The sequence below is a fragment of the Taudactylus pleione genome, unplaced genomic scaffold, assembly GCF_031769625.1.
Source record: "Taudactylus pleione unplaced genomic scaffold, aTauple2 ptg000073l, whole genome shotgun sequence".
NCBI lineage: Eukaryota > Metazoa > Chordata > Amphibia > Anura > Myobatrachidae > Taudactylus > Taudactylus pleione.
In genome coordinates this window covers 3,839,001-3,911,089 of record NW_028284475.1, presented here as the reverse complement: position 1 = coordinate 3,911,089, position 72,089 = coordinate 3,839,001, and the positions used below count along the sequence as shown (strand labels likewise).

The 72,089-nt window shown below is 45.4% G+C and overlaps 1 protein-coding gene across 2 annotated transcripts; it reads left to right on the top strand.

Moving 5' to 3' along the window:
- The first annotated feature begins 11,893 nt into the window (after nt 1-11,893).
- On the top strand, nt 11,894-26,202 carry NHLH1 (nescient helix-loop-helix 1). Of its 2 annotated transcripts, none has more exons than XM_088467591.1 (2): nt 11,894-12,130; nt 23,141-26,202. In XM_088467591.1, the coding sequence occupies exon 2, from the start codon at nt 23,401-23,403 to the stop codon at nt 23,788-23,790; it is 390 nt and encodes a 129-aa protein (XP_088323717.1). In that variant the 5' UTR covers nt 11,894-12,130; nt 23,141-23,400; the 3' UTR covers nt 23,791-26,202. The 2 variants fall into 2 exon arrangements, with proteins under 2 accessions (XP_088323717.1, XP_088323718.1); XM_088467592.1 differs by lacking the exon at nt 11,894-12,130 and adding an exon at nt 17,519-17,560.
- Nucleotides 26,203-72,089: the final 45,887 nt, after the last annotated feature.

Here is a 72,089-nt window from a genome sequence, read left to right as displayed (position 1 = left end):
TAGTATAATGTGTAGCCTGTGCAGATTGTGTTGCTGTTTGTGTATGTGTGCAGGGGTTAGTGGCTGTGAGCGTCTCAGTGTTGCTGGGATATATAGTATAATGTGTAGCCTGTGCAGATTGTGTTGCTGTTTGTGTATGTGTGCAGGGGTTAGTGGCTGTGAGCGTGTCAGTGTTGCTGGGATATATAGTATAATGTTTAGCCTGTGCAGATTGTGTTGCTGTTTGTGTATGTGTGCAGGGGTTAGTGGCTGTGAGCGTCTCAGTGTTGCTGGGATATATAGTATAATGTGTAGCCTGTGCAGATTGTGTTGCTGTTTGTGTATGTGTGCAGGGGTTAGTGGCTGTGAGCATGTCAGTGTTGCTGGGATATATAGTAAAATGTGTAGCCTGTGCAGATTGTGTTGCTGTTTGTGTATGTGTGCAGGGGTTAGTGGCTGTGAGCGTGTCAGTGTTGCTGGGATATATAGTATAATGTGTAGCCTGTGCAGATTGTGTTGCTGTTTGTGTATGTGTGCAGGGATTAGTGGCTGTGAGCATGTCAGTGTTGCTGGGATATATAGTATAATGTGTAGCCTGTGCAGATTGTGTTGCTGTTTGTGTATGTGTGCAGGGGTTAGTGGCTGTGATCGTGTGTGTGTTGCTGGGATATATAGTATAATGTGTAGCCTGTGCAGATTGTGTTGCTGTTTGTGTATGTGTGCAGGGGTTAGTGGCTGTGAGCATCTCAGTGTTGCTGGGATATATAGTATAATGTGTAGCCTGTGCAGATTATGTTGCTGTTTGTGTATGTGTGCAGGGGTTAGTGGCTGTGAGCGTCTCAGTGGTGCTGGGATATATAGTATAATGTGTAGCCTGTGCAGATTGTGTTGCTGTTTGTGTATGTGTGCAGGGGTTAGTGGCTGTGAGCGTGTCAGTGTTGCAGGGATATATAGTATAATGTGTAGCCTGTGCAGATTGTGTTGCTGTTTGTGTATGTGTGTAGGGGTTGGTGGCTGTGAGCGTCTCAGTGTTGCTGGGATATATAGTATAATGTGTAGCCTGTGCAGATTGTGTTGCTGTTTGTGTATGTGTGCAGGGGTTAGTGGCTGTGAGCGTGTCAGTGTTGCTGGGATATATAGTATAATGTGTAGCCTGTGCAGATTGTGTTGCTGTTTGTGTATGTGTGCAGGGGTTAGTGGCTGTGAGCGTCTCAGCGTTGCTGGGATATATAGTATAATGTGTAGCCTGTGCAGATTGTGTTGCTGTTTGTGTATGTGTGCAGGGGTTAGTGGCTGTGAGCATCTCAGTGTTGCTGGGATATATAGTATAATGTGTAGCCTGTGCAGATTATGTTGCTGTTTGTGTATGTGTGCAGGGGTTAGTGGCTGTGAGCGTCTCAGTGGTGCTGGGATATATAGTATAATGTGTAGCCTGTGCAGATTGTGTTGCTGTTTGTGTATGTGTGCAGGGGTTAGTGGCTGTGAGCGTGTCAGTGTTGCAGGGATATATAGTATAATGTGTAGCCTGTGCAGATTGTGTTGCTGTTTGTGTATGTGTGTAGGGGTTGGTGGCTGTGAGCGTCTCAGTGTTGCTGGGATATATAGTATAATGTGTAGCCTGTGCAGATTGTGTTGCTGTTTGTGTATGTGTGCAGGGGTTAGTGGCTGTGAGCGTGTCAGTGTTGCTGGGATATATAGTATAATGTGTAGCCTGTGCAGATTGTGTTGCTGTTTGTGTATGTGTGCAGGGGTTAGTGGCTGTGAGCGTCTCAGCGTTGCTGGGATATATAGTATAATGTGTAGCCTGTGCAGATTGTGTTGCTGTTTGTGTATGTGTGCAGGGTTAGTGGCTGTGAGCGTCTCAGTGTTGCTGGGATATATAGTATAATGTGTAGCCTGTGCAGATTGTGTTGCTGTTTGTGTATGTGTGCAGGGGTTAGTGGCTGTGAGCGTCTCAGTGTTGCTGGGATATATAGTATAATGTGTAGCCTGTGCAGATTGTGTTGCTGTTTGTGTATGTGTGCAGGGGTTAGTGGCTGTGAGCGTGGCAGTGTTGCTGGGATATATAGTATAATGTGTAGCCTGTGCAGATTGTGTTGCTGTTTGTGTATGTGTGTAGGGGTTGGTGGCTGTGAGCGTCTCAGTGTTGCTGGGATATATAGTATAATGTGTAGCCTGTGCAGATTGTGTTGCTGTTTGTGTATGTGTGCAGGGGTTAGTGGCTGTGAGCGTCTCAGTGTTGCTGGGATATATAGTATAATGTGTAGCCTGTGCAGATTGTGTTGCTGTTTGTGTATGTGTGCAGGGGTTAGTGGCTGTGAGCGTCTCAGTGTTGCTGGGATATATAGTATAATGTGTAGCCTGTGCAGATTGTGTTGCTGTTTGTGTATGTGTGCAGGGGTTAGTGGCTGTGAGCGTGGCAGTGTTGCTGGGATATATAGTATAATGTGTAGCCTGTGCAGATTGTGTTGCTGTTTGTGTATGTGTGTAGGGGTTGGTGGCTGTGAGCGTCTCAGTGTTGCTGGGATATATAGTATAATGTGTAGCCTGTGCAGATTGTGTTGCTGTTTGTGTATGTGTGCAGGGGTTAGTGGCTGTGAGCATGTCAGTGTTGCTGGGATATATAGTATAATGTGTAGCCTGTGCAGATTGTGTTGCTGTTTGTGTATGTGTGCAGGGGTTAGTGGCTGTGAGCGTGTCAGTGTTGCTGGGATATATAGTATAATGTGTAGCCTGTGCAGATTGTGTTGCTGTTTGTGTATGTGTGCAGGGGTTAGTGGCTGTGAGCATGTCAGTGTTGCTGGGATATATAGTATAATGTGTAGCCTGTGCAGATTGTGTTGCTGTTTGTGTATGTGTGCAGGGGTTAGTGGCTGTGAGCATCTCAGTGTTGCTGGGATATATAGTATAATGTGTAGCCTGTGCAGATTGTGTTGCTGTTTGTGTATGTGTGCAGGGGTTAGTGGCTGTGAGCATGTCAGTGTTGCTGGGATATATAGTATAATGTGCAGCCTGTGCAGATTGTGTTGCTGTTTGTGTATGTGTGCAGGGGTTAGTGGCTGTGAGCGTGTCAGTGTTGCTGGGATATATAGTATAATGTGTAGCCTGTGCAGATTGTGTTGCTGTTTGTGTATGTGTGCAGGGGTTAGTGGCTGTGAGCGTGTGTGTCAGGCTTCTGCTTAGGCGCGTGTGTGTGTTCAATTTCAGGGTGGGTGATGTTATTGCCACAAGCTCATTAGCCCGATATTGTTTTTTAATCAGTGCCATGGCAACGATGATGCAAGCCTGTATTCCACACCTGATCCACTCTCACTACCCTCTTCCCCTCCGCAGCAATGTCTCTTCCCGCAAGGCCTCCGAGACCATCTGTGTCACGTTGGTGGGAGGGAGGACTTGTCCCAGCGTTCTTCCGCTCTGGAATTCTGACTAGGAATAGGACCCAGGGCTTAATGTAGGGTTTACGCAAAGTAGTTATCAAGATAACATAGTGCCACCGACTTTACTGATTGATTTAAAACCTGGATGAATGTAGGAGTATAGACAATCTGTGACGGTGCTGGTGATGTGCTCTGTACAGTCCATATACACAGAAATACTCCATGTTGTAAGCTCCAATTTCAGACCCTTTATATATTTTTTATTGTTCCCCCTCCTCTACCTGTAAACTTGTGATATTGCGGCACAATCCCAAGTAATGTGCTCCCCCGGGGCTCCTCCCCTTGCGGCCTGCTACTAGTTACACCTGAGTCTGACAACCGAGTCCGACAACTGATCTTGGTGACACCGAGGACGGATCTCGCGACTTTTACCAACTGCGCATCAGCAACTTTCTGCAACTATGGGCGACATACAGTCGCACACATCCCAGCCACATCTCCGCTTGCTGATTGGTGGATATGACTCTGCGGCAAGTGGGCGGCAACTAGGATAAGTGTGCCATGGGTGGGCATATGCAGAGAAACCAGATGGCGATCTTGCCACAAGGGCAGGGCTGGTGCAGAACTGCGCCGATAATGATGGCGGCTACTTTCTCTAGCAGATGGATGGAGATGAGGCGGCCGCCTCGGTGTGGCTGTGTCTGAATACAGATATTCACCTTTATTCCCGAGCACGGAATGCGGCAGAACTGCGGGCAATTTTTTAATCAGGCCTAAAGTGAGTACAAAGGGACTAAACAGACATAGCGGCTTATTTATTATAAAATACACATATTGTGGCAGTAAGGATTCTTTTTAGGAGGAATGTTTTGGAGGCGGCTGGGTCACTGTGCAATGCTGGTCAATACAAAGATGGACACTGGGATCTCCTCAATCCCACCACAAGATCCCACCACAAGATCTCTCTCCGGCAGGGCTGTTCCACTATAGACGGAGCGTTAGCCCACGCATGCAACATCAGAAAAGCCACATTTCTTAGATCTTGTTAAATACCATCCCCATAGAAAAGTATGGGGACCAGCCAGGGGCCTATCTATAATGAGTGCAGTGTTGTGCAGGGCACATGGATCCCTGGGTCCAGGGGGGGGCAGTGTCGGACTGGGGCATAAAGGGTCCACCAGAGCAATACAGTAACTGGGGACCATGCTTAAGGGGTGTGGTCATCCACCAGAGGGGGTGTGTCTTGCCACCACGGTTGTTTGCCTAACCATTAGGCAAATATTGGTGCAGGTTCTATAGAAGCAAAGCAAGAGCCGATGTTTATCAGTGGTCCTGCCCCACAAGGTAACTGACCCTCTAATAGAGTAACAATGTACAATTAAGTGCACAGTCTGGAACATGACCCCTAAAGGAGGGGGTGGGGCCCTCTGGCAGTGGGGCCCACCGGGGATTTCCCCTGTATCCCTGTGGGCCAGTCCGACCCTGAGGGGGCGCCCACACCGCCCACATATTTTAATACTTACCGTTCTGGAGTCCCGAGTTGGCGGTAGCATCGCTGCACAAAACGCCTGGAAAATGGTCGCCGCGGCTTTTTGCACTTTTTTCCTGGTGACCTGAGCATGCACAGTAGACTCTGGGCACAGACCAGACCCGAGTCTACTGCTGCGCTCAGTGAGCTGCTGGACGCCGGGGAGAGAAGAGGGGGCCCCAGACGGAGATCCCTCTCCTAATATGCCCCTGATGAGGACGTCTGCTGCGAGGGCTGGAGGCCGGAAATCATCGCATGCGCCATCAACACCTGCACCAGACCTATGGCAGGTGCAGTCTCTGGCTGAACATGGCCTCTGTGGCCTCTGCGTTTTGAATTCGCAGCCGCTTTCAATGACACGCCTGCGACTAACACCCATAACACGCCCATGAGATGCATTTTTTTTGCATTCGCTTCATGCCGCCTTCTAGTCACCGTCCAGGATCGCCAATCACTTTGCCGCCCCATTTCTAATATCGTAATAGCATCTTTGTGGGTACACTCTGTGTAACGCATGCGCCGTTGGGGTGTTCAAGAGTTTTCGCGCATGCGCAGTGGCAGATAATCACTCAACTTTTGCCTCCGAATTGCGCGCATCTCTGAATCAGGCCCACTATTGGGGGGATATTTACTAATGTGCGGGTTTTTAGAAGTGGAGATGTTGCCCATAGCAACCAATCAGATTCTCGCTATTATCTTCTAGAAGGTGCTAGAGAAATGATAAGTAGAATCTGATTGGTTGCTATGGGCAACATCTGCACTTCTAAAATCTCTCACTTTAGTAAATATACCCCCTAGCTGTCTTTAAAGTGATTTTTTTTCCCACCAGTGATAGAACATACAGACAGAGGGACACTAGAAAGTAGCGGCATTCTTCTGTAAGGTGATTCATCATTTAGGTTTAGGGTTATTGTTAGATGTCCGTCCAACAGGGTCAGTAAATTGTACTTAATCATTCATTTAATTGTTTATTAGCAATCGGTATGAATGACCGACGGACGGGATGCTGACGGCCAGAAGACAGACAGTGGCATCCCGATGTGTAAAATACCGACAGAGGCCGGTAAGTAGACTAACCCACCCCCCCGGTGGTTCCTAACCATAACCCCATCTTCCCGCACCCTAAACCTAACCTCCCGGGATGGTGTCTAACCCTAACCCTCCCCAGTCGGTCCCTAAACCTAAAACCCCTAATCCCCGGGCTAACCGCAAAGCTAACCCGCATATTTACCTTTGGGATGCCGACTTCGGGATCCTGCCATCCGGCATCCCGTCCACCGGCATCGTACACAGATCCTGTTTATTATTAATAATCTATTTATCATGTATTTGTGCTGACTTTTCGAAAATCTTCATTAATAAAAGGATACAAAAAAAAGTAATTATAATGATTATTCTTTTACTGCAATGTCAGGTACATGAATACTTATACGACATGAGGGGCATATTTATTAATTTGTCGTGTTTTAGAACTAAAAATTATACTTAATCACGGCAGTAAAAAATTAAGGACCGCAGACATGTATTAAAGGACATATGCGGGGACTGGGGCTCCGATAAGAGCCGTCCCTGCGATGTGTAAAAGTGATCGCTAATGCAGTTACTTTACTTTCTGGTTCCGCGGCCATCAGCACTACTGCGCATGCACGGTCATTATAACATGTATGCAGGAGCGGCCACTGCCCCATCGATGGCCATCCCACACACACACGGTGCAGGCAGCGGCTCTGACCGGGCAGAAGACGAGTCCCGTCCGACAGCAGCCAATCAAGGAAGGAGGGTGGAGCTATGTGGTGCGCTGGGTTGCTAAGCTTTATACCCCTTGCCCTGGGGGTGCGGGAACCATTGCCGGGCTCTCTGCGATTGATGGCGGAGACCAATCAGATCTCTTCCCTGGCCCTTTCCCATGAGGCCATGGCCCTTTTTCGGGTGCACTATCTTATGTCCCTATTTGAAAAATGAGGAGGGGGAGACGTTCTTCCTGGCACAGGGCACCAAAAAGTCTAGTTACGGCTCTGGGTATCACACAGTGACATACTGTATATCTCTAGGCACCGTGTCCTGCAGTCACTATCTGAGAGCAGTGGCAGCTAACGGATGGAGAACGGGAGGTACAAGGGAATGAGGACACCTCCTCCACTCTCACATTCCCTCAGGCATTATAGCAGATGGTTCCTATCACTGTATACCAGGGGTAGCCAACCCTGGTCCTCGAGAGCTACCAACAATGCATGTTTTCCAGTGTTCCTCACAGAATCACAAGGGAAATAATTAGCTCCACCTGTGGATATTTTCAAATGTGTTAGTGAGTAATGACTGCACCTGTGCACCTGCTGGGAGGTCTGGAAAACGTGAACTGTTGGTAGCTCTCGAGGACCGAGGTTGGCTACCCCTGCTTTATACCATCCTGCCGCACAAGGAGGTAACTCTATGGAATCAGCAGCGAGTGGGGCCCAGCGAATCCTGTCCATCCGCTCCATAGGCCACCACTCTGCTCTTCTTATAGTCATAATGAGGGAACTAAAGACCAAATATGGCTGCACTGTGTATACACTGATCCCCATACACGTTCAGTAGATAGACATAGGCGAGGGCCCACCCGTAAAATGGGGCCTAGTAGGTGCGAGTTACGCCCTGCCTGCCGCCACACATTAAACCAACCTGAAGCCCATTCTATCAGACTTTGCTCGCACACGTCACCTCAGACTGTGCCTAAAACAGGTTAGCCTCCACCCACATGTTACTCCAGCCTGTGCCCCATCACATTAGTATAGCCTGTGCACCCACAAAATATACAATGTTGTGCCGCTAGAGAAGAGGTTTTCAAACTCGGTCGTCTGGACCCCACACAGGTCACGTTTCCCAGGTCACCCAGCAGGTGCACAGGTGTAGTCATTACTCACTGACACATTTCCCAGGTCACCCAGCAGGTGCACAGGTGTAGTCATTACTCGCTGACACATATCCCAGGTTACCCAGCAGGTGCACAGGTGTAGTCATTACTCACTGACACATATCCCAGGTCACCCAGCAGGAGCACAGGTGTAGTCATTACTCACTGACACATTTCCCAGGTCACCCAGCAGGTGCACAGGTGTAGTCATTACTCACTGACACATATCCCAGGTCACCCAGCAGGTGTAGTCATTACTCACTGACACATATCCCAGGTCACCCAGCAGGAGCACAGGTGTAGTCATTACTCACTTACACGTTTCCCAGGTCACCCAGCAGGTGCACAGGTGTAGTCATTACTCACTGACACATTACCCAGGTCACCCAGCAGGTGCACAGGTGTAGTCATTACTCACTGACACATATCCCAGGTCACCCAGCAGGAGCACAGGTGTAGTCATTACTCACTGACACATTTCCCAGGTCACCCAGCAGGTGCACAGGTGTAGTCATTACTCACTGACACATATCCCAGGTCACCCAGCAGGTGCACAGGTGTAGTCATTACTCACTGACACATATCCCAGGTCACCCAGCAGGTGCACAGGTGTAGTCATTACTCACTGACACATATCCCAGGTCACCCAGCAGCTGCACAGGTGTAGTCATTACTCACTGACACATATCCCAGGTCACCCAGCAGGAGCACAGGTGTAGTCATTACTCACTGACACATTTCCCAGGTCACCCAGCAGGTGCACAGGTGTAGTCATTACTCACTGACACATTTCCCAGGTTACCCAGCAGGTGCACAGGTGTAGTCATTACTCACTGACACATTTCCCAGGTCACCCAGCAGGTGCACACAATACTCACTGACACATATCCCAGGTCACCCAGCAGGTGCACAGGTGTAGTCATTACTCACTGACACATATCCCAGGTCACCCAGCAGGAGCACAGGTGTAGTCATTACTCACTGACACATATCCCAGGTCACCCAGCAGGTGCACAGGTGTAGTCATTACTCACTGACACATTTCCCAGGTCACCCAGCAGGTGCACAGGTGTAGTCATTACTCACTGACACATATCCCAGGTCACCCAGCAGGTGCACAGGTGTAGTCATTACTCACTGACACATATCCCAGGTCACCCAGCAGGAGCACAGGTGTAGTCATTACTCACTGACACATATCCCAGGTCACCCAGCAGGAGCACAGGTGTAGTCATTACTCACTGACACATATCCCAGGTCACCCAGCAGGTGCACAGGTGTAGTCATTACTCACTGACACATATCCCAGGTCACCCAGCAGGTGCACAGGTGTAGTCATTACTCACTGACACATTTCCCAGGTCACCCAGCAGCTGCACAGGTGTAGTCATTACTCACTGACACATATCCCAGGTCACCCAGCAGGTGCACAGGTGTAGTCATTACTCACTGACACATTTCCCAGGTCACCCAGCAGGTGCACAGGTGTAGTCATTACTCACTGACACATATCCCAGGTCACCCAGCAGGTGCACAGGTGTAGTCATTACTCATTGACACATTTTAAAAGATCTACAGGTGGAGATAATTATATCACTTTTGATTCTGTGAGGAGACCTGGAAAACATGCACTGTTTGGGGTCCTGGGGACCGAGTTTGAGAACCTGTGCCCTAGAGTGTATGCCAGCCTAACATTTTATTGCCACTTCTCCCTCTAACCGGTGAACCACCTGGTAACTATAAGAACCAGGACCCGGCCTTTACAGCCCCAGAACACAGTGTTGTTCAAGATACACTATGGCCATATCTGTAGTCCTACAGGGGTACCCATTTTGACGTTCCCGGGGTTTCCGCAATATGCAGACGGCCGTGTCTAGTTGCCGTATAGAGCCCTATAATGCTGAGGCTGGAAGTGTTATAGATAACTGCGAGCTACAGTGGATAACGGCACAGCTGGGGGCAGAAGAACCAATCCGTATCATTTAAGAATTTGTCATATTTTGGACATTTCAATGGTCCTGAAATCAATTTTAGAACCAACTCAATGGAAGTCCCCTCATATGGGATTATACGATAATTGCTAAAACTGTGATTTAAAATGTTGTTATTGAACAGCAACTGGTATTAAAAAAGTTGTGAATAACTATAAATGAACAAATATTATAAACAATTTATTCTTAAAGCTGAAACGAGTTTTGCCGTTTAAAACGGCAGTCAAAAATATTTGCTCTTCAAGTCGGGGGAACGCTAGGCATCAACGTTGTATTATGAATAATTTAGCGAACCAATGACTGCGCTCAGCGTAACCATGCAGCAAATAATTCTACTTAGGTGTGATCTTTTTGTAACTCACCTCTAGGGAACCATTTGCCATACAGCGATGCAACAATTTGCGCACTTTGATGGCTGCGCCAGGTTAAGCAGCACATTTCAAGTGCATAATCTATTGGTGCGTAAGTATAACACTTCTCTTCATGGTAAACTATACACATAAGCTATTATTCAACATGCAGGAACTGCGTATATTGTACAATGAACTGGCACCAACATCAATCTGCAGATTATTCGTTTCCGGACCTCCCCAGAGATCTGCAGAACGTTGCCCTGCGCGCTATGCCTGACAAACACACACAACATGCAGAGCATCCGGTATTTGGGAAACAGGAATAAACTGTGAAAATAAATATACAGCATTTTAACCCTTTCCTTTCTGAGGAGCTGCAAGTCCTACGAGAGCTCTGTTCCTGCATGTAAATTATTACAAGCGCTGATTTTCCCCCTAGAACTGTTGAAGTAAAGAAGATACTTTTTTTTTTTCATGTTACTTGAAATTTAGTTGACATTTTATTATCAACAATATCTAACACAGAGCGACTGTAAAACACTGCGGAGTGGTCTGGCGCCTAAGATGTTAAACGTGGCGACGATGACCGTTGACAGTTAAACACAAATATATATATAAGAGAAATAGATACTTCAACGAATATATTTTGTGCGATAATAAGTCACGTGTACAATAAAATAATTCCCAACAACAACGCAGAGAACGGTTTTCGGGCAGCGCGGTAGGCGCGGCGGTTAGATATACCGGCTCACAGCACTGAGGTCGACCGTTAAATTCCTGACCGAGACTGTATCTGTGTGCAGTTTGTATGTTCTCCCCGCATTTGCATGGAGTTCCTCCCACACTTCAAAAACATACCGGTAGGTGTTAACTGGCAAAATTAACCCTAGTGTGTAGGTGCGTGTCCATATGACAGGGAATATAGATGGTAAGCTCCTGTGGGGACGGGGGCCGATGCGAATCCTGAAATATCCTCTCTGTACAGCACTGCAAATTAATAAAAAAAAAATATATATATATATATTGTTACGAAAAGCATATTTTCGCCTCATCTGCTGCGTACGCTAGACATATGCTGTGCCGACTGCGCAGAGAGACAGACGCATCTTCTCACATCGTGCGCCATGCTGCGCGTACTTTGCTCACAGGAGGTCGCGATTTAACGCCGCCTTTTTTTTTTTTAAGCGGTGCGAAAGTTCAAGAAGCTGATTGGAGCGTTGCCGCCGGGGGGCTAAACTTTACCCGTGGCGCTCCGGGAGAACTGATTTAAGACCCCCATTGTGCTAAGTTGAGTTTGGATGGGCAGCTCAGAAGTGTGGCTGTGCGGTGTCTCTCTCCCACCTCCTCTCTAGTGGTGGCTTGGAGTCTCCCAGCTCATCCCGTCTGTCACTTGCCTCTGATTGACTGTCCCCTGGCCTCTGTTTCCCCCGCTCTCTCTCCCTCCTATCTATCCCTCTTTTTCTGCCTTTATGAAATATGCATGCTGAACAGATGTCCGCATCCCCCCATCCATTCCTGGTCCTCTCCCTCCACCATCGTTCCCTCTCTGCCCCTCAGCCAAGTCACAGGAGCCGTTCCAACCCCTCCCGTCTCCCTTCCCCAGGGTTTTCCCATTCTGCCAGCCAATGGGTTCCCCTCCCAGCTGATTAATATGCATGATACAGGGCACTGCAGTGGCCAATGAGAGCCATCACCTCTGCCTCATGTGGTCTCCACTGTGTGACTATATATAAATATATGAAAGTCTTATACACATGGGTGTATGTGTGTATCAGGGGCTGTGCCTGGCTCTGTCTGTGTGTGGGTGAGAGTCTGTCCTACATGTATGTCTCTATATGTGTCCTGGATCTGCCTGTCCTCTGAGGCACGAAACTTCACGCTCATCCTGCACGCAACCACGGCCGGGACGGGAAACTTTGACTTGTGCTAACGACCGGTCGCACAGTTTCTACAGCCCATGGACACGTGAAAGGAAGACGCCAGGCTACACGTAGCAGTACCATGTACAGGTGGGTTGTGTGGTTTTTTTTTTACACGGGATTAATATTTGCCTTGTCCTATATGTGAGTTACAGGATATAGGTCCTGACAGAGGGAGAACTGGGAGAACTGGAGTTTGTAAACAATAGTAATTGACGCAGAACTGTATGTGTCACATAACATGTCTGTACTGGCTGGGACATGATTCAGTACCCACACACTGACCCCCTGTTCCCACAGGACCCCAGCAATGTGCAAAGTTACTAAGTGATCTGTAATACTATATATATCTATAGCTCATATATCTGTCCACCTTCCTCATATCTATCTATCTATCTATCTATCTATCTATCTATCTATCTATCTATCTATCTATCTATCTATCTATCATCTACCTTCTCATATCTATCTAATATCTATCTATCTTGAAGTTTTAATTAATATCTCTAATATCTATCATCAATATATCAGTATATCTATGAAGATCTATTTATTGTCTCTGTCTATCTATCTAATATCTATCTATCTATCTTGAAGTTTTAATTAACATCTCTAATATCTATCATCAATATATCAGTATATCTATGAAGATATATGTATTATCTGTCTGTATATCTATCTATCTAACTCATATCTATCTAATGTCTATCTATGTATCTATCTATCTAATATCTATCTATCCCATATCTATCTATCTATCCTCTATCTATCTATCTTTCCCATATCTATCTATCTATCTATCTGGCTCATATCTATCTATCCATCTATCACCTATCTATTTATCTATCTATCTCATATCTATCTATCTAATATCTATGTATTTATCTATCTCATATCTATCTATTTATCTAATATCTATCTGTCTATCTATCTATCTATCTATCTATCTATCTATCTATCCTATATCTATCTATCTATCTATCTCATATCTATCTATTTATCTAATATCTATCTATCTATCTATCTATCTATCTATCTATCTATCTATCTATCTATCTATCTATCTATCTCATATCTATCTATTTATCTAATATCTATCTATCTATCTATCTCATATCTATCTATCTATCTATCTATCCATCTATCACCTATCTATTTATCTATCTATCTAATATCTATCTATCTAATATCTATGTATTTATCTATCTCATATCTATCTATTTATCTAATATCTATCTGTCTATCTATCTACTATCTATCTATCCTCTATCTATCTATCTCATATCTATCTATTTATCTAATATCTATCTGTCTATCTATCTATCCTCTATCTATCTATCTATCTATCTATCTATCTATCTATCTATCTATCTATCTATCTCATATCTATCTATTTAGCTAATATCTATCTATCTATCTCATATCTATCTATCTATCTATCTATCTATCTATCTATCTATCTATCTATCAGACAGATGTGTCGGTCTCACGCTGGGTGTGCAGGGGTTAATTAGTCCCTTTGTCTGTGAAGTTTATGGATTTGGAATTAGTGGCCCCCAGCAGCGCCTAGCATCTGTCAGTCCCATGCCGGAGTCACGGAGCAGACGTGCCATCGGCTCCTTCCCTGTCTAGGGTGGTGCTTTCTCCCACATTGACAACAAACACCATTCGGCGCCAACAGTCCGCTGCGTTTTCCCGTCAGCGCCCAGGCCCTCTCAGCCTGCCCCGGCGTGCGGAGAGTTAACTCGTGGCAGATTTAATTCCCATAGTGACGCCTATATCATGTACAGAATATATAGTGACGCTCAGACTAAGATCTATTAGGACATTGCAACATGTTGTTCCTCAGAATCCGCTCGTGTCTTCCTTCTGCGTTTCCTCAGCATTATAGACCTGACCTGCGGCTGAGAGTCCTGGTCGCTGTTTGTGTGTGTGTTATGAAATGAGGGAACCTGTTATTATTGTGAATTGCACCTCCTGATTTATCTTCTGCCACCTTTGGTGGGCTCCATGACGGGAACAGAGCGGCACACTGACGTGGGGTGGCACCTGGGCCTCACGCCTCCTGGTTTATCAGGATTTTGCGTCTACAATTTTATTATACTCATATATTTTATAACAGGGTTTAGAAGGCGCAAAAAGTCCATGGCTTTTATTTTCATAATGTCACTAGCGTACTAAGTACATTGATAATAGGGATCATTATATCAATCAGTACAAATATCCCTGCTATACGATCCCTGCCGATACTTCACAAAGGGTCAGCCATGTTTGCCTCTCCAGAAGAGCTTACAATCTATGCAGGCTTGTGACTGGTAAACAACTCTTCGTCAATGCTCATGGGACATACTGAATTCGTACACGCGTTCTCACGCTGCTTTGACGCTTATATTCCCAAAATTAAGGAAAGGCCAGTTTACCGGCACACGTACACTTTACGGTTTTGCTGTGCGACAGGTTTGGCGTAGAATGCAGCACTCAGGAGTGCTGACGCCCGGTACACAGAGTATAATGGAGTTCTATTTAGTACATAGTATTCCGCAGGGAGCCTTTGATCAGTATCAGTGAAGGCACTCCTGTTGCTCCGTTATATCAAGGGCAAACTACAAGGTTTTGTTTAGTGTTGTTTCTCTATGGCTGTGTGTACAACAAAAGCAATCTGTCACCAATCTATAACTTATTCATATATGATTCATTTCCAGTAACTTTTGCTTGCCTGAGAACTTTGTGCCAATGAATGAAATAGCGCAGGAGCAGATTTGCATTCAATATCTACAGTATCTAAAGTAGCTCAATGGATAGAAAAGGTTACACAAACAGTGACCGATTAATTACTAGTACAATTGCTGAGAGAATTCATTACGAAGCTCATGCTTGTTAAATTATATATACATATGTACAGTGTATATATATATATATATATATATATATATATGTAATGTCCTGTTAAATACAGCTTTGGAAATATTTTATTTTGCAGTTTGGTGCTGATAAAATATATTTTGTACATAGGGGTCACTGAGATCTCGAACTCAGTGGTGTTGGCAATAACTGGGTTTAGCAAATAGCAGGCAAATATATAATATTTTCCTTAGCTAGCACAACTATCTGAGTGAAAGTGTGTTTTATTCCAAAATATGGTGTTATACTGTAGCAGGTACATTTATTTACAGTCTTTTTATATATCACCAAATATATATATATGTATGTGTGTGTGTGTATATATATATATGTATATATATAGAGGCTCCATCTACTTCCACTCTAACCGGTTTCCATGATATATATTTAACTTTGCCAACATTAAAAGTGTCAGTAATCAGTTCTCTCCACCAAGGAACGGACTGTATCATTTGCATTCTGGCCCCCCCTTTTTCCTGGTTTGGGGGAGTTTCACCTGTTTTTGATCCCCCCCCACACATGAAAGGCGACAAGTCTAATTCCTAAAGAGTAACTGCAAACTCATGGTGATAATAAATACTATGGGGTTAAACTGACTCTTCCATATAATGTTTTCTGGTCTTGATGTGATTCTCAGCCAAGGAAGGTTTCAAGTTTATATTCCGCACATTATGGGAAGGAATTAAATAATTCACAAATACGCCAAGAAAAAAGTTTTGCAAAGGGCGGGCTGTCTTTAGGTCACATTTATTAGCTGTGAATTTATTTCTGAAATCCGTTTAAAGAGCATCACTGGAAAAAAAGAAAACGACATTTATGATCATAACGGAATATTTGCTCCATTTAAAGTGGTATTAGAACCTGCCTCCCCTTCTACAACCCAGAACCGATGAGAATATTCCTACGCTCCCCTCATCGCTGCCATTATCAGGATTAACTGGCAATTACAGAACCGTCTCAAACCCGTCAAGTCCTGATTTTCCCCGTTCTGTTGTTGTAGGCTTTTGTTTTTTTTCTCCAGGAGCGCACATTTCATTAAGCACTAAACCCCCCTAACGAGGCTCCAGTGGGCCGTGTGAACGCTTATAAACGTCAGCGCAGCCGGCATAACTGGACGGCTCTTACTTTTTATTTTCGCAGCGTGCAAAAGTTGGACGGAGTTTGAGAGAGAGAGGGAATTGTTCAAGTTTATAGCAATGCGTTCGGATATCCTAAAACTGCTCTAATGCCCGCAAACTCTAATTGTATCTTAAAGAAATTTCAGGACATTAATCCCATTGTGATCACTAATGAGATTGGGAGTAGAGCTGCCTCGCTCGTTAAATAAAGGATGTGCGTTTCCTGGCTATCATTGGCCAAAACAGACCAAAGGCTAACCGGACCCCATCCCTGTACAAAGGCAGGACCGTGGCGCAATGAACAAAAGGTTACGGGAAGAGACAGAGGGGTCTATTTACTAAGCCTTGGATGGAGGTATAGTGAACGGAGATAAAGAACCAACCAACCAGCTCCTAACTGTCATTTTTCAAACACAACCTGTGACATGGCAGTTAGGAGCTGATTGGCTAGAACTTTCTCTCCGCTCACTTTATCTTCATCCAAGGCTTAGTAAATAGACTCCACAGCTCCTTTAAAGGAACGTTTAATATTAAAATGCAAGCTGTGGTAGTTGTGTGAGCTGGTTGGAAAATAACATTCACAGATATGTAAAAGTTTTAACACCCCGCCAGAAAATATCTGCGTTAAAGTAGTAGTGATCATGGCAGGGGAAGAAATATTCATTTTAAAAAATTATATATATATATACACTGTCGAAGTGACTGATAACAGAGAACAATAGTATGCCTCACCTTCATGGGAAATGTAAACCGAGATATTAATTTTTCGCCGTGGTATACTTAAAAAATATTTAGGCGCGAAACATTGCAAATGCGCAGCTTGCGAGGTGTTAAAACAAGTCTTGAGATACCCCTGGGAGTAGTATACACCAGCAAAGGGTAATCGCAGGTATACCCAATGTGCTAATATGACTGGAAGCTTAACTTTTAAGTAGATAGGTTATAATGTAGATACATAACTGAGGCTCCAGCATTTCTATCCAGCGTCTGCATTAACAAAACTTTGCCAAAGTTCTTGCCACTGCTTTGTCATTGGTCTACGCCCCGCAAGCTTTTTCCCACTATCGACGCGGCGATCCCTACGAGATTACGGTCGATGCAACGCACACAACATCTGTATACATTTGCGACGTGTCTGCTGTAATCTAATGACAGGAATTGTTATATATCACTGCTGCTCGGCAAAGAGGCACGATGAAATAATGCCTTCTCCGAGCCCATATATTTTGCACCTTAATCCCCTCGGTGTCCGCGGATTCCAATCTTGCAAGATTGCATTACTGGTTAGCAGGTCTCCCCAGCTATCAGCTGCACCCGGCCTCCGTAATCAGATGAATTTCCCAGTCCTTGTAGAAAAAGAGGCCATTTTTATCCAGTATCCCTCCTGACAATAGGTGTGCCCATTAATCATCCCCGGCCCCTCCACCCACCTCCATGTCACTGTGGAATAGGATGGAGAGAGGAATGACATATGTGTATTATCTGGAGTAATTCACTTGGGGTGAGTAGCATTTATTTTAAATAGCAGAGACAAGGCCTCCTTTGGATGTGATTAGCGCAGGATATGTGCCATTGGGGGCAGCTTCATCTGTGCATGTTATCACGCTACCCCCTGTCTGCAGACTATTGGGCACATTATCCTATGTAATAATAACACCATACCTGTACGATTTATATGGCGCAAGGCTAAACCGATTACTAGGGGATAAGATCCGCAATTCTGTTTATTGGCACACATGATATAAATTAGACTTCAGAGCTTGCAATCTTGATAGCCTGAATAGTTTATTGTCAGATAAAATGATGTTATATATTATATGCACTGGCTGTGACCTCGGCGCTCAACAGGTTAATGATGAGCGCAGCTGTTGGTGCTAGGTAAGGCATGAAATGAGCTATAGCAGATTCAGTGAACATGGAATTGTCTCCAGACTGTTTTCTTTCTTATTGACACAATTTGCCGACAGTAAAGGAGCGTTGTGTTGGCGCTGCCTGCCCTCCGCCATGTACAGCCTGCGGATGTGAGCTCTCCTGTATGTTATTATGCCGACCACACCTGCTGTAACCATATTGCAGGTTACATCGGGCAACTCCCCCCTCACCTTTAGAATGTAAGCTCTTACGAGCAGGGCCCTCTACCCTCTTGTGCTTCTCCTTACTTCACTTTCACCTACTTCTTACCCCCCACCAGGGCACCTAACACTTGGCTGCTTACGCTATGTTGCATATCTAGGTATTATGGTCACTTATGTATCAATGTATATTATCCATGTCCTTGTCCTATTTTGTACTGTACGTCAGTTGTCAAATTATTTCTTTATGTACTTTGTAAGGCGCTGCGGAACACTTGTGGCGCCATATATATATATATATAAAGGATAATAATAATAACTGGATGGTTGTGCAGTGTGTGAGGCCCAAAAACCACAGCCATTCCCAATAATAACCCCATTATTACTGGGCGGTCCTGTAACACGTGAAGATGACCAACATCGGCCCCGCGTGGCCATCCATAGACATCTGGTAATCACTTGGGGAACTTTTATACGTGTGAAAGATACATAGACTATAGTGGATAGACAATTAGATGATAGAGATGAGAGAGGTATGAGGTAGAAGATAGCACATATGTTAATAAATATATAATATATCTATCTTATTCCGTTGCACTATACAATTGTGTACAAAAATGTGCAAAAACAAGACGGGGAATAATAGACAAAGAGGTGTAAGGGCCCCAGATAGATAGATAGATAGATAGATAGATATTAGATAGATAGATAGATAGATAGATATTAGATAGATAGATATTAGATAGATAGATAGATATTAGATAGATAGATATTAGATAGATCGTTAGATATTAGATAGATAGATATTAGATAGATAGAATGTAAGCTCTTATGAGCAGGGCCCTCTACCCTCTTGTACTTCTCCTTACATTACTTTCATGTACTTCTTACTCCCCACTAGGGCACCTAACACTCGGTTACTTTGCTCGGCTGCTTATTTGGGTGTTATGGTCGCTAATGTAGCAATATATATTATCCATGTCCTGTATTGTATTGTTCTGTAAGTCGCTGGTCACCTATTTGTTTATGTACTTTGTAAGGCGCTGCAGAACATTTGTTATCATATAAATAATATGAGATAGATGATAAATAGATATTAGATAGATAGATTGATATGATATAGATTAGATAGATGAGATAGATAGAAAAATAGATAGATATGATATAGATAGATATGAGATGGATAGATTCAGTAGAAGATAGATAGATATGAGATAGATAGATAGATAGATATATTCGATAGATAGATATTGTACATAGATAGTTTCAGTAGATAGAAAGATCGATAGATACGAGTTAGATAGATATGAGATAGATAGACAGATTCAGTAGATAGATAGATTCAGTAGATAGATAGATGGATAGATTCAGTAGATAGATCGATAGATATGAGTTACATAGATAGATAGATAGATAGATAGATAGATAGATAGATAGATAGATAGATTCAGTAGAAGATAAATAGATTCAGTAGAAGATAGATAGATATGAGATAGATATATTCAGTAGATAGATAGATATGAGATAGATTAGATATGAGATAGATAGATAGAGAGATATTAGATAGATATTAGATAGGATAGATAGATACCGTATGAGTTAGATAGATATGAGATAGATAGATAGATAGAGAGATATTAGATAGGTAGATATGAGATAGATAGATATGAGATAGATAGATAGAGAGATATTAGATAGATATGAGATAGGATAGATAGATATGAGTTACATAGATATGAGAGATAGATAGTGTAGCTAAATATTAGAAAGGTAGATATGAGATTAGATAGATAGATAGATAGATAGATAGATAGATAGATAGATAGATACAGAAAGAGAACAGACAGATGGTGTTTATGTCTCTCTCTGATTCTTGCCCTTTGTATTTTGCACTCTGGGGAATTTGTCTGGCAGAGTAAGGTTGTCTTTCCACTTTATTCATCTTAAATAAAAGCTGTTTTGCAAGGTCCCTGGAGTGACCTCGGTAGAGTACGTGGGGCCTACAGTACATTACATTAGTCAGCTGCTGATTTTCGGTCTTACAGGACAGGTAAAGCCTAATTGTCAGGCTCCTGCTCTTTACCTGTGGTACCTGAAGCCTAAGGAGGACCTCAGATAGAATTGAGGGTATCCGGATAGAAGATCGACAACATAAATGTGGACAGTAAGTGGGATGACACCAGATGGTCGACAGGTACAAAAGGTTGATGGACAAAAGGTTGTCAGTGAACAAGGTCGACAGGGTTAAAAGGTCGACAGGATGCTCTACTCACATATGGTTGACACAATTTTTTTGTTGTTGCCTTTTTATGGTTTTTCATAATTTTTAAGGTTAGGTTGAGGAATAGGCACTTGGGGAAGAGTTAAGCTTTGGCTGCCCGAGGGGACATAGGGTTAGACTTGGGTCAGGGTAGGGTTAGGTTTAGGCTATTTGGGAGGGGGGGTGAGGGTTAAGTGCCAGGGGGAGGGTTAGGGATAGGCACTAGGGGAAGAGTTAGGGTTAAATTACAAAAACAAATGTGTAAACCACTTTTGTGTCGACCGTTTGAGCCTATCAGCCTTTTAATATTGTCAACCCTCTGCACCGTCGACCTTTTGTCAGTCGACCTTTTGTACCTGTCGACATATTGCATGTCAACCATTTGGTGACTGTCGACCTTTACATTGTCAATCGCTTGTATCACACCAGATTTGAGAGTTATTCAGTATAGATAGATAGATGATATATAGATAAATTCTAGAAATAGATAGATAGATAGATATGGGATAGATAGATAGAAAGATAGATAGATGATAAATGATAGAAACAGATAGATAGATATGAGATAGATATGGGATAGATAGATGATATTTAGATAAATGATAGAAATGGATATGGGATAGATATATAGCTTTGAGAGAGAGATATGAGATAGATAGATATGAGGTAGATAGATATGAGATAGATAGATAATATGTAGATAGATAGTTATGAGATATGTAGAAGGATAGATACATAGACAGATAATAGATAGATATAAGATATATACAGTATGTAGATTGATGGTGAATAGATAGATGATATGTATGTAGATAGATATATAGTTTATATGTAGATAGATGATGTGTAGATAGATAATAGAGAGATATAAAGATATGTAGATAAATATAAGATATATATGTAGATTGATGGATGAATAGATAGATTTAGATACATAGATGTATAGATTATATGTAGATAGTTAGACAGATAGATAGATGCTATGTAGATAAATAGATAGATGATATGTAGATAGATAGATAGATAGATAGATAGATAGATAGATAGATAGATAGATAGATAGACATGTAATAATGCCATTCTGAGTCCATGACTCAGACACAGTGAAAGTTGTGCTGTACCCAGGACCTAGAGAACCTGTGCTGGGAGGAGTCTGTATCTGTGTCACAGTCCCTCTGGGACCCCCGTGGAGTGAAGACCTTTTTAGACACATTGCAGAAAGCAGCTGTGTTGGGTTCCATATGTCTACAGTGGTAGAATATGTGACATTCTGGCTAATTTAATATACACACCCCCACGACCCATTCTCCTCCCTCCGTCTCTCCTTCCCATCTATCTACCACCTGTCCCGTCTCAGGAGACCCCAGAGAGAAAAATGCTTTTTCATTTACATCTATATTTATGAAATGTGCTCGCTTCCCCCCGGGCTCTGGTCAGTGCTGATGGGGGCTTCATTTTGCCTCTCTCATTTGTACTACTTGTCAGCTCCACTTAGTCTGAGAGGAGACACTTTTGTCTGAGAAAATCTCTGACAGCGATATCCGTACATATTTCCCCTCTCCCACCATCCATCTTTCCTCGGCCCCCTCCCCTTTCTAGGGGCTCTTTTTTTTTTTTCTCTCTCTCCATTAATTTTTCCACCATCTTCTCCTGACACATAATATTTAGGCCATTACTGTCACATCTTATTGCTTATAACTAATGTATTTGAGTATATAAGTAGGTAGGCATTATCTGGACTATGCCGGGCTTATGGAAAGACGAATCTTCTGACTCTCTCTGAGAAACCAATTTCCTTTTTACAGAGATAATGGTACTTGGATGGACTGAGCCCCCAGAACAGGTGGTAATCGCTAATAAGTTGAAGAACTTCTAAAAAGGTTTCGATTTGCAAACCTTCAAGGTGATATTGGCTTCTACCATATAGCATTGCCCATGAAGACGCCGATAAGGTGATGAATACATGGAATAATGCACTTTGTACTGTACATTAGAGGAGCATTCAAAGCTGTTGGCCAAGTGTCTTCATACAGGCTAGGGATCTCTGAGTCGATGTCTAATATCTGTTGGAGGTTTGAATTACTCCTTCTAATACACAGGTTTTCCTAATCATAAATACTAACAAGATGACATCATAACTCACCAAATACAAGATATGACGGAACCCACTATTTAATAATATATCAACATCTCGTGTATAATAAGGCAAAAAATCATGATAGTCAAGCTGTAGACCATCAGCTGTTGTAGAACGACAAGTCTTGTCTAACAAGACAGCAAAGAGACTGACAGGGCATGCTAGAACTTTTAGTTCCCCAGTAGCTGTTGAACTACAGGCTCCCCTATAACTGTATCATTTAGACTGTGACCCTTAACATGTAGTGAAGCGGTTGCGTATGTGAGAATCCACAAGATTTTAACTCGCAAGCCAAGACTGTTCTGCTTGGCTACAACAATTGGATTATACTGTACAGCTGAGTATGTTGGTGCTATATAAGAGAGATACCAGCTAAATGTGAATGAATCTTTTTAATAAGCCACGCAGAAGCCTCAGCCTTTTTCACTTTTAGCTTTTATGAGGCTACTAATCACAATTTTTTTGCCTAGCTTTATATTATTTTATGGGTTTGTCTCTCCTACATACACTGCTCTCTAATTTCCATTAAATCCCTTTTTCTCTTGTTGGCACAATTCCCTTCATAGCCATTAAGGAACAGTTTTATAATTTCTCTATTTCTCTTCGTTCCAGGGGGACACACAAGAACAAGAGACCACAGAGGAAAATAAAAGCTATCCTCAGCTGAACACTTTTATGACTGAAATATTTCTCTTAAGCGCGTTGCCTGAGTCGACTAACTCCTCGCGTGCCTGGAAACAACGCGTTTCACAGAAACACCCACATCCCAATGTGTGTTTGATGAGGCTTGAAGGACACCTTCTTTTCTGAAGCACTTTAGAGACTGGTCTGGAGTGAACAGGGGGACAGAGTTTACAAATCTCGGAGGAGGAATGATGTTAAACTCAGAACAAACAGAGATCCCTGCCCACTCAGAGACTGAATCGGTGTTCAGTGACTGTGGAGGTGGGGGAGGGCTCAATGATGCTGGCGGCATCAGCTTGTGCGGAGAAACGCGAATCTGTGATGCAAGCGATGCGGTGAAACGAGAGCTCCAGCACTTAAGTCGGGAGGAGAGGCGCAGGCGAAGGAGGGCAACTGCCAAATATCGCACAGCACACGCCACTCGAGAGCGCATTCGAGTGGAGGCATTCAACTTGGCCTTTGCAGAGCTGCGCAAGCTTCTCCCCACTCTGCCTCCAGACAAGAAACTGTCCAAAATTGAAATTCTCCGGCTAGCTATCTGCTACATCTCCTATCTCAACCACGTTCTAGATGTGTGATACTTCACAGGTGCACTAAATGGGTTATAACTTGCCCTCTTCATTTTATGCTGCTGTAATTCAGCTAAATTAGGACTTTTATGGCAGTGGAGAGTCTGTGGGACCAAATCTTTCCCTCTGTCATGGATTTTTGTAGATGCCCCAACTAGAATGTAAAGTTCCTGCCTTTCAAAGATCATCCACCCGGTTCCACGCCTTCTCAACCAGCCCATTATTCATAGACGCCAAATTCACCATCACATTATTCATAGACACTTCTGTCAGTCACACATATGGATCTGATAGCAGGATCAGTGTGATGGAAGGCCTCAAATCTAATCATTTCTACAATCATAGGTCTCACAAGCTCATTTTATGCCAGAGGCTATAAATTCCATGGTTTACACATCAAGCATTCTAAAAACAAAACACTTCCATTACTACCTGAATTCGATTAATTCTTTTGGCCTAGCTATGTTTCATTTGTACTTCTTCACTACGACGCTCCTGATGTACTGGTGGCAAAAATGCAGGACCAGCATGTTTCAGTTGTACTTCTTCAATTCGACGCATCTTCATGTAAATCATCAAGAAGCAGAACCAGCAATGATACCTCCATCAAGTTTACTAAAGTTAAGTTTTAGTTGTACTTCTTCACAATGATGGTACTTGTTGTAAATCGGCAAGAAGCAGGACCAGCCCCGATACATCCATCACATAATCTAAAGTTATGCTTCAGTTGGACTCCGTTTATGATGTACATTGGCAAGAAGCAGGACCAGCAATGGTACCTCCACCAAGTGTTCTAATGTTATGTTTCAGTTGTACTTCTTCAGTTCGACACTTCTTCATGTCAATCGTCAAGAAGCAGAACCAGTAATGATACCTTCATCAAGTTTACTAAAGTAAAGTTTCAGTTGTACTTCTTTTCTAGGATGGTTACTGATGTAAATCGTCAAGAAACAGGACCAGCAATGATATCTCCACCAAGTTGCTTCAGTTGCACTTCTTCACTACGACGGTCCATGATGTACATCGGCAAGAAGCAGGACCAGCACTGATACTTCCAACAAGAGAGATATGCACAGTACTTTGAGAGTTATGTACGACAACTGGGCTTTTTTCAAACATTCGTGAAAAAGTCCTCTTAATTTTGTATTCATTTAATATCAAAAACGATGCCAATGCAATCTCTGACCTGACCGACTGACAATGAAAACCTTGCGATTTGAAGACCCGGATTTTCCATAATTCTTTCTACAGCTCCATTAAAGGTCCTCCTAACCCTACAACATGGAATATATGTGGGACTCTTGTTTAAAATATGTGTCCTAAATAGATTGTCCTTCTTCTGTGCCACAGACAGACATCTGAAGTATAACCCACATGTACAACATCACCCTGGTGTAATTGACTAAATAGTCCGTTTTAGGCAGGCAGTCCTTCATTATAGAAAAATGGATTGAAATGTGCACTTTTCCTTTATTACTAAAACCAATATATAATTTGTCAGTCTTTGTTTGTTGTACGGTAATGAAGAGAACTGGGTCTGTGTGTGCGAGTTACTCGAAGTTGGTGAGCCAATATTTCTTTTACGGGTGGATTACTAAGTCCGAACTGCTTTTCTTCAAACCTCTGTGACTTCAATAGTTAATTCCACTATATTGCGTTCTTAAACTAAAGGCAGTTTGTCATACTTAAGACTCAAAACAACAATATAATACTACCTAATTTAGCTAAAACTCAATAGTCTATTAAATGGCCATTTAGAACTAACATAGAACGCCCCTGTAATGGCTAAGTTTCATTATTTAAAGGAACTTGGGAAAGTTTTACTTTACAAATTAGATTTAGCACCTGCATTAATTTTGGTTTTGGTTTGCATTTTTTGGTATAAAGACCGAATATTCCCTATATTTCAGTGAATGCCACTTAATTTATCTTTTCAGTGCCAAGTCATCAAACCTTTTTACAAGTGGAGAATATAATTTTACAAATTCAAATTCATACTTGAATGTTTTTAGACTAAAAGATCTTCTGAAAGTCTGTCTGCCCAATCTCTTTCCCTCTGCAACTACTGCCACTATTTCATGTTTACCCTCATTCAGAGTTTCAAAAACCTATGTGCCAGGAATTAATTTATTTATCTTATTAATTTATTTATACGATTATTTATTTGCTGTGTTGTGCACTTTTTATGAGAAGATGAAAATAAACCCGCGGACTTCGTGTACCAGCCTCAGAGCGAGTCTTACCTCCGTTTCGACACTGATAGCATTGTTTGTTCTGTAGATATGTTTGATGACCTTTAAATAATGCCCTTGAAATGAAAAGGATAAAAAAAAACCTGTAAATATTCTGACAATGTTTTATGTGTTTAGAACGGATATGAACTATTTATGATTTCTTAAAAAAGCAGAATTCAATAAAAAAAAAAAAATCTAATTGAAAAATTCCTTTTGGAGTCTGTTTTTTTTGTCATTATTATAATTACTTATAATGATGAATTATTAATGTATTGTTTAATGTATTAATTATGTTTTATGTGTTACCTTGACAGACCACTGTCCCTGTTAGAAAGTCTTACATCCTCCTTACACTACCTGAAGCTGAAGCAAATTCCATTAGGACAGGGGACCTCATTCAGAGGCGGTCGCAAGAAGCGATCGCTCTCTCTGAATGAGGGCGGGCGCTTTTTTTTTTTTTGGTGCGGCCTCCTGGTCGCAAGCTAAGCTGTGGCTTACCACCCCAGCTTAGCTAGCGACCAAGGTGATGGTCGCGATGGTGATCACCATCGAAATCATTGGGGCTTGCAAGCAGACCCTAAGGTTGGGTCTGGGCACTCGCAAGCCCCAGGGAGCTTTCTGCTCTGATGGAGCAGGAAGCTCCCCACTGACATCACTGATGATGTCAGTGCGGCCACCCACAAAACGGTAGGCGTTCCTTCTTAAGGAACGCCTCCGTTTTGGAAATCACCCCCCCGGCCGCCTACAAAAAGGGGCGAGCTGTCGATCAACATTGACAGCCGCCCCTTTTGTAGCGAGCTTCGGAGCGAGAGAGTTTCTCTCTCGCTCTGGGGCTTGCGCATGCGCAGTGCGGCCACTGCGCGTGCTCAGGGCTACCCATTGACCCGGTTGCGAGCACATCGGTGCTTGTGACCGGGTCTGAATGACCCCCAGGGTCTGAAAGCTGCGCCCCACCCCTATATAAGAATCAACCAATCCACATTCTATCGGACTCACAATAGTGTCTAGCAAACAATAATAACTCATTTTTAAAATGGTAGCTGTGGGCGCCGACATGGAGCCTGGCTGTTCATGAATAATTTTTCTGGATAAAAATAGTCATATATAAATTACATGTAATCCTGTAACATATTGTTATAAACTATCATATTATTTGCATACAATTTGGAGCAAATAATCAGCACACAGCTAGACTAGCAATAGTGGGATATGCTTGTGATGAATGCAGCGATAGGGTTTTAGATAAAGCAATCTGTCGGGTCTACGGTAACTAGGCCCAGGGCTTCTGAAAGATGAATGACAATCCAATAGCCCGACAGGCGTCGCAAAATTAAACATTTCTTATGAAAGGACTGGCATATACAATTTGGCGAAACAGGTCGCATCGCACTAATGTAACGGTAGCCAAGCCCCAATTGTGGCGTAAGAGGGGTGCAATCTGCAGCATTCAGTGTATATGGGGTACAGTGAATTTAATGCTACATTTACAAAGGAGAGGATGAACACTGGGTCCCTGAAGCAGTTATACACAGTAATCCTTACAAGCAATATTGCCCTTCTTGTACAATGGAAAAAGCTCAATAAACATCTCAGAGACGTCTATTCGTATAAATAAGTGTTGTTCATGGCTGCTTCCACTACAAACATTATTACTCTTTATTTATATACAGTAGTGCTAATACAGTGCTTACACAACTAAGCTAGTAGGCAGATTGCAACGTCTTCCCTTTAATTGGGCGTTAGAAGTGGCAATTCTGCTTCTATTATGGGCTGGTCTCAGCTTTAGGGGCCAATTATAGCCCAAATTAAGTCAGGTTTGATCACCATTTTCTGTCAGGTCAAAAGAATAGCTCAAGTGCTGTTATCTGGAGCTAACAATATATCACTTAGTGAGGACGCCACTTGAAGAGTACTAAATGTCTGCCCTATTGATACAACACTGCGCAGCACTCTGTCTCTGGGGCGGTAAAAGCCATTGATTCACCCTCGTTTCAGATGACGATATCACAAACAAAATGGCTGCTCCCTGCCGCCTCTGTTCTGTGTCCAGTAACTAGACAGCTGTGTAAGATTACTAAATAAATCTCCATTTATCCACTGTTCCTATATGATAAAAGAAGCGTTCTCTATCGCAGCACCTTTCCTATGGATTTTTTTTTATTTTGTCGTATTATTACTATTACTAGAATATTATCATTTACCATCTTGTTCATTGATCACCAGTAGTCACCGATGTTCCAAGCCAAACTATATAAACATAAAATTCTAGGAGGTATATTTACTAAAGTGCAGGTTTATAAAAGTGGAGATGTTGCCCATAGTAACCAATCAGATTCTACTTATCATTTATATAGCACCTTCTAGAAAATAATAGCTAGAATCTGATTGGTTGCTATGGGCAACATCTCCACTGCTAAAAACCGACACTTTAATCAATATACCCCCTAGGACTTCACAGCAAAGTGAAACTAACCGGACTCCAGTGAAATGAACGGCAACTGGAAAAATATCCCGGTATACTAATGGGGCTTGTTCTTACGGAAAATTGTGGAGTAATTACTAAGCTTTACTAATATATCTTTTGGAGTAAAAAGCATCCGTCTGGCGTGCGAGCGTCCTAGTTTTAAGGTGATGACACGCGGTAAGAACTTGACATTCCATTCGAGCATCAAGATCATAGTCCAATTCTGCCACAGACATAAGGGGCCAAGGGGTCTATTTACTAAGCAGTGTTAGGAGACAGAGTAGAAAGTGATAAGGTGCCAGCCAATCAGCTCCCAACTGTCATCTCACAGGCTGTGTTTGAAAAATGACAGTTGGGAGCTGATTGGCTGGTACCTTATCACTTTCTTATCACTTTCACTCTGTCTCCTAACACTGCTTAGTAAATAGACCCCTAAATTACATGAGATTCAGACAAATTTGGAGCTTGGTTTGGGCATCTGGATAGAGATGGCCATTGAAGAGGTCACCACTGATGATGCCATCGGTGCTTTGCATCGATGGCATATATCCATAGATACTGGAAGAGGGGGCGATTTGCCCCCCCCCCAACATTTGAGAGAGACACCAAGGGCACATTGAGTGCACTGTCCCAAGAGACACTAAAAAAATTGTAGAGAGGCATGGGCCGAGCTCATCACATACTTCCCTGACCCATGGAGGAGATCAGCTTCAGCCTAGGGATGGACATCAGAAGCCTACCATCAAATGAGGACTGGACTTCCTCCATCAAAACTTTCAATGCGATAGTAACTAACCATTGCATCAAAAGAATTCGAAGGAAAAAAATATTAGTATAATTAAAAATCCCTGTTTGCCAGGGGCGTATCTATAATGGGTGCGGGGTGTGCACACCCTGCACCCATAGCATAGTTACCTCTCCAGAGTCCCACGTCGGAGCGGGGGTCTGGCACTCTAAAAACGACTGGAAAATGGCCGCCGCGGACATTTTCCGTCGTTTGCGCATGTGCAGTACAGGGAAAATGCCGCCGCGGCCATTTTCCTGTGCATACTCTACAGCACAGGTTCTCAAACTCGGTCTTCAGGACCCCAAACAGTGCATGTTTTCCAGGTCTCCTCACAGAATCACAAGTGAAATAATTAGCTCCACCTGTGGATCTTTTAAAATGTGTCAGTGAGTAATGACTACACCTGTGCAGCTGCTGGGTGACCTGCAAAACGGGAACTGTGTGGGGTCCTGAGGACCGAGTTTGAGAACCTCTGCTCTACAGACTCAGGCCCTGATTCAGAGCCGGATGATCTGACAGAGCGCTCGCTCTGAATCAGGGCCGTCCCTGCTCCTTTTTGGAGCGGCCTCCTGGCCGCTCGCATAGCTGTGGGTGACCACCCACAGCTATAGCGAGCGCCCAAAATGATGGGCTTGCGACGAGACCCTTGCGGTAGGGTCTCGCTGCCGCAAGCCCTGGAGTGCTTTTAGCTCTATCAGAGCCAAAAGCACTCCCACTGACATAACTAATGATGTCAGTGAGGCTGGCCCCAGACGGTAGGCGTTCCCATGGGAACGCCTCCGTCTGGGCAGCCATGCCCCCGGCACGCCCACCAAAGGGGGCGTGCTGTCAATCAAAATCGACAGCACGCCCCCTTTGGTGCGAAACCCATAATGACGGCTTGGCCGTCGTTATTCGGGTCTCGCGCATGCGCACAACGGAGCCGCCTCCGTCATGCGCATGCGCACTTGGGCAACATCGACCCGCTTGCGAGCGCTCAGCGCTCGCGAGTGGGCCTGCATCAGGCCCTCAGGGCGCACTCTAGTGCCCAGAGTCTCTAACCCCGGCGCTGGCCGCTCACAGCTTAGTGTGCTGCCGGCCGCCAGACAGAGAGGAGGGGGCCCGTGACGGAGATTGCACACGGGCCCCCTCCTCTCTAGAAACGCCCCTGCTGTTTGCGCAATAGCACCCCGCGGTCGTACTAAATGTTAAACAGCTGTATTTTAACATCCGATGCCCGTCACTTCCACACCATACGATGGTAGCTACCATCGGAAAGTCGTCATTAAATGGTGAAAACACTGCCATCGAAAGGAACACATCGATGGTTGTGAAGCATCGGAAGCTGATCTCCATCCCTACTGCAGCCTCATGGGAGGTTATATAAGAGGCAGGAAGCACCTGGATTCCCTGTAATGAGCACAAGCAGTGAGGTAATTACTAATTACTATGTGGAATGTGGATACACATGTACACTTGTATGTAACATGTCTGACGTATTAGAGGATAAAGTTTTGGGGAACGGAGTTGGCATATTTGTTTCTTTTTGACCATATTGCCAGCTCACACTACATACTACTGACACCTCCTATAGTGTTAGTACTTTTATTGTTTTTGGTCATTATATATAAGGTGCAGCCTGAGCCTGTCTTCCCCCTCTGGGTGTCACCAGCTCAGGATAGTGGACCTCATTCAGACTCGGTCACAAGCACTGAGCGCTCGCAGCAGGGTCGATGGTTAGGCCCTGCGCACGCGCAGCGGCCGCACTGCGCGTGGACAAGCCCCAGAGCGAAAGAGAAACTCTCTCGCTCCGGAGCTCACTACAAAAGGGCCGGCTGTCGATGTTGATCGACAGGTTGGCCCGTTTTGTAGGCGGGGCGGGGGAGTGGCTACACAAACGGAGACGTTCCCAAGCGAACGCCTGCCGTTTTGTGGGCGGCCGCACTGACATCAGTGGGGAGTTTCCTGCTCGATCAGAGCAGGAAGCTCCCTGGGGCTTGCGGCTGCCGAGACCCAACCATAGGGTCTCGTAGCAAGCCCCGACGGCCGCGATGACCATCGCCCTGGTCGGTCGCTAAGCTGTGGGTGGTAACCCACAGCTTAGCTAGCGACCAGGAGGCCGCACTAAAAAAAGAAGCAGCCGCAATCATTTAGAGAGAGCGATTGCTTCTTGCGACCGACTCTGAATGAGGGCCAGTGTGTGTAGTGGTGTCTGATAGTAATTCCCATGTGTGCCATGTATGTAATGTGTACTGCACCTATTGTGCTGAACTTAGGGCCTGATTCAGACCCACTCGCGAGCTGCTGTCCGCTCACAAGTGGGTCGATGGTGTGCACTGCGCATGCGCGAGATGCGACGAGCGAAGGACTTTCCTTCGCACGTAGTGTCTGATCAAAGGGGGCGTGCTGTCGATGTTGATTGACAGCACGCCCCCTTTGGTGGAATCATACCGCTCCCCCATCAGGTGGGTGGAAGAAGCAATAGTTACCCCCAACTGTTAGCTCTGGTTATCCCAAATACTTCCCTCCAAACTTGTTTCCTTAGCTGTAATATAATGTGATGTATAAACCTTTAGAGCAGAGGGCCTAATTCAGATCCGCTCGCGAGCGCTGAGCACTCACAAGCGGGTCGATGTTGGCCAAGTGCGCATGCGCACGACGGAGGCGGCTCTGTCGTGCGCATGCGCGAGACCCGTATAGCGACGGGCAAGCCGTCGCTCCGGGTCTCGCTACAAAGGGGGCGTGCTGTCGATGGTGATTGACAGCACGCCCCCTTTGGTGGGCGTGCCGGGGGCGTGGCTGCCAAGACGGAGGTGTTCCCATGGGAACGCCTATGTCTGGGGCCGGCCCCACTGACATCACAAGTGATGTCAGTGGGGTGCTTTTGGCTCTGATAGAGCCAAAAGCTCTCCAGGGCTTGCGGCAACGAGACCCTACCACAAGGGTCTCATCGCAATCCCGATGGTCTTGGTCTTTCTGGCCGCTCGCTATAGCTGTGGCAGGTAACCCACAACTATGCGAGCGGCCAGGAGGCTGCTCTAAAATTTCAGCAAGACGGCCCTGATTCAGAGCGAGCGCTCTGTCAGAGCGTCCGGCTCTGAATCAGGGCCTGAGTTTCCCAAACTCTGTCCTCGAGCCACCCTAACAGTCCAGGTTTTAAGGATATTTATACTTGACCATAGGTGACTAAATTTAGTAGCTCAGTCAAATTAATTAAACTACCTCTGCTCAACCATGGATTTCCCTATAACCTGAACTGTTGGGGTGCCTTGAGGACCGCGTTTGGGAACCTCTGGTTTAGAGGAATGTCACGTGGGAAGAAAGGTGCATCCTCTGTATTTCAGGAAGATAAGCCCCTTGATGTTGTACAGGGCTACAGAATATGTTAGCTGCTTGTGCATACCTATAATGATATTCCTACACCCAGAGAATTACATCTGTTGTATACATACACTACATAATTCATAAGGACGGGGCCAGATGGATTACCAGAGGACGGACCTGAGAATACAATCTTTGTACACAAACCTGATTTTCTCTGTGTCACAGAATGACATGATTAATCAGAAAATTGAATTTATAAAGAAAGATAGGCAATCTACGTTGGTTATTAACAGAGACACATAATGCCTGGTGACAGTTCCAATATCTCAGCTCAAGAATTCTGGATGATTACGAGGTTTATTTTTTATAAATCGTATTTATAGACCATGGCTGGGAAGATAGCAAACATCTGTGCAGGGTGCCATCTAGGTTATAGAACGTTATCCTGTATTGGGAATTTGGCAGAGACACAGGATTGTACAGAATTTTTTATTGAGCAAAGTGCCGTTTAAACAGGTATACCGCCTTCTGGCAACTTTCATTTACTGACTTACACTGCCCGCGCCCTACGGCGACTTTATCAACATTGGGGCTAACGGAAACTTAAACTCAAGTTTGCGGCATTTGCACCTGCTTTTTGCTCGCATGGAACTAATGGGATGATTCAGTAGTGGACGGAATGGCAAGGCTGGACGCAGGTAGCTTTGCAATTCCATCTTTGCAATTGTGTTGTGTGAGTTGTACACGTGTCTGTAGCATGAACACCCCTATCTGTGCGCTTGGTTTCAAATACGCTATCACTACTACCAGTGAGCATTTCCACCCAAATCTATTTTTAATTCTTTAGTCAGTCTCGGGGTCGGATACATCGGGAAAATGGTGTATTGAACCAATGTGCTAATCTAAGATAGAGGGGAACGGGGCTGTGCCATTGTTTTTTTTTAATGGCTTCACACGAACTACTTACGTGCATAGAACTAAAGGCATATATTAGCCCATATACAGAGTTATACTCATCACGGTGACCGGACCGCCCCTATCCTTGCTCTTGGTTTTATACCCCGTCACCAGTATCAGGCCATACTAGCACCTCGCCCATCCTTGGTGCAAATGGTCGTACTGAAAACATGCTCTGCAAAGACCACAATTCTGTTGAGACGCCCGCACTGAATGGAGCCTACGTGAGGACGCCCCGTTACACCCTAGTCTTCAGTTGCAAGAGGAGATGCGCCGGACATGTCTACGACTGTGAAATGCCCCAAACTTGCGTATGACTGGCTCCGGAGCACAGCGCGAAAATAAACAAGTTAACGCTTGGCAAATGGATTTGCCCTCTAATTCCGCACCAGCCCCTAGATGAGGGAAATATCAATCTCTTTTTGAAGTCCCTTCTCGGAATTGAATAGATTATTTTTGCATGGTGGTAACGACTCTTCCAAATGTCTAATACAGGCACAGAGCGATAGATTTACTTGTTGGGCTCCATATACTTACCATCGCTACTGTACACTCAACATTAGCCGGACCAAAAACATTCCCCCGCCAGATCTATGACAAAGGCAGCAAATTTTTTAAAATGCTTCACCACCCTCGTGAGTCTGGTTGTGGGTTGTCGCAGGCTCAAATTCTGTTTAATAATTAAAATACCTGAATACGGCCCCACTGCAGATAATGATATCTGACATTCTTCTGTTACACGTATATGGATCTATACACAAGCGGCGGCCCTTGTGCGGCCTTCGCTTTGATTTCTGACTTCTCTCGCCCAGCTGGAGGTGCCGTCAGATTGTATACAGGAGGGGGGGGGGGGCACTTAGATAAAAAGCCATTGGGAAGAGGGAGAAGGAGGAGGAGGGTGGACATGGGGAAGGAGAGGGGGGGGGGGTGTTTGGATTCTGCGATGACTTAGCCTGAGGAAGATGAGAGCCGGGGTCAGCTGGATAAGTTCTCCCCAGAGAACGTCCGGGCCGGCGTGATGTGAGGTAGGGATGACAGCAGGCGCGAGGCGGATAGGTGTGTCCATTTATTACCAGACAAAGGACCAGGCTAAGATAGGGCTAGGAACATTTCCATCCCTCCCGACGATCCTTCATCCCGAGTCCCTCAAGGGAGGCAGGGGGGTGACACGGGCCTGCCAGTAATCAATACTTATAATTGAGCCTTTTGTAGATGGTCTGATTGGTATATGCTGCCTTGTTATTATTAACTGGCATCAAGAGGTGTTACGCTCTAGAGGTCATTCTATCATACTCTCATTTGTGGGCACAGCTGCCACGCGTTAACCCCTGCAAGGAGGGAGGCTGCAGCAGCCAAGTTCCTGGGCACCACTTTGCTCAATCAAGAACAATATATTTATAGATAGATGAAACTTTCAGCTTTCCCCTTTTTGTATTGCGAGCGCCGGATATTGCAAACCCTGAGACGCCAACTTTCAATGTCCGTGGACAGCGCAAATGAGCCGGTGGACTCAAACACTCCACCATTGGCGCAGCATTGCGATCACCATCGACTATTACTCCGCCTACGGCTGGCACAGAGGCCCTGATTCAGAGCTGGACGCTTTGACAGAGCGCTCGCTCTGAATCAGGGCCGTCCCTCTGAACTTCAGAGCGGCCTCCTGGCCGCTCGCATAGCTGTGGGTCACCACCCACAGCTATAGCGAGCGGCCAAAAAGATGGTTGCGATTATCAAGACCATCGGGCTTGCGACGAGACCCTTCCGGTAGGGTCTCGTCTGCCGCAAGCCCAGGAGTGCTTCTGGCTTTATCAGAGCCAAAAACACTCCCACTGACATCACTAGTGATGTCAGTGGGGCCGGACCCAGACGGTAGGCATTCCCATGGGAACGCCTCTGTCTGGGCAGCGACGCCCCCGGCACACCCACCAAAGGGGGCGTGCTGTCAATCACCATCGACAGCACGCCCCCTTTGTAGCGAGACCCATAGCAACAGAGTGCCCGTCGCTATCCAGGTCTCGCACATGCGCACGACTGAGCCGGGTCCGTCGTGCGCATGCGCACTGGCCCAACATCGACCCGCTTGCAAGCGCTCGCGAGCGGGTCTGAATCAGGCCCAGTGTCTCCTTCTGACCTTTCACTAATCATGGCCTCGGCGGCTGAGGCCATGTGTATGAGACTGCAGCAGCGCTCAATTACACGCCTGTGACACGCAAGTCCATGAGACTTTTTTTTGCGTTCACTTGAGGCCGCCTCCCAGGAACGTCCGTGGTTGCTCACCGTCAGCTCAAATGTGAGCGATCACCAGGGGCGTATTAAGAGGAGGGGGCCCATGTTCACTCCCCATCCGGGGCCCCCTCCTGTCTCTCCGGCGGCCTCTGCACACTGACAGCCTCGGTAGACTCACCGGGAAAATGGAGCGGCAGCCATTTTACCGGCTATTTCCCTATAGTGTTTATGCAGAACTCCGGGAAAATGGCCACGGCAGTCATTTTCCAGGTGTTTTGTGTAGCGCCTCTCCAGCCAATATGGGACTTCGGAGAGTTAAGTATTAAAAAGTATGGGTGCAGGGTGTGCAGTGTGGGCCCCCCCCTGGACCCAGGGGCCCATGTGCACAGCACACCCTGGACCCATTATAGATACGCTCCTGGCGATCATGTACACAACAGCAGTCACTATTTGCACTCAGTAGTCTTTACTGTAGGCTGGGTGCTGATCACTGAGGAGGACACTTTTAACCTGCATGTCCAAAAATAGACATCGTCTAATCTTTCCATCACTGGGGGCATGCCGAGCATTTGACCACCAGACGTGCTTATCAATGACCCTCAGACCACCCCACATGCCCTATCAATGCCCATCACACCATCCCACATGCCCCATAAACCATCGATCTCAACCATCGTTAACCCACCGATGGCCATCCCTAGACAGTGTGAGTCCATAGGTTGGCCGGATCATCGGAGCATGGCTGCAGCACAGGGATTGGACTGGGGAGTCACATGGAGAATCCAACAAGGCCGCGCCCATGCTGCTGGCTTATTTGTTTACACGTGTGCCGTGGAGAGCGGGTTTCGCTGCCGAAACAGTGGAGATGTGCGGAGCGCAATGATGTGGCCGAGCTACGTACGGTGCTGGGGCTAAGACCCCGATTCGTGACAGTATGGTGGTCAATAAAATGCTTTCTGTATTGTAGATCGATCAGTAGGATGCTCTCTGTTTTGTTTGCCACGAAGCTCTCCATATTGTATGGCAATCTCAGGGATGCTCCCCATATTGTAAGGAGGCTCAAGTCTGCATAGGCGCATATGCGCCCGTTCTCTTTGTGGATCTGCATAGTAACTGGCATTCCAACTCAGCATGAAGCCCGATATCCGCCATACTCCGAAGCATGGAATGATTCACAGCCAGACTTTATAGGACTGGATAGTGTCAGGGCCTCTTGGAGAGCGACAGAGTCAGAATCCGGCCTCGTCAAGCCTTGAAAAATCTTTCTCCTCAGCCAACGCTGACAGGCCCGTCACCTGTGCCGTAATGACGTCTTCCCTGCCACTCTGTCCCTGTGACCGGGCAGCAAAGGGTTAGCCTCTATCACGGCTTTGCTTTTTTTGTTTACCCTCAGAACGTGGGGGTCCCCTCAGGGAACGAGGGCTGCAGCTGTTCATTCACTTGCTCCAAATTTCTTCAGAGAATCGGTTGGACACGGTAGCATTGCATCCCAGCAGGGGCGCATTACATCAAAAAATGGGCAACATCAGAGTGAAAAATCGAGTGAAGGAGTGTGAAATGGCCATCCGCCATCCAAGGAGATGAATTTTAATAACTGCTCCACTGAGCGGCCAGCCGATGGCCCCGCGAAGCTTCCGAGCGAGGGGACATCTCAGAGAACCTCGCTGTGTGAGACTGTGTCTCGCAGGTGAGCTCTGTAAAAGGCACGTTTGTGCCAAGCTCATGAACCCACCAGCGGCCGCACGTCCCCGGCTGGAGGAATGAGGTGTGCAGGGAAAACACAGAGGGGGGGCTCGGATATTGAACCAGTCGCCTGGATGAATATTTAGTGTGTTGGACATAATGTCTCGACGGGGGCGAGATGTGTGTCTGGGACTGTGATCTGTGTATGTACGGAAACACTGGAGGGTATTTATAAAGAGTTGTGACTAGAAAATGTCACTAATCGGTCACCATATATATTGCACGGTTCATGCAAAAGGTTAATGTGTTCGATAGTGAGTCAGTGTACACCAGCCACGGGAAAGGTTCTCTAATAGGTGGTACCAAGCACTGACGGAGACAGTGCTTCCAGTGACTCTCAGTGATGAGAGTAACCACAATGATATGCAAACATGAAAAACAATGGAGAGAGCAAGATAAATTGTCAGGAGGTCACACCAGGACAAGACTTCTGAGAAAAAGATGTCTGCGGTCATAGGGCCTGTTCCAGCCCTGCATGTAATTGTGATCATACACTGGGCCTGATTCAGCGGGTCGATGGTGGCCCAGGGCGCCTGCGCACGACGGAGCCGGCTCTGTCGTGCGCATGCGCGAGACCCGGATAGCGACGGGCAAACCGTCGCTCTGGGTCTCGTACCAAAGGGGGCGTGCTGTCGATGTTGAGTGACAGCACGCCCCCTTTGGTTGTCGGGCCGGGGGAGTGGCTGCCCAAACGGAGGCGTTCCCATGTGAACACCTCCGTTTGGGGGCGGCCCCACTGACATCACGAGTGATGTTAGTGGGAGAGATTTTGGCTCTGTGAGAGCCGAAATCTCTCTGGGGCTTGCGGAAACGAGACCCTACCACAAGGGTCTCATCGCAAGCCCGATGGACGCGATGGTCTTGACCATTGCGACCATCTTCCTGGCCGCTCGCTATAGCTGTGGGTGGTAACCCACAGCTATGCGAGCGGCCAGGAGGCCGCTCTATAAAACAAGAAGGCCGGCCCTGATTCAGAGCGAGCGCTCTGTCAGAGCGTCCGGCTCTGAATCAGGGCCACAGTCCCTGCGATGCCTCTGCCTGACTGACAGACAGAGGCATTTACTGGGCGGGGCAGGGGCCGGGATGGCTAGCGTTCCCGGAAACGGGGGTGTCACCCCTGTTTTCTGGGAGTGGCAAGGCCAGGATCTGCGTCCACGGACACAGTTTCCTGGCCTCACAAGCCGGCCAGCCATTCCACCGATGGTCGCGACGGCTATCCCAGCATGTTGGTCGCAGTGCTGGGATCGCAGGGTGTCAGACACCACCAGCTGTATTTGCAAGGACAATATTGCAGCGCTGCTTGTGTGCGGTTTTGCAATGTCGTCCTCTGCGGAATCGCCCCATAGTGCTGAGAGGAAACCGATTGGACGGGCATAAATATCACTATTATTATAATTTCATAGAAGTTTGTCCGAGCTTTGGAGGGTGTGGAGGGAAAGACGTACATGGATCACGGTGCGCACAACTCCATCATAAAACATAGCGCTCTGTTGTTATAGGCAGGTGGGGACCGCTACCCACTTTAACATGTGTTTTACTATTATTAGAAAGACTTTTTACAAATCAGTCTTCATCTCCTGCTAGTCCATGGGGCATAAATAATGTAACCAATGACAGCTCTCGCATTTTCCCGCTCATTACAGTAGGCAGAATCTGTGGTAACTCCATAGGCTGCGATCAGAATCTGCCTCCTGTAATTAATCTGCTCCCATATCATACTTGCTGACTATATGGCTGGGGGGGCAGCCAGTTGGGCATAGTGGGGAGACATGAAGTGGCATGGGGGGCGTGGCCGGGGACATTACCGACATTAGGGGCGGATCATGGGGCGTGACCGCATAATTGTGACCCCCCACCTGCTACGCAGTGCTGAGATTACCGGCGTTGGGAAGCACGGGGTGGGGACATGATGAACAGGAATAGTGTTGCGAACGTGAATCGTGTCAGTGGGGGTGTGTGTGTTGGGGCCCGGGCGTAGGCAACAGGATTTTCTGGAGCCTCCAAATTATTCCAGGAGAGTAGGCGAGTATGCCCCATATGGGGGGGGGGATGGTGATAAATCAACCTGTAGTCAATCTGTTCATCAGAATGAGCACAGCAGCACAGAGTAAATCAGGAGATGAGTGATGTGTCAGTGAGTACAGGGCTACATGTGACAGGGGCAGTGATATGGTGAGAATGGGAATGGAGGCAACAGGAAGTCACAGACTGATAGTTATATAATGGAAGTATCAGGGTCCCCAGCAGCACAGAGTATATCAGGAGATGAGTGATGTGTTAGTGAGGACAGGGCTACATATGACGGGGGCAGTGACATGATGTGAGGAGGGGAATGGAGGCAGCAGGAAGCCACAGACTGAGAGTTATATGGTGGGAGGAGCAGGGTTCCCAGCAGCACAGAGTATATCAGGAGATGAGTGATGTGTCAGTGAGGACAGGGCTGCATGTGACAGGGGCAGTGACATGATGTGAGGAGGGGAATGGAGGCAGCAGGAAGCCACAGACTGAGAGTTATATAGTGGGAGGAGCAGAGTCCCCAGCAGCACAGAGTACATCAGGAGATGGTGATGTGTTAGTGAGGACAGGGCTGTATGTGACAGAGGCAGTGACATGATGTGAGGAGGGGAATGGAGGCAGCAGGAAGCCACAGACTGAGAGTTATATAGTGGGAGGAGCAGGGTCCCCAGCAGCACAGAGTATATCAGGAGATGAGTGATGTGTCAGTGTGGACAGGACTGCATGTGACAGGGGCAGTGATGTGATGTGAGGAGGGGAACGAGACAGCAGGAAGGCACAGACTGAGAGTTATATAGTGGGAGGAGCAGGGTCCCCAGCAGCACAGAGTATATCAGGAGATGAGTGATGTGTCAGTGAGGACAGAGCTGCATGTGACAGGGGCAGTGACATGATGTGAGGAGGGGAATGGAGGCAGCAGGAAGTCACAGACTGAGAGTTATATAGTGGGAGGAGCAGGGTACCCAGCAGCACAGAGTATATCAGGAGATAAGTGATGTGTCAGTGAGGACAGGGCTGCATGTGACAGGGGCAGTGACGTGATGTGAGGAGGGGAACGAGACAGCAGGAAGCCACAGACTGAGAGTTATATAGTGGGAGGAGCAGGGTCCCCCAGCAGCACAGAGTATATCAGGAGATGAGTGATGTGTCAGTGAGGACACGGATATATGGGTCGATTTGTCCATTTACTCAAGATAAGAACAGATACTGAGAATTACATGTAGCGCTCAGGGCCGGCACTACCACTAGTCAGCCACCTTAGGGTGCTGGCACCTGAGGGGCGGCGCTGAGGCTGCCAGTGCAGTAATAAAGATGTCCGCAGCAGCAGTGCCCACCCCCGCCCCCTTCCCTCTCTGCATGGTGGCAGTTCCCTCCCCTGGGACAGCCACCAATTGACTGTTTTCTTTCGTTCCCTTCTACCACCCTCCCGATGCTCCACCCATGTCTGTACCAGGGCCCTGATTCAGACCCGCTCGCAAGCGCTTGAGCGCTCGCGAGTGGGTCGATGGTGGGCTCTGCGCACGCGCAGAGGCTGCACTGCGCGTGCGCAAGCCCCGGAGCGAGCAAGAAATTCTCTCGCTCCGTGACTCACTACAAAAGGGGCAGCTGTCGATGTTGATCGACAGCTCACCCCGTTTTGTAGGCGTAGCGGGGGGGTGGTTTCACAAACGGAGGCGTTCCCAAGCGAACGCCTGCCGTTTGTGGGTGGCCCCACTGACATCACCAGTGGTGTCAGTGGGAGAACTTCCGGCTCTATTAGCGCCAGAAGCACTCTGGGGCTTGCGGCCCCGAGACCCTACCACAAGGGTCTCGTCGCAAGCCCAATGGTCTTGACCATCGCGACCATCATACTGGCCGCTCGCAATAGCTGTGGGTGATCACCCACAGTTATGCGAGCGGCCAGGTGGCCGCACAAAAAAAGAAAAAAACGACCTGATTCAGAGCGTCCGTCTCTGAATCAGGGCCTAGGATCTGATTGGTTGGAGCAACATTTAAGATTAGTAAGCGAGTAATAGCTAGAATATCACTCGTTGATAAATCTGGGCCTAATGGGGCCCATTCATCAGCGATCCCGCAATGCTGCAACCCGGCATAGGGGGATCGCAGAAATCCAACATGTTGGATTTTCCTGATTTGACTATCGCGATCAAGAAATGATCGCGATCATCAAATCAGGGATATTTAACATGTAATATTTCAGCGATCCTGTGACGGATCGCTGACCATCGATGTTGGCCGGCTGGCGTTTCCACCCGGCAGATCGGCATTTCCGATCGCGTCGCAGGATCGCGGAAATACCAGTCAGATGTATGGGCACCTTCAGTCAGGTGATGCAGTGAGCCCCTTTGGCTGATAACAGTTGCACTAGCTTGCACTCAGCTACATAATACGTCTATATACATTTTGTCAGGAACTGTTTAACGTGAGTAGACATGCACATCACAGTGGGGGCAACTGTTTATGATAGGTGGTCTTATCGCATAACCGTCACACTCATAGCCACCAGCCCATAGCACTGTACACAGCCTTAGAGCCCATGTGTCTGGGTTACATGTCTCTGATACCAATGCAGAATATACAGGACGTACAATAAGGCATTTATGACATGCGTTCAGTATGGCACAATGCTCTTTCTCTACAAAACCACTTTGGTCACTGACTTAAGCTGCGTACACACGGGACGACTTGCTCGATCATCGATATCCTTGAACGATTTTTCCCATTTTAAAACTGAACGATTTAGTTGAACGATTTCATCACTGATCATGAATGATTTTACGAACGATGAATGATTTGTCAGTATTTAATTGATGAAGAACTCATAGATATCACGCAAGTTGGCCAGTCTGTACGGTCAACCTCAGATATCGTTATCGTCCATACGGCCACGCGCATCGTTGGTCGTTCAGTTCAAAAAAGGTCAACCATATGAACGATCTAACGATAAACGATATCGTTATCGTTCATATCTTTGACAAAAAATCATCCCGTGTGTACGCAGCTTTATGCTCCAGCGTCCCTGTGTGTTCATTTATTCCCGTGTCTCCTTCTATTCTAGCAGAAGGCTGACCTGTCAGAGGGCTCCACATGCAGACAGGCTTGACCCAGATGACATTCATACTGACAGCAGTATCACAGTCCCTACACAGCTGTTCCTTCAGGTCCTGTCGCTAAATCCCTTCCCTGTACTAAGACGAGGCCTCATTCAAAGATATAGGAGACCAAGCGGTTTATTTACTAAGCTATGTTAGGAGATAAAGTGAATGGTGATAAGGTACCAGCCAATCAGCTCCCAAATGTCATTTTTCAAACACAGCCTCTGAGATGGCAGTTAGGAGCTGATTGGCTGGTACCTCATCTCATTTCACTTTATCTCCTAACAAAGCTTAGTAAATAGACCCCTAAGACCCTTCCTTATCATGGGGGGAACGTATCTACCTTCTATAGAGGGTAAGTGGAGGTATTTCTTTTAGCAACCAATCAGCTTCTACTTTAAAAGGTTTGATACGTCTACCCCAAATTTCTGCTAATGGTCAGTCCCCTCCCCCCATTTACATCAAGTCACAGATGAGCAAAGCTGCTGGGAAATTTCACGGTAACTGAGGCAATGTCCTGTAAGTACAGTATTCAAGTTGTGCCTTCGCTTCGCAGATCCGCAGCGTGGAATTGGTCACTGGATATCTGCATGCGCGTTTTGCAGAAATTATAGTCTATCAATAGAGCTGGGCAGGCTCCCAACGCATTCTGCTGTGTGGCATGGTTGGGGTAGGACTAAGAACATGTATGCTCAAATTTCCCCAGGTGAACATGCAAAATGATCTGGTTAAATGTGAACCGAGTCTTTATGTTCTTATCAGTTCCGCTCCCTGGGGAAGTCCTTTGCTTGCGCTCTTTGTTTTATATCCAACATGACTCTATCCCTAGCAAAAAGCGCACGGGTAACGTTTGTATTCTCCCAGTGGGCCCCATTCACAGGTGGACGCCAAGTCAACGCCGCACACTTGCAGTCTTCGTATGCATCCAAGCCGCACCACGCATGCCTCCCAAAAGCCGCAGATCAAAGTTAGACCCAGAGAGAGGCAATTTCAGTGGCCATTCCTCAATGGTAACATGGGGGTGGCCAGCCAGACACGGGCGCGTCGTAGACTTTTGCCGCAGTTGCACCGATTCCTGTGCTCATGTTCAAATGGGCATTCTGCGCCTCCGTAGGGCTGGGGCAATGTTCGACGGAGTGACCGATGTGTGGCTGAAGGTGCGACTTATTATGCAAGGCGACAGATTAGCGCGGCAGCAGATGGACACTTCTGTACGAATCCCATCGGCTGCGGCTTTAGCATAAAGACACCTTCACGGCCACTAAGTCAGGCCCCCAGTATCTGCGCAGCCTTTGTCCAATATTCCAGCCATCTTGAGGGAAACTCACATCTGGGTAACGGCGGGTCCCCTAAATCGGAGTACCTTCTTTGTCATTTCTGGTTTCCTAGTCAGTGGGAACTGTAGATTGTGCTTTAAAAATAAAAGTAAAGACACGTACTAGGGGCGATATCCCTATAAATTAGTCTCATCTGGAAACTGACTGTACCCGTTTAATGCATAGCATCCAGGGGCCGACAAGCAGAGTTGAATGCAAGTTGGCCGCAATTGCCTCCGCATTGAGTGCACGACGTTGTAGGCCTACTTGCGGCCAAGGACGCAGCATCGGATAATCTGCGTTCACATCGGCTGACTGAGTGAGCCATGGGGTCACGCAAGCCGGCCGCCGCAGATGCAACAAAGAGGCCGTTGCCGCATTCACAAACGTCAGCAGGTTGGCAATCATCTGCTGCCAGTACGGCAGTATGGATCCAGCACCCGCGCAGATTCCCGACCTTCAGGTTCTGCGTTCAGCAGTGCACTAGTGCGCACTGCTGAATAAGGCCCATAGTGGGAATGAGCGCAAGATATGCGCCGCAATCGGTACTTAACCCTGCATCTGCCTCTTAATGTCTAGAACCGAGGGTGTAACTCACCGGACCCCATAGCAGGGCTTTTTGGGTTGCCCACGCAATGTGTATATGCCTACAGCACTGGTGAGGTTGAAGACATATATTTGCCCCCTAATACACTCTGCTGGGCACCAGGCGCTGCTTAAGCAGTAGTTACGTCCTTGTCTATGACTTGTCCAGAGCTGGCACCTAATCCTGTCCCTATTCTGCACTGATGGACAGAACGTGTACTGCACTAGGCTCACTGCTCCGTCCGCAATAGGTCACTGCTGGGCGACCAACGGTGATATGAATGGATACTAATGGAAATGTTGTAGAGAACTCTGGGCCTCATTCAGAGGCGGTCGTAGGATGTAAGCGGTCGCTCAGAAACAGGGCGGCCGCTTGCATCCTGAACGGCCGCCTCCATGTCGGTCGTTAGGCTGTGGGTTAACACCCACAGCTCTAACGACCGCTAAGGGAGATGGTCGCGATGGTCAAGACCATCGGGGCTTACGACGAGACCCTAGGGTAGGGTCTCGTCAACCTTAAACCCCAGGGAGCTTCCTGCTGTGTTTTAGCAGGAAGCTCCCCACTGACATCACTGATGATGTCAGTGCGGCCGCCCACAAAACGGTAGGCGTTCGTAAGGGAACGCCTCTGTTTTGGAAACCACCCCCCCGGCCCGCCTACCAAACGGGGGCAGCTGTCGATCAACATCAACAGCCGCCCCTTTGGTAACGAGTTCCGGAGCGACAGAGTCTTTCTGTCGCTCCGGGGCTTGCGCACGCGCAGTGCGGCCGCTGCGCGTGCGCAGGCCAAACCATCGAGTCGGTTACGAGCACATCGGCGCTCACGACCGACTCTGAATGAGGTCCTCTGCCCTTCCCGGGCACAGCCAATCGGCTCCCTCCCTGATTATCTGCCCAATCCAAACCTGCCAATTACATTGCTAACAATCTATGATCAGGGTAGGGATGGACATCGAGCTCTGGCCTTTTGTAAAGATCGATTTCCATGCCCGATACATCGCTTGACTGATTCTGGATACGTGATACATGCTGATATTCTTCTGCATTAAATGTGGATATGGTGATCCCGCAAAGATGTGGCGTCGCCGATTGGCCATTCCTAGATCAGGGTGACTGAAATGCGAAGCTCCTGTAACTGGTTGATGTTTAAATGCATCAAAATGCAGCAAGATGGAGGCTCCCGTTGGGAAGAGTGTTGTACTTTGGCCACTGGGCCCCTACGCCACCTGGCCCCATACTACCTTGCTCGGCTACATCATAACAACCATTAAGCTAACTGTCATTTATATTGGTTGCTATGGGGACCTTCTCCAGTTATCTGCTTTAGAAGGTTCCATCTTTGATACATCTGATGCAGCCCAGCAAGGTAGTATGGACACAGCTGGTAACCCTCTTGTGGAACACAGAGCTTCTAGTCCACAACGTGGTTCCACTAACTTTCATCTTAGCCCAGTAAAAAACCAACGCAACCAGCACAGTGCCTCAAACCTTCCTGGTACTATAGGAAACCCATGGACAGCTAACTCTAAAGACCACATCTTATATACTGTAGATCCAGTCTGCCTTCTCCCAAACTGCAATATCCCAATGAGCAGATTGTGGTGGCATAATTAGGGTCCTAGCCTGCACCCCGTCTTTCTCCTGACACTCCTCCCCCCTCTTCCAGAGGTTGTATTGAGTGCACAGCAACAGATTAATCTGATATGAGTAGTGTGAACATTCTGTTACTCATCCTGCCTTCTGGGATGTCCATTGTTACGTCTCCTGCCAGCCAAGTTTCTGACATATGGTCACTATTGTGCAACACACAAAGGCGGCACTTAATGCTAATTCAGATGCATGCTCCGGTCCCATCATGCCGACAGACTGGCTTCTCTGTGTGTTTATTTCAAGAAGAGGAGAAAGAGAGGGGGGGTGTGCTGTGTCCTGAAGAGGCTCCTGTGAGTGGTGTTCCAGCCCGGTCACAGCTGGACTAGAGAACCGTTTTAGCGAAATGAATATAATGCAATTGTTTGCCCGAGTCGGTTTCATTAGATATTGAAAGGGAAAGGCCTGATTGAGTTGTGCTTGCTGGAACCCTATACACTGAACACTCTGTGCCACCGAGGAGAGGACTGAGCTAATATCAGATAATCACAGGCAGCACAATTTCCCTGTGGAGCAGGTCCGCCTGCCAGCCTACTGCGTCCGTGTTCCTGTGTATCATAAAATCCCAAATTGGGCTTGATCCTCATTATTTGGCAGTATTTACGCTTTTTTCCCTCTCATTATGAGACCTCGTTACATGTTTCTGAGATGGCTGTGCTGAAAAATGGTGGTACTCTCACGCCTGACGGTACCGCCATCACTGCTGAATTTGCAGAGCATTTACCTGTTACTCTAAACTTTATTTATACAGTACAGCTGTACAACCGCAGCATTTTAACCAAGCACCTCACTCCCTTCCCCAGTGGAGCTTACAATCTAATTTATTTAATTTCCGTCACACAATGGAGGAACCTATTTATGAAACAGTGATAATCCCAGAGAAAGGGGTTATCAGTGCTGCACCCTATATAAGAAGAGGGGTACTGCAGAGAGATAATTGATTTCTCTTGCGATCCGTCCATTTTAGTTGTTTACCATGTTACCATAGCTTGCTGTATGGACTCCGGTGTATGCTTCATACCAGAGGTTCTTAAACTCTGCCATTACAGGCCACGTTTTAAGTATATCCATGCTTGAGCACAGGTGACTTAATTAGTGCATCTGGGAAGCCCGAGAGGCTTTGCTGGACCCCCTCCAGGCTTCTCATACACATATTACCCAACGCCAAAGCACCCGCAAGTGTGGACGTCTGCAGCACCCAGATTCACTACCTTAAGTTACTGCAAGTAATCATACGGCTTCAGGTGTACACTCGCAACACCCACTGTTTTCAGGTAGTCGCCATAATTAGTATCGGCACTTAAACTGCCTCTGAGAGGAGCCCCGGATTGATAAATATCGCTGCAAAATGCCGACATACAGGAGGCAACCGCTGAATCACTAATGATAAACAGACCCCAAAGACGTACATAAACACACACAAGAGGGGCAATTTAGTCAGGATGCAATTAACCTGTATATTAGAGATGAGTGGTTCGGTTTTCCTGAAAACCAAACACACCTGAACTTTGGGGTTCCGTCTCGGATCACTTTTGGGTTCCGAGTAGAACCGAGTCTCCGCTCAGGTGGGCTGTAAGTTCGGAACTCGGATTTAAAAACCCGAATTTCAGGTTTTGAATTGCATGGTCCAGATTACACGATTTTTTTAGGAATTTTAAAGAAATCCAAAACCAAATCCGAAACAAAACATTTGAAGGTGGTTTTTCCAAAACCAAAACTCGGGGGTCCGCGCAAATCTCCACTACACAGTATGGGGACTGGAGTTGAAAGAACGTCCATTTTGGCGACGGCATCTTTTGTGTACTCACACTGTGCACGCTATGAAATGGGTGCGCTTACATGTTCTGAACGCATCTAAACTTACGACTGAAGAAGCAGAGCTGGGCTTGTGATGGGGCGTTCTCATAGCAGGTAAAGTTCAGGGAGGGCAAACGCGGTCAGTGCAGACCCAATAAGCCTGTTTGGAGGCGTATCTTTTGCGCTTCTTAGTATAGGGCAGGTGCAAGTTGGGCAATGTTTGCTTATTTACTTCCAATAGTACATCAGGCCCTGCGTCTGTATATTGATGGAGGAAACCTGGACGCACAGATGGAATTAACGCGAACTTGGGAATAACACACAAACTGCACTCCAAAGCCACAGACTTGCAAAAGCCCAAACGCCGGCTCACGCCATCATGTGCTGGCTGAGTCTGGCCCGTCGTAGCCGTAAGTTAACCCTTAACACTCCAGGCCAGTTATTTGCAAGGCAGCCAAGTATCATATTGCGGCTCTGTCATAAATCCTTAGCGATATTATCCTCCCTTCATAAAATCTCTACAGTTGTTTTCCTGAAAATGATATTTTACATCCACTTGTTTCCTATTTGCTGTAGTCTCTGGGTAAAGACAAGTCCGTGTATTGGAAACACGCAGAGATTAACAAATATACTGCATTTCAATTCGACGAGCCACAATATATAAACCCAGGTGTCCAACGAGTCGTTTGCCAAACCAGCGATGGTAGAATCATCAATTGGATCATCAGGTTAGAACCGAATTGTTGAGAAGCGGTGAGGCTGGCCTCAGGGGATAAATGCAGGAGGCTTCTGGTGCAGGTGCAAGAAAGCTGATTTGTATCTTCTTGTGTTAGTTAGTTGCTAGGTTCATGAAAAATGCTTATTAAAATAGAATTAGTCTGCCTATGTCAGTGCCTGGCAATCACGCTCCGCAGACAACGGACTTGGGGGTTTGTCATTTATTTGGGAACAAAAAATATTCCTGCTCAACCAACGTGTCATTCTATAGGACACATATGGAGAAACTAACCCGGTTTATGTTCTCGGGTCTCTAAAATAAGGTTATGGGGCTTATTTAACAAATAATATTTTCTGAATATCCACAAAAAGACCCATTGTAACTGCGAATAGTAAGGAAGCGATGTAGCCCATGGACTTCATACGCAGAATTTATTGGGAGAGTGACCTGTAGGATCCGTCCCTGCTGCGCTGTGCTGGCACGTGCGCTGCTGGGGCGTTGGTCTATGCACAGCTGGCCGAAGCAGAAAGTAAAGTATTATTACACAGTTGCTGGGACAGGGGCTGCAATAGGAACCTGTTCTGGTGACTCAGTAAATAATACATTCAAGCGAATAAGGATTCTTTATCACCACGAATTTCTGTGATAATGAATCCTTATTATCAGGGGCAGACAGCATATATTAATAAATATGCCCTCTTATCAATTGTGAAAATCCAACCTGTAGCTTTATATTATATAAGACCTCTATTTACTAGTTGTTGATCTTTTCCACAGAGGGTATGGATTCATGTAATGATCTGCAGGATATATCACTGTCGGGGTAGATGGAACGAAGCAACGTTCTGCAAATGTCTAGAGAGGTCAGTAATGTAATAATCTGCAGAGTATATTACTATGTACCAGTCATGAAGAGAATGAACAAAGCAATTTTCTGCAGACATCTAAAGAGGTTATTAGTGTAATAATCTGCAGACTATCTGGAGCAAGATAAAGTACCAACCAATCAGCTCCTAACTGTCATGTTACAGGCTGTGTTTGAAAAATGACAGGAGCTGATTGGTTGGTAGTGGTACGTTATCTCTCTTCATGGTTTAGTACATCTAACCCTATATCACTAATATGTGAATTATAAAGTATAGAGATGTTATAGTGACGGTGTTTGGATTGCACCAGTCTATAAGAGAATAGTTGCTATAACAGTGATCCTAGACCTAGTGATGGAAAGGTGCTTCGCCAGGCCCCATAGCAGATTTTGGGTTGGGCCCGGCTATGACGCTCTATTTTCCAAGGTCCCCTGTATGGCTTCTTTGACCACGCGCAGTACAGAGGGCGTCCGGGCAATGCCGTGGGCCCCTCCCGGTGCCGTGTGTTCCACACTGTATAGGTCCCATTCAGAGTTATGTCATATAAGGAATACAGTGACCGGAAGGCAGACCGGACTTAAATAATAATTACAACACTCTGACCTAGAAATATACAGAGCCCAGATCTTGTCCATGTTTCACTAAGCCACAACCAGACTCTCCTCTCAGTGATAGCCTCTATCACCAATTGAGAGGCACGAGGCCTTGAGAAGACTCCATTGCCTGAGCCAAACCTGGCAGCTATTCACGGCGTTACCTTGCCTGAAACCTAACATAACACAACATAACCCCCTTTACTCCCCTCTCATTCAAGGTCTGCACTTCTAACGTTAGCTGCGTCAGAGCCTCATCTGGTTCACTCTATTGACTTTGGGATTGAATTTCTCTGTAGGACTCGGCAGCAGAGCAGCTGCGAGAATGCTCCGCGCACCCAGGAATAATCTTGTGTGCACACACAAATCTGTTTGCACACTTTACTGTCATAACAGGAGTCTTTGTGTCACTGCCATCTGGGTTCCTGGACGGGCACCCAAGAACGCAGAGTCGCTTCTAATTGACTGGAGTTGCAGAGAATTAGCGCAGATTTTTTTTTTTATTATAGTTTAAAGAACAACGAGGGCCGTCTGAGGGCCCCCCCGACAGCCATATCCCCCCGTCTGTTATGTGAGGGTGCATTTTTAATGCGGTCGTTTACAAGGCGTCTGACTTGTGTATGGTTGATCCCGCTTTCTATAACATCTGTTCCACATGGTTGGCAGAAGCTTGGCATTTGGCTATGGTGCCTGCCTGGCAAACCACAGAGGTTGTAAGCCATGGTAGTGGATAGGATTACATGTTGCCCGTGGCGCTGCACGCCAGACAGCACACCCCGTCTGTACAGGCACAAGACTTTAGTCCTTTGATCGCCTTTCCAGCAATCTGATTAACTTTTTGTGACGTTAAAGGTTTAGTGGCTTAAAAAAAAAAAAAAAAAATTGCAAAATTTCTCCAAACGGTGAAACCTTTTCCCGAACTGACGGCAAAAGCAACTTTAACCTTTTTCTACAGTGCGTTGTATATTATGGACATCAAGGGTCATTTTCAATTTGGAGCGAAAAGCCGTTTTCAGCAATGACATAATTTTCGCAGATTTCACTTATCCCCGTATTCAATGCGTCTTTTAGCCGGTCCGATAACGTAATGCAATGTAGTAGACAATAAAGTTTCGCCTATGAATAGCCGGCGGAAAAAAATGCAGATTTGGGGTTTTGGGGTGCAGAGGTACGGAGACCACTCTGCACCCTTTGTACACCCCCTTGATGCTAAATGCGTAAAAAAAAAACTAAAAAACCCCCACAAAGGACACCCCAAAAAAACACTTTGAAAAAGTGGGTGAAAAATTTCAAAGTGGGGGTACAACTTCAAAAGCGAGCGAAATAGCCTTTGGGGGGGTCTGCAAGTATGTGGGAGGTGTTTTTTTCATTGCAGGTGATTGCTGAAGGTGCGTTTTTTGGCTGCTGAAGGTGCGTTTTTTAATGCTTCACTTTAGCGATTTTTACATATGCTTGCACCCATTTTCATGTACCCCAAAATTGATGCAACTACTTATTTTGCCCCCAAAAAGTTGCTAAATGCTATTCTTCACCACTCTCCCAAAGACGCTAAATAGCTCCTATTGAGACCATTCAAAGACCCCAAATACCTTTTGCAGGGCTATTCGGGGGTACCCATAATGAACCCCCATGTCAGAGCATCTTTAGGGGGGTGTCAGGCTGATATCCCCAAATATTACTGGACTTTTCGATGATTTCGTTTTCGCCAGGTCCCATTTTCGCCAATTTGGAATTGAATACGGTGATTCGCGGGGACGCGTGCAATAAGTTTTCGACTGAAAAACTTCTGATGACGGGGAAAAGTCCGGCAACTGACTCTTCGCTCCAAATTGAATATGGCCCCAAGTCTCTGATGTTGGGAGCAAAGCCGAAAAAAAAAAAGCAAGGTAACTTTGCACCTGGAACAAAACAGCATGTTACATATTCCAGATTGATTGATTCCGATCATTTTTTGGTCAGCATCGGCAAATTCAGGATTTCTAATATGTTGGAAATCGCCGATTCTCCGACCATGGCAGAACATGGAATTGGGGCAATACATCGTAGTATGGACCCCTTTACTTGCCTTTTAATTTTTTATTTTGCTTCGCTGCCAACTGAGAATGAGCCCCCATACTGGCAGATGCCAGACTGAACGCTGACATTTATGACGGTCATGTAATTAGAGTGGATCATTTTCGGCAGGTGCAGTCACTGTTGATCATGTCCCTGTAACGCCGAGTGCTAGAGAACAACTGTCAAATGAACGCCTCATTCTGCATGCGGAAGCGAGTCGAGTTTGTTCGTTTAATGACAAGGATTTGGGTGACATCACAATGACGTCACACAACGACCATAAGGGGACATGGGATGGAACAGATTGGTGACAACAGGATAGGTACAGACCATATAGATACATTTTCTGGTGTTAGTTTCTCATGGATGTACCGTATACCTGGAGATACCGACGTTAAAAAGGAAATGGCACATCATGGTATTGGGAGAGACGTGACACACCCTACTAACGAATTATTGAATCTCTACTGCCATCTTGTGTTTACATTTGAATAAGGAGCAACAAAGAATTGGTGGTGTTCTTTGGCAATGCATTACAACCTGATTCTTCTTTGCTGTCTGATAATACTCTTTCTGCTTTTCCCACTTCCTACTAAACTCCCGAAAAATATACAGAGGAGTATTTACTGTGCTTTGGGCCTGATTCAGCAAGTATCGCAAGTGCTAGGATGCACGTAGTCGGACGATTTTCTCGATGTGCTCATGCGTATGCATCCGAATGCGTGAACTAGCACACCGTGATTGGGAATGAGAGTGCAGTGTGTACGCGGACCCATCGCAAAGTGATTGACAGGAATTGCCCCTTGTGGGTGGTGACGGAGGGTGGTCGGGTGAACGCAGGCGTGCCAGTGCGTTGGGACGGCGCGCATAAATTAGTCACTGCAATACCATACGCAGCCTGAGGCCTCAGTGTGCGCTGAAGTTAGCAGTTCCTGAGTGAGGTCTGACCTGCCTTACCTGTGCGTATGGGTCCGATGTTATTCCATGTTACCGATTGTTTTGCTAGGTTGCCCAAGTGTACGCATGTGAGTAAGGGGAAGTGGGCGTCCTTATGTTAAGCTGTGATCGCAATGCGTATGCAAACATTTACTTATCACCGCTGATATTAGCAGCTGCACTGCGTGCATATAAGAAGAAAAGCGATCCTTGCTGAATCAGGCCCTCAGTACGAATCGCAACTGCGATTGCAATAGCGATTACGCACGCAGTCTCACTGCGATCATATGCTAATCCTCTGCGATCGCTATGCCGTCGCAGCACAACATAAGGACGCCCACCTTACCTTACACACATCCGTAATACTTAGCAAGACTGCGAAACCATCGGTAACGTGGAGTACCATCGCAGCCTCACGCACACTTACACAAGGTCAGGACCTTACTCAGAAATTGCTAATCTTCCGGTACGCAGTGAGAACGCAGGCTGCGTATGGCATCGCAGTAGATCATTTATTCACGCCCCTGCACTGACACGCCTGCGTTTTGCCGACCACCACCACGTCACCACCCCTACCACATGTACACACACATACACACTAGGGTTAGTTTTTGTCTGAAGCATATGTACCGGCCAGTAGGTTTTTGGAGTGTGGGAGGAAAAGCATGCAAACATGGGAGAACATACAAACTCCACACATATAAGGTGAGAATCAAGCCTAAGACAGTAATGCTAACCACTGTGACAACCATTCTGCCCCCTAGTTGAGCATGTTCACTCAAACTGTGTCTCACATACTTGGAGGTGGATTACTTGGAGTGACTAACTTTTAGTCATGTTGATGTTCAAAGCCGTGAGCCCTGTAATCATTTATTGTCAATTTTTTCTGACTATATATCTATCTTAAGGTTTATGATACCGGTCGGTGCTTTTCAGCCATGTTGCTTGATTGTCCAAATGTATTCTCTACACTGGAAGTATGAAGAGAATATATGTGTTTTTTTTCTACCCCAAAATATAAATACATGGCTGAAAAAGAGAGACAAGGCTGAAAGAGAGAGACAAGTATAAATACATGGCTGAAAAAGAGAGACAAGGCTGAAAATAAGAGAAGTATAAATACATGGTTGAAAAAGAGAGACAAGACTGAAAAAGAGAGACAAGTATAAATACATGGCTGAAAAAGAGAGACAAGGCTGAAAAAGAGATACAAGTATAAATACATGGCTGAAAAAGAGAGACAAGTATAAATACATGGCTGTAAAAGAGAGAGAAGGATGAAAAAGAGAGACAAGTTTAAATACATGGCTGTAAAAGAGAGAGAAGGATGAAAAAGAGAGACAAGTATAAATACATGGCTGAAAAAGAGAGACAAGTATAAATACATGGCTGTAAAAGAGAGACAAGGATGAAAAAGAGAGACAAGTATAAATACATGGCTGAAAAAGAGAGACAAGTATAAATACATGGCTGAAAAAGAGAGACAAGTATAAATACATGGCTGAAAAAGAGAGACAAGTATAAATACATGGCTGTAAAAGAGAGACAAGGATGAAAAAGAGAGACAAGTATAAATACATGGCTGAAAAAGAGAGACAAGTATAAATACATGGCTGAAAAAGAGAGACAAGTATAAATACATGGCTGAAAAAGAGAGACAAGTATAAATACACAGCTGAAAAAAAGAGACAAGTATAAATACATGGCTGAAAAAGAGAGACAAGTATAAATACATGGCTGAAAAAGAGATACAAGTATAAATACATGGCTGAAAAAGAGACAAAAACTAGAACCAAAACACACATTACATTTAGGTAAAATCGCAGGCTGACAAGTTTCTTACATAGCAGCCCTTACTCCACAGCACCCCCATGTGGTTGCTTAGAGAAGGGCACAGGGTTGTGCTGGAAGACAAGTAAATATAATATTACATAACTGCTAATTTTAATTTTAATTTAAATTTGTATATGTAATTAACATGCAAATCAGTGTCATACCAGAGACCATGAATGTGTCCAAAGATATATGTTATATAATGTATAGGAAAGTAAATTCACAGTTCCCGGTACCTACCCCACAGGCAGCAATTATATTGCATAAGTAATTAGTAAAAGATTGTCAAGACACAAACATAGGATGAATATATGAACCTCATTATAGAAGCGCAATACACAACTTATTAAGCACCTCATTAGGAAAGCAAGTTCATACATGTCATTGGCTCCACCTAGGAGTTTTGAAAACATGACTGTAAAATTCTTTAAAAACACAGGAATGCTCTGCAAGTGTGTAAGTGACGCTGACTTTACCTTCGTCCAAGGCCTAGCGCCGATGATAACAATGATCACGGCCTAATACCGACAACAACAATCCCTACGGCCCAGCACCGACAACAACAATCCCTATGGCCTAGCCTGACTTACCCTCGTCCAAGGCCTAGCGCCGAACTACAATGACCACGGCCTAGTGCCGACAGCAACAACTACAATGACCACGGCCTAGCGCCGACAGCAACAACTATAATGACCACGGCCTAGCACCAAATTAACATGCCCATGGCCTAGCGCCGAACTATAATGACCATGGCCTAGCGCCGAATTAACATGCCTACGGCCTAGCGCCGATCTATCGTGACCACGGCCTAGCGCCGAATCCTTATGGTCCAGGGAGGTATGCGGGGGCTTACCAGTCCTGGGGTCTTCAGCTGAGCCGAGCCGGTCCCAGTCACAGCCTCCGCGTGGTCTTCACCGGAGGTGGAACGCCTTCCCCCACCTCCGGGCTTCCTGGGGTCTTCACCTGGGCAGCAGTGGCCGGGGGTAGCTCTTTTGCGTGGCACACCGCTGTCACAGGGCTTCTGGTGCCTTCTCCGACCCCACTCCTGGTTGGCGTCGGTCTGCAGCTCTTCACCCGGCGGGCGGTGGCCTGTGTAAGCTCTTTTCCAATGGGCGCCGCCCTGCGGGACTTCCGGCGTCGTCTTCATGCTTCTATCTTCGGGAGCTCTTCACTGCTCCTTCCCGGCCGTCGTACTGTACTTTGCCCCCTCGCACCAGCTAATTCAAGCTGAGGCCAGGGGGCGTGGCGATGACGCGGGGAGCTGTGATTGGCTTGCCGCGGCCATCCCTTGCTTGGCTACCGGTCTGTGAGCCCTGAATGGCTCACAGTCGGCACAAATTCAAATGGGTGCGTGCTGATTGGCTGAGTCTGAATCCACCAGGATTCAGACTTGCTGCCATCACGCACGTGGAGCTGCGGTGGTAATCCACCGCTACCTCCACGCCCCCTGCGCCGGATGGGAGGCAGGACCACGACCGATCCCGGCCTGCTGCTGGACCCCGCCACACCTTCGGACAGGGCTGGGATCCCTCTGGATCCCACCCCACCCTGATGCCCAGGGCCCCCTCTCCGAAAACCCAAGGCACCCCCACCCTCCAGGTGTGAAAGGGGAGGATGCCTAGTAGCAGGGCTAGTGACCGCACTGGTACAGTCGGCCCTGCTACACTAGCTCCTACCATGTTGTCCTGGCCTCACTTACCACCTTTCCGGCTAGGGCTAAGCGTGTTCTTATCCCACCTACTTTTGTGTCGGCCCCACCTACAGCTGATTCGGTCTCATTTATATAAGCAGGGCCGTAACTAGGGTGGTGCCGCCTGTGCAATAGCCCAGTTGTCCCACAGTGACAATTAGAATACGAGGACATTGCGGCGGTCCCGGGGACTGGAATACAAGGAGCACCGTCCGGTGGGGACTGGAATACAAGGAGCACCGTCCGGTGGCCACCTGACATTTTCTCAGTGTGTTCCTTGCATGCACCTCTGGGCTTCTGGTGGCTGTTGTCCGTCTAAGCTGGTAGTTTATGCAAGAGGTCTCCCCCCCTGAGCCAGCATTTCTCTTTATCCATTCCCCTCTATCAGTGGTCATTACCCCATCAGGCACAGCGGGTGAGACTACAGCCCTGGGTAGGGGGCCACATGAGGCCAAGTAATCACTGTTTCTGTGAGTGGCAGCATTTTTTGGCACCTGGCAATGCTGGTACTTGTAGTGCGCCAAGGACAAAATGTAGTTTATCTATTTTTACCACTATTACTCTACACCCAACGCTACACGAGTGCTAAGGCTGGGTGTACCTAGGAGTGGGCCCCCCACTTTGTTTCATACTCGTGTATGGATAAGGGTTGAACTGCAATTCCCAACTAAGGGCCGTATTCCATTAGTTTTGCACCCGCAATACTTTTTCACCTGCCGAACTTTTTGCCTATATCACGTATTCTAGCCGTGGAAACTTATCGTGCGCGTACTCGAGATTCTCCCTATTCAATTCGAAAAACAGATACGCGATATCAGAACAGGCGAAAAGTGATGTCAGAATCGGGGAAATCAGCCTGAACCCCCTCCCACAAAAAGATGCAGAATCTTTGGGGATCAATGTAGTAGTACCCGATTAGCCCTAATAAAACTGTTTGGGGCACTTAAGTTCGCACAATTGCCACTAATTAGCATCTTTGCACAAGTGGTGCAGAATGGCATAAAGCAGTATTTTTAGGAGAAGATAAGTAGTCCTGGCACATTTGGGGTACATGAGAATGGGGGCTAGCATATTTAAAAGTTGCTAAAGTGAAGTGCTTAGAAAGGTAAAAAACGCACCTTCAGCGAACACCTGCAATGAAAAAAACACCTCACCCAAACTTGCAGACCCCCCCAAAAGTCTATTTCGCTACTTTTTATATTTGTACCCCCACTTTGCACTTTTTGCCCCCTTCAAAGTGCTTTTTTGGGGGGTGTTCCTCATTTTTTTTTTTTTCACGCAGTTATCCTTTGGGGGGGCTGTCCCAAGGGTGCTGAGTGGTTTCCCCACCTTTGCACCCCAAAATAGCAATTTTGCACTTTTTTTCTCCACCTATTCATAGCCGAATCTTTTTTGCCTATTACATTGCATTGCGTTTTCGCGTACGCAGAAAGTGTTTGCAATTGAATACGGAGATGAGTTTCCGCCTGGCGAAAAGTTGCAATTGGCGATACTTTTTCACGGATCTAGTTTTGTTATTTATTTTATCTTTATATTTAGTGTCTGGACCCAGAGTGAGTTGCTCTTGTAGTGTGTTTATATGCCTTTATTTGTATTCCCTGTTTGCATCAGCGACAGGTAAGCCGCCACTTGCTGCCGATGTACGGGTGGCTGTAGAGCACCGTGCATGAGGTAACTAACTCACTTCCAAGCAGGGGCGGATTGGGAAATGAAAGTGGCCCTGGAAAAAAATATGAAGAGGCCCTATGAGTGCGCGCCTAAGGCGCGCGTCGAAAAAATGGGTGTGGCTTTGCATCAAGGGGTGTGGCCTTGTGTGAAATGTTATGCCCGCAAGCTGGTCTCCTTGTTTTCATCATGCTGGGGACATGCCCACCGCTCCGGGAGCTGATGGATATGCCCCCAGTCCCTCTCACCAGAGAATAATCACAGCATGTGAATAAGTATTTTCTTACCAATATGATTTCTCTGCAACTCTGAAGAAATTGATCTTCCCTGGGCAGGCCGTGTCCTGAGTCTGTAGTCACTATTCATGCAGGAGATCACATGGTCCGGAAGCCGCCTGTTAGCGTAGGAATAAAGCCCATGTCATCAACATGCAACAGAGGTTTTCACCAGTACCACCCCCCTGTATCTCATCAGCACCATCCCCCCATCACTCTCCAATACCATCCCCCTGTATCTCACCAGTACTACCCCCCTGTATCTCTTCAGCACCATCCGCCTGTCACTCTCCAATACCATCCCCCTGTATCTCACCAGTACAGGGGGATGGTACTGTATCTCACCAGCACCATCCCCCTGTATCTCACCAACACCATCCCCCTGTCACTCTCCAATACCATCCCCCTGTATCTCACCAGTACCATCCCCCTGTATCTCACCAGTACCATCCCCCTGTATCTCACCAGCACCATCCCCCTATCACAATCCAATACCATCCACCTGGGTCTCTCCAATACACCCCACTGTCCAGCTGCAGCTCCTTTGCCCCCAGGGCCATCTCCTTTTTTCCCCAGCACCATCTCCTCTGTGCTCCCAGTGTCAACCCTCTCCCCTCATCACATCCTCCCACAGCACAGCAAAACCCTCTCCCCTCACAGCACTGCTCATAGCCCCTCACAGCACAGCCTTCCTCAGCACAGCCCCCCTCATAGCAGTCCTCCACACCACAGCCCCCCTCATAGCACAGCCCTCCTCATCACAGCCCCCCTCATAGCACAGTCTGACACACCACAGCCCCCCTCAGCACAATCTCCCTCATATGACAGCCCCTCACAACATAGCCTTCCTCACCACAGCCTCTCACATCACACAGCCCTTCTCACCACAGCCCTCAACACAGCCCCCCTCAACACAGCCCCCCACAACACAGCACCCCACAACACAGCACCCCACAACACAGACCCCAAAACACAGCACCCCACAACACAGTACCCCACAGCACAATCGCCTGCATAGCACAGACCCTCTAACAGCACAGCCCACTCACAGCAGTTTCCCTCATATGACATCTCCCCCCAGAGCATAACCCCTCATTACAGCCCATCACAGCACAGCCCCCTCATCACAGTCCCTCATAGCACAGGCCCCCTTATCACAGCTCCTCACATATATATTATACACACATATACATTATCATCAATGATGGGGGGCAGAGAGGGTATGGGGACAGGAGGAGCTGCAGAGGAGGCAACTGTGGTGACCCAGCGTGTCTATTCATTTACACACACACACATACACACACATACATACATACATACGCATAGATACACACACATATACATACATACACATACACACACACACACACATACACACACATACATACATACACACATAAATTCCCCTGTTTAGTATGAGACTAAGGAAATATTTTTCAAAGCAATTTACTGCAGCAAAAGAATGCTTTCAATTTGGGATTTCACCAATTATACTTCATTTGTGACTACGGCATAGAAGAGAGCCACTCGCCCTTCTCTGCAGCAGGTTACCTCTCCTCTCTGTCAGGGACACACAGCTGTTACTGAGCCAAATCGGTATCCACTAAGGTCTGCCAGTATATGCAGCTCAGCCTTCTCCTCCATGGCTCTTCTTCACCCAGGAATGCCATGGCCACGCGCGCACATAACGTCATCGCGTCACGTCACGTGAATTACCAGCATTTATTCCTATTGGTTAGGGAGGCAGAAGAGGCGGAGCTCCGAAACTACAAGTGGGTTTGCCCTCATATGGCCCTTCCCTCAGTCTCTCCATGGATGCATGCGCTACTGGGGGAGGGGCAACAGGCAGCCTCACGGTCCCTTCGGCCCCACAGATCCGTTGGCCCACCGGGAAACATTCCGGTGACTTTAACGGCCAATCCGCCCTGGAGTTCCAAGTCACTTATAGCGCCCCCGTCACAGTGACCCGATTTCAGTTTGACGACGTTTTACAACCTGCACTAATCAAATTCCTAATATGACTTTTCTCCTCGGGGGTTGAGGTGCGGTAACGCTATCCAGCGCTGCGCTATTGCACCAACGCTCTCCTGCGCCGTGTGTTACACCGTGTACAGTTTCCTCACTATAGCGCTTCTCACATATGGCGCTTTCTCAGGGTCACCTCTTTCTTGCCCCTCAATGTCACTTATCTCCCCCCCACCCCCCCGGGTTAGCCTCGCCCCTCTCTAGTTGCTGCCAGCTGATTGGTGCCTCCAACTGACGCCACCCCGCATCAGTCAGTCAGCTAGCTCCTCCCCCTGTCACATCACCTGACCCCCCGCCTTCACCAGCTCCTCCTAGATCTTCCTCTCTGCGCTCCGCAGTATCTGCTCCGCTCCTCCTGCAGAGCTGTCCGCTGTTATAGCCTCTGCTCCTTCATTGTCATTACAGATTATAAATGATAGTGGGGGAGATGTACGAAGCCCATAAACGGTATCAGCGCACGTTATGTGCGCTGATACCGCTTCACCCCGATGTATGATCGGGGGCCTGGGCGGTAAATGACGGGCGCTATGCACCCTTTCATTATCGGCGCTGCTATTTATAAGATAGCGCCGAGCAGCAGGGCCATGTACAAACGGTCATAACGCATGACCGTTCAGCGACTGTAGCTGTCGTTATCGACAGCTACAGCCTGGCGCTAGCCTATCCCCACAACAGGGACAGCGCTGTCCCTGCTGTGGCGGCTCCAGGCTGCGCGCAGGGATCTCGCTATACTTGCGAGATCCCGCGCATGCTCAATGGAGCCGTCCGGGACTGACACACAGCGCATCAGCACTAGGCTGATGCGCTGTGGTCACTAGCGGGTAATGCCGGAGGGGGGAGTTAACGCTCCCCCTCTCCGGCCGATGAGATGTTCATACATCTCATCGGTAGTGCTTCCTGCTTTGCCTCGGTAAAGAGGCGAAGCGGGAAGCGTTATAGCGGCACGGTAAGTGCCGCTATAATACATCTACCCCAATATACGTAAAAATGTCATTATAGTTTGTAACCCGTTTTAAGACCTGTAATTTCCCAAATCCAGTATAAATGACTGTACTTCCACTAACGCACAAGGCAATCAACAAAACTGCACCAACATACATCTCTTGTCTCAAAATGGCTGCAAACTCTCCCCCCTCTGCTCTGCGCAAGATCTGCGTCTCTCATCCCCACGCATTACCTGCTCCCATTCCCGAATACAGGGCTATTTTCCAGCTGCACCCACATTGTGGAATACTCTCCTGGCATCCCCTGGAAACTCACCTCATCAGGTAAACTTTCTGAACCGCTCGCTTTAGCTCCCTAAGCTATTGTACACCCCACCCCCCAACACAGTTCACGCAAAACTTACATGTGTTATCTTTCTATACAATTATTGGAGAGGTCAAAGTGTGGTGCACTGAAGATAGATAAAAGTTTACTCATCATCTCACAATTAAAAAATTTTCAGGGGAACATGACCAGGGATAGAGAGGGCTTATTAGGCAGGGGCACATTGCATTAAGTGCGTGTTTTTGTAAAATGTGTCCCATGCTAACCATAAGAGGGACCAATATGCACCTATTTGGAAGAGGAGCAATTGTGGGCGTTAGACCCCTGGTTAGAAGGGCAGACCGATGATGGCGGCGATCTGCAACTGTTTCCTTTATTACACTATTGCACCTTCTTACTCACTGTGTTGTGTTTCGGCAGCGATGATATGGGGCAGAGCGCCTGATTCAGTGGTGGGCGCTAATGCCCGCGATTTCTTTCGGACTCGCTGCTGTGAATATGCAACCACCAGTCTCAGCCTTCCCAGTGTGCAGGCCCAGATTAAGGTCTTTGGGGGCCCCTGGGCAACAAACTTGTGGGGCCCCCTATCAGTGATCCGAGTATGTATGTATGTATGTGTATATATATATAGCCCACCAGCAGCACCACACTTTAAGAAAAAAAACATTAATTGACTCACCCTCCGGGCTGTGGCAATAACACAGCAGCAGCCAGTAACCCGAGGCAGCATCTGCAGCTCCTGTCTTCGATTCACCTCCGCGGGCACCAGACGCGGCTGTTGTGGGGGTGTGCTGGCGTGGGGCTGCACAGCGTGACCTCTGACGTCACGCCTGCATTGCTGTACAGCCCCACTGCACAGCCTGCCTGCCGGCCGGAGGGGCACCGCGCTCTGAGCCCAAGTGCTCAGCGAGCGCTGCCTGGCTGAAGTGACAGAGGACCGCAGCAGAAACAGCTATATGCTGTACTCCGCCGGTCTCACTAGTAGTGGCAGGGGACAGGGTGTGGGGGCCCAGGGACGACTGCCCCTGTCACCCTGCCTATAATCCGGCCCTGCCCGTGTCTACTTGCAAGCGCCGCACATTGCAAGCCCCCGAGATGCCCATCTTCAATGTCCATGGACAGCAGGGGCGTAACCAGAGGTATGGTGGTCCCATAGCAAACTGTATTTGGGGCCCCCATAGGTCTACCTATACAGTACCCCTGCAGTTGTGCTCATTATGCAGTACCCCCTGTAGTTGTGCCCCTTATGCAGTACCCCCTGTAGTTGTGCCCAGTATGCAGTACCCCCTGTAGTTGTGCCCAGTATGCAGTACCCCCTGTAGTTGTGCCCATTATGCAGTACCCCCTGTAGTTGCGCCCATTATGCAATGCCCCCTGTATTACAGCCCCTTATGCAATGCCCTCTGTATTAAAGCCCCTTATGCAGTGCCCCCAGTAGTACCCCTTATGCAGTGCCCCCAGTAGTGCCCATTATGCAGTGCCCCCAGTAGTACTCCTTATGCAGTGCCCCCAGTAATGCCCCTAATGCAGTGCCCCCAGTAATGTAACTAGTAGTGCCCCTTATGTTGTGCTCCCAGTAATGCCCCTAATGCAATGCCCCCAGTAATGTCACTAGTAATGTCCTTTATGCTGTGCCCTCAGTAATGCTCCTAGTAGTGCCCCTTTTGCTGTGCCCTCAGTAATGCCCCTAGTAGTGCCCCTTATGCTGTGGCCCCCCTCCTCTGTGCAGTACTTACCTCCCACGCTGGCCAATGGGCAACGCCCTAGTCCACGCCGTCAACTCGCGTAGATGCTGCCGCTGACTGGATCTGACTAGATCCAGCAGCAGGTGCAGGCTCCTCTCATCGCAGGTGATGTAATGATGTCATGACGTCACCCGCGCACTGCATCATCTTAAGAGACCTGCATTCCCAGTTGCACCAGTAACTTGGCTGGCAGTGCTGGCTGGCAGTGCTACAGAAGATGAAGGGGGATGCTTGTTGGGTTGGCGGGCCCCCTAAGCCGCCGGGCCCCATAGCAAGCGCACCCCCTGCACCCTCTATAGTTAAGCCACTGATGGACAGTGCAGATATGGCGGTGGACTCAAACACTCCACCATTGGCACAATATCGCGCTGACCATCGACAGTTACGACACTCTATGGTTGGCGCAGTGTCTCCTTCTGAACTTTCTCAAAGCATGGCCTCTGCATGTGAGAACGCAGCCTCTATCACATACACGCCTGTGACACTCCCATAACACGCCCATGAGACGGCCCTCTTTTTGCGTAAACTTCAAGCCGCCTCTCAGGAACGCCCCCGGCTGTCCGCTGTCAGCTCTATTGCAAGCGGCTCAGCTCACAAGAGCGGTCTCTGTGTGCACTCCGCAGTATGCATGCGCCATTGGCGTGTTACAGGACTTTTTGCGCATGCGCAGCAGCAAATAATCGCTCAAATACGCAAACATGGACACTGGGTATAACTGAGTCAGCCCGGAGTCTCTTCCAGTCATTATCACACAAAGAATCTTAATGTTGTACAATTGTGTGAGACACGGAGTCGCTCACACACAGACTGCCCCAGGCACATGCAGCAGACAGGCTGGCAGCCGGCCCGGCAATACTAACACTAAGCCTCAGTTGTCACCTGGCAGGTAGGTGATGCCAATTAGTAGTGAATATTCAAAGGAAGAGATCTAAGGGTTTTCAGTAACTAACATAACTATGTACTAAAGCAGAATTATATTCTGTGTACAAATCACTTGTCTGAGCTGCTGCACAGCACAACTTCTGTGTGCCCTGAGTGCAATTCTCAGTCTCTGCTCTTATTCTGTACATATGGACGCATGCACAGCACAACTTCTGTGTGCCCTGAGTGCAATTCTCAGTCTCTGCTCTTATTCTGTACATATGGTCACATGCACAGCACAACTTCTGTGTGCCCTGGGTGTAATTTTCAGTCTCTGCTCTTATTCTGTACATATGGTCACATGCACAGCACAACTTCTGTGTGCCCTGAGTGCAATTCTCAGTCTCTGCTCTTATTCTGTACATATGGTCACATGCACAGCACAACTTCTGTGTGCCCTGGGTGTAATTCTCAGTCTCTGCTCTTATTCTGTACATATGGTCACATGCACAGCACAACTTCTGTGTGCCCTGGGTGTAATTCTCAGTCTCTGCTCTTATTCTATACATATGGTCACATGCACAGCACAACTTCTGTGTGCCCTGAGTGCAATTCTCAGTCTCTGCTCTTATTCTGTACATATGGACGCATGCACAGCACAGCACAACATCTGTGTGCCCTGAGTGCAATTCTCAGTCTCTGCTCTTATTCTGTACATATGGTCACATGCACAGCACAACTTATTTGTGCCCTGGGTGCAATTCTCAGTCTCTGCTTTTATTCTGTACATATGGTTACATGCACAGCACAAATTCTGTGTGCCCTGGGTGTAATTCTCAGTCTCTGCTCTTATTCTATACCAATGGTCACATGCACAGCACAACTTCTGTGTGCCCTGGGTGTAATTCTCAGTCTCTGATCTTATTCTGTACATATGGTCACATGCACAGCACAACTTCTGTGTGCCATTGGTGTAATTCGCAGTCTCTGCTCTTATTCTATACCAATGGTCACATGCACAGCACAACTTCTGTGTGCCCTGGGTGTAATTCTCAGTCTCTGCTCTTATTCTATACCAATGGTCACATGCACAGCACAACTTCTGTGTGCCCTGGGTTTAATTCTCAGTATCTGCTCTTATTCTGTACATATGGTCACATGCGCAGCACAACTTCTGTGTGCCCTGGGTGTAATTCTCAGTATCTGCTCTTATTCTGTACATATGTCACATGCACAGCACAACTTCTGTGTGCCCTTGGTGTAATTCTCAGTATCTGCTCTTATTCTGTACATATGTCACATGCACAGTACAACTTCTGTGTGCCCTGAGTGTAATTCTCAGTCTCTGATCTTATTCTGTACATATGGTCACATGCACAGCACAACTTCTGTGTGCCATGGGTGTAATTCGCAGTCTCTGCTCTTATTCTATACCAATGGTCACATGCACAGCACAACTTCTGTGTGCCCTGGGTGTAATTCTCAGTCTCTGCTCTTATTCTATACCAATGGTCACATGCACAGCACAACTTCTGTGCGCCCTGGGTGTAATTCTCAGTCTCTGCTCATATTCTGTACATATGGTCACATGCGCAGCACAACTTCTGTGTGCCCTGGGTGTAATTCTCAGTATCTGCTCTTATTCTGTACATATGTCACATGCACAGCACAACTTCTGTGTGCCCTGGGTGTAATTCTCAGTATCTGCTCTTATTCTGTACATATGTCACATGCACAGCACAACTTCTGTGTGCCCTGGGTGTAATTCTCAGTATCTGCTCTTATTCTGTACATATGTCACATGCACAGCACAACTTCTGTGTGCCCTGGGTGTAATTCTCAGTCTCTGCTCTTATTCTGTACATATTGACACATGCACAGCACAACTTCTGTGTGCCCTGGGTGTAATTCTCAGTCCATGCTCTTATACCAGTGGTTCCCAAACTGTGCGCCGCTGCACCCTGGGGTGCCTCAGGACACTTGCAGGGGTGCCTCTGGTTGGTGGTCCAGTACCAAATCAAATTCTTTATGGTCAATGTAATTTAAATATGTGCACAAAAATCAGCACAAACCTGTCCACTACTATATAACCAAATCTAAGGATGACAGTGGAGCACAATTTACTTCACTGTACTACTTCACTACATTTTTTTCTGCATTTCCCAATAACAAACTTTTGGCCTAGGGGTGCCGTGATTCAAAAAAGTTTGGGAATCACTGTCTTATACTATACATATAGACACATGCACAATGCCACTACTCTGTACACTGGACGTAATTCTCAGTCTTTACTCTTTTACTGTACATATGGGGGCAGATCCAAGTGCAGGCAAAATTTCGAAAAACTAAAAATCTCGAAACACTTAAGGACCCCATGGACACTACCCCCCCCCCCCGATGCCTAATTAGGCAATTGAAAGGGTTTAATTAGCCTAATTGGTACAATAATTACATGTTATTGTTGGCACCAATTGATTTATTTATTTTTTTAGTTTGAATCCCAAATTTAATTGAAGCATTTTTTTTTAATTTTTTTAAAAGAATTGCTTTCTTTATTTATAATAGGACTAAAATTATTATTTTTTAAAAAAAAAACAACATCCTATTAGTATTATTATTATTTTGTTTTATGTATCTTTATTTATATATTTATTTTTATTTATTTATTTATTTTTATTTTGTTCTGATTGTAATAAAACTGGAAAAAAAAAAAGTTTGATAATTTTTTTAAATCATTTTTTTTAACTCCAAAACAAAAATTGCACAAATCAGCCATTTAATCCTTTTTTAAAAAAAATAATAAATAAAAAGCGATATATTTTTTTCTTTCGGACATCAAGAATCATTACTGTTACCCATATTTTAGGGTACAAGCTGTTTCCCATTTTTTTTACTTTTTATTATTGACTCTTATTGTATGTTCGCTGATAATCTACCTTGCTTTACCCTGCATCAACAACCCGGCTTTTCCTCAGCCTGCTGTGGGTTAGCCATTAGGAGGAGACAGGTGTCCCTGTGAGGCCTAGTGACAGTGACGCAGATGCACCCACAGGGATGGAGGTGAGGCAGCCTGTCTGCATATAGTATATGTATAGTCTAAGCAGCAAGTACTGATACAAATACGTTCTAGAGAGATGACACCAGAGCAGCAGCGGCAGAGCTGCCGCACCCTGGCTGACACTGACATTATAAGACAGGTGACCACATAGACACTGTGACCAGTGACTGATGATTATATAGGAGCATGCTACTGCGTCATGTGAGATAGCAAGGGACAGGCATGATATTCACCTGTAGATCACCTGTAGATCATTTGTGGGGTGGTTTGTCATCTATTCTCCGCCACTGGAGGGCCACCAGGTTCTATGGAGCATTTCAGCGTTGTGCTATTATTACTATGGGCTTGTGTACTTGTTACTAGACATCTCCCTAGGGCTCAAATCAGTTATAAACTAAGAACATGTTATCTATCTATCTATACCATATCTATCTATCTATCTATCCCATATCTATCTATCTCATGTCTATTTATCATGTATCTCTCTGTCTATCTATCTATACCATATCTATCTATCCCATATCTATCTATCTCATGTCTATTTATCATGTATCTCTCTGTCTATCTATCTCATGTCTATCTATCTATATATCTATCTCTTTATCTCATGTCTATTTATCATGTATCTATCTATCTATCTATCTATCTATCTATCTATCTATCTCATGTCTATTTATCATGTATCTATCTATCTCATGTCTATTTATCATGTATCTATCTGTCTATCTATCTCATGTCTATCTCATATCTATCTATCTATATATCTATCTCTTTATCTCATGTCTATTTATCATGTATCTATCTATCTATCTATCTATCTATCTATCTATCTATCTATCTATCTCATGTCTATTTATCATGTATCTATCTATCTCATATCTATCTATCTATCTATCTCATGGCTATCATGTATCTATCTATCTATCTCATGTCTATTTATCATGTATGTATCTATCTATCTATCTCATGTCTATTTATCATCTAACTATCTATCTATCTATCTCATATCTATCTATCTGATATATATCTATCTATCTCATGTCTATTTATCATGTATCTATCTATCTATCTCATGTCTATCTATCTATCTCATATCTGTCTATCTATATATCTATCTCTTTATCTCATGTCTATTTATAATCTATCTATCAATCTATCTATCTCATGTCTATCTATCTATTTATCTATCTATCTCATGTCTATTTATCATCTATCTATCTATTTATCTCATATCTATTATCATGTATCTATCTATCTATCTATCTCATGTCTATTTATCGTGTATCTATCTCATATCTATCTATCTATCTATATATCTATATCTTTATCTCATGTCTATTTATCATGTATCTATCTATCTCATGTCTATTTATCATCTATCTATCTATCTCATGTCTATTTATCATGTATCTATCTATCTATCTATCTATCTATCTATCTATCTATCTATCTCATGTCTATCATGTATCTATCTATCTATCTATCTATCTCATGTCTATTTATCATGTATCTATCTATCTATCTATCTATCTCATGTCTATCATGTATCTATCTATCTATCTATCTATCTATCTATCTATCTCATGTCTATTTATCATGTATCTATCTATCTATCTCATGTCTATTTATCATCTAACTATCTATCTATCTCATATCTATCTATCTCATGTCTATCTATCTATCTATCTCATATCTGTCTATCTATCTATATATCTATCTCTTTATCTCATGTCTATTTATAATCTATCTATCTATTTATCTCATGTCTATTTATCATGTATGTATCTATCTATCTATCTCATCTCTATTTATCATGTATCTATCTATCTCATATCTATCTATCTATATATCTATCTCTTTATCTCATGTCTATCTATCATGTATCTATCTATCTATCTCATGTCTATTTATCATGTATCTATCTATCTATCACATATCTATCTATCTATATATCTATCTCTTTATCTCATGTCTATTTATCATGTATCTATCTATCTATCTATCTCATGTCTATTTATCATGTATCTATCTATCTATCTATCTATCTCATGTCTATTTATCATGTATCTATCTATCTATCTATCTCATGTCTATTTATCATTTATCTATCTATATATCTATCTATATATCTATCTCTTTATCTCATGTCTATTTATCATGTATCTATCTATCTATCTAATGTCTATTTATCATGTATCTATCTATATATCTATCTCATATATATCTATATCTTTATCTCATGTCTATTTATCATGTATCTATCTATCTATCTTATATCTATCTATATATCTATCTCTTTATCTCATGTCTATTTATCATGTATCTATCTATCTCATGTCTATTTATCATGTATCTATCTATCTATCTCATATCTATCTATCTCATGTCTATCATGTATCTATCTATCTATCTCATGTCTATTTATCATGTATGTATGTATCTATCTATCTCATGTCTATTTATCATCTAACTATCTATCTATCTCATCTATCTATCTGATATCTATCTATCTCATGTCTATTTATCATCTATCTATCTATCTCGTGTCTATATATCTATCTCATATCTGTCTATCTATATATCTATCTCTTTATCTCATGTCTATTTATAATCTATCTATCTATCAATCTATCTATCTCATGTCTATCTATCTATCTATCTATCTATCTCATGTCTATTTATCATGTATCTATCTATCTATCTATTTATCTCATATCTATTTATCATGTATCTATCTATCTATCTATCTAATGTCTATTTATCATGTATCTATCTATCTCATATCTATCTATCTATCTCTTTATCTCATGTCTATTTATCATGTATCTATCTGTCTCGTGTCTATTTATCATGTATCTATCTATCTCATATCTATCTATCTATCTATATATCTATCTCTTTATCTCATGTCTATTTATCATGTATCTATCTATCTATCTATCTATCTATCTCATGTCTATTTATCATGTATCTATCTATCTATCTCATATCTATTTATCTATCTATCTCATGTCTATCATGTATCTATCTATCTATCTCATGTCTATTTATCATCTAACTATCTATCTATCTCATATCTATCTCGTGTCTATCTATCTATCTATCTATCTCTTTATCTCATGTCTATTTATAATCTATCTATCTATCTCATGTCTATTTATCATGTATCTATCTATCTATCTATCTATTTATCTCATGTATATTTATCATGTATCTATCTATCTCATGTCTATTTATCATGTATCTATCTATCTCATATCTATCTATCTATCTCTTTATCTCATGTCTATTTATCATGTATCTATCTATCTATCTATCTCATGTCTATTTATCATGTATCTATCTATCAATCTATCTCATATCTATCTATCTATCTATCTATCTCATGTCTATTTATCATGTATCTATCTATCTCATGTCTATTTATCATGTATCTATCTCATGTCTATTTATCATGTATCTATCTATCTATCTATCTATCTATCTCATATCTATCTATCTATCTATCTATCTATCTATCTCATGTCTATTTATCATTTATCTATCTATCTCAGGTCTATTTATCATGTATCTATCTATCTCATTATCTATCTATCTATATATCTATCTCTTTATCTCATGTCTATTTATCATGTATCTATCTATCTATCTATCTATCTCATGTCTATTTATCATGTATCTGTCTATCTCATATCTATCTATCTATATATCTATCTCTTTATCTCATGTCTATTTATCATGTATCTATCTATCTATCTCATGTCTATTTATCATGTATCTATCTATCTATCTATCTCCTGTTTATTTATCATGTATCTATCTATCTATCTATCTCATATCTATCTATCTATCTCATGTCTATCATGTATCTATCTATCTATCTATCTATCTATCTCATGTCTATTTATCATGAATCTATCTATCTCATGTCTATTTATCATCTAACTATCTATCTATCTCATATCTATCTATCTATCTATCTCGTGTCTATCTATCTATCTCATATCTGTCTATCTATCTATATATCTATCTCTTTATCTCATGTCTATTTATAATCTATCTATCAATCTATCTATCTCATATCTATCTATCTATCTATCTATCTATCTATCTATCTCATGTCTATTTATCATGTGTCTATCTATCTATTTATCTCATGTCTATTTATCATGTATCTATCTATCTATCTATCTATCTATCTATCTATCTATCTATCTCATGTCTATTTATCATGTATCTATCTCATATCTATCTATCTATCTATCTATATATCTATCTCTTTATCTCATGTCTATTTATCATGTATCTATCTATCTCATGTCTATTTATCATGTATCTATCTATCTATCTCATATCTATCTATCTCGTGTCTATCTATCTATCTCATATCTGTCTATCTATCTATCTCTTTATCTCATGTCTATTTATAATCTATCTATCTATCAATCTATCTATCTCATGTCTATTTATCATGTATCTATCTATCTATCTATCTATCTCATGTCTATTTATCATGTATCTATCTATCTATCTATCTCTTGTCTATCAT

What these genes read in the sequence shown, in the direction of transcription:
- NHLH1 (XM_088467591.1), top strand. Translation starts at nt 23,401, where the DNA reads ATGATGTTAAACTCAGAACAAACAGAGATCCCTGCCCACTCAGAGACT.